At 39.3% G+C, this 72,089-nt stretch overlaps 2 protein-coding genes across 13 annotated transcripts in view; both read left to right on the plus strand.

The window, feature by feature from the left end:
• Positions 1 to 15,446: 15,446 nt before the first annotated feature.
• Positions 15,447 to 40,434, plus strand: ZNF800 (zinc finger protein 800). Of its 6 annotated transcripts, none has more exons than XM_035309263.1 (6): positions 15,447 to 15,585; positions 15,831 to 15,938; positions 18,158 to 18,253; positions 23,235 to 23,378; positions 26,169 to 27,912; positions 29,235 to 30,724. In XM_035309263.1, exons 2-6 carry the CDS (start codon positions 15,878 to 15,880, stop codon positions 29,242 to 29,244), a joined length of 2,055 nt encoding a protein of 684 aa, XP_035165154.1. In that variant the 5' UTR covers positions 15,447 to 15,585; positions 15,831 to 15,877; the 3' UTR covers positions 29,245 to 30,724. The 6 variants fall into 6 exon arrangements, 5 of the variants coding, with proteins under 5 accessions (XP_035165154.1, XP_035165171.1, XP_035165186.1 ...); XM_035309280.1 differs by lacking the exon at positions 29,235 to 30,724 and adding an exon at positions 40,328 to 40,434 and having other exon boundaries at positions 15,485 to 15,585; positions 15,828 to 15,938; XR_004746005.1 differs by having other exon boundaries at positions 15,486 to 15,585; positions 15,828 to 15,938; positions 26,169 to 27,967; positions 28,005 to 30,724.
• Positions 40,435 to 65,965: 25,531 nt separating this feature from the next.
• The window catches only part of GRM8 (glutamate metabotropic receptor 8), a 374,392-nt gene continuing 368,268 nt past the window's right edge, over positions 65,966 to 72,089 (plus strand). For 2 of the 7 annotated variants that reach the window (XM_035309196.1, XM_035309242.1), the window contains exons 1-2: positions 65,966 to 66,089; positions 66,703 to 66,958. The gene's annotated coding sequence lies outside the window, so the exon portion shown is untranslated. Of the gene's footprint in view, positions 66,090 to 66,378; positions 66,397 to 66,702; positions 66,959 to 67,808; positions 67,862 to 68,103; positions 68,293 to 72,089 lie in introns of those variants that run through there. The other 5 variants (XM_035309177.1, XM_035309214.1, XM_035309187.1 and 2 more) reach the window with 4 other exon arrangements.

Genomic DNA, 72,089 nt, shown 5'->3' on the forward strand with positions numbered 1-72,089 from the left:
TGTTCCTTTGGATAATAATCAGTATTGTCATTAATAAGGATGATTTTGAATGCCCCCTCTTGATTTGGTCTCTCAGGGCTAGATTTTCAGAAAGCAGGGATTAACACCCTTGAAAAACTGATCCCCTTTAAGGACCTTGCACACATAGCCAGCAGCTGATAGTAAAGATTCTGAAAAAGTTATCTCAAGTTTTCTGCCATGAAGGAACACAGGACACCCATTTCCTTCTCAGAAGCATGATGCCCCTGCTCCTAGCCTCATCCTGTAAGCCTAACCTTAGTGTACAATTGCTGCCAACAGCTTGCACTAAATTTAAAGCACAAATTGCTTTTCCTCTGAGGATGGTTAAACAAAATATTTGGGTGACCTGACCTGAGCTTTTCACCAAGGTAGTATTTCCCAAGAGAATGTACTAAATAAGGGCATTACAACTATATTAATATAGCATGCTCAATTGTTATATATCATGATTTTAAAAATTAATAAATAAAAGAAAATTTGAAATTGTCCTCATAAAAATAAGAACAAATCACCCCTGGCTGTTTGAAAAATGAGCCAGGGGAATATGATAAACTACAGGAAATAGGACTAAGCAGTGAGTGGCAAGCCAATGGAGAGGATTATGACGGTGAGGAACATTTGCTGAGCATGTAAATAAAATTATAGATGATTAGAGAGGGAGTGAGGAAGAAAATAAATATAAACAAAGACAGCATGCATAGCTGAGTGCCAGCATGCAGTCAAAATAGTATCAATTTACCATATACATTTTAGACAAGCCATTCCTCAAATGTCTGAAAAAAAAAGGGCTCCAGTGGATGTTGAACACTTACGTAGCCCACTGACCTCTGTAAGTCAGGATGATCTGTACTTAAACTGTACAGATATAGATCTAGATGTCTTAAAAACCTAGGATGACAGACATTCTACACTTTCCTAGGATGATAAAGATTCTACATTTTCCTAGGCAATCTACACAAATGCTAGAGATCTTGTTAAAAATTCCTCCCTGAGGTGTAGCCTAAGTCGTCTATTCAACAGTTTAAGCATTCTACATTTGATTCTTTCAGTAGATGACCTAGTGAGCAAATTTTCTTCCTTCTTTGAGGCTACCTTTTACATACTGGAAGTTTCCAGTCTGAATTAAAGTTTATAATTCATTTGATGTTTCTCATAGGTCATATATTTTTGACATTTTTCATACTTGTAGATTTGTTCTATACCATCTTGAAAAGCAGTAACAAAATGTGGCCAGATTTCTAGCTAAGGATTTTCCAGAGTTAACCTGGGTAGAATACTCCTTCTCATTCATATTTATACTTCTGTGCTTGATGCTTCTAATTTCTTGAAGCAGAATGACATTACTAACTCTTGTTCTGCTTGTCATCCAAGAAACTCAAAATATACCCAAGAAACTCTTCTGCAGAATTCCCTCCTAGCAAACCATTTACAATACTGCATTTGTGCATTTCCTAGGAACCTCTGGCCTTTCATGCTGGACAGAAAGAACCAGGCTCACAACAGAAGCCAGTACATGACAATTCCAGAAAGAGCATGTCAGTGACCCTTCCTCTGCTTTATCTTCTCAGCTCAGGAACTCCCCAAACTGAAGGACATAATGATTTAGAGCCACAAATGGACATCTGTGCAACTATTTATACATCACTTTTGGAACTCATTTCTACCTTTTTTAAAAAAATTATATATATTTTTTTCCTATGGCAACGAGGTCTATAATTCAGTTACTTATTATAGTTAGATTTATTGTGTTTCACTTACTGCCTGATAATTTCATGAAGGGTCTGACAGTTCTTTTGTGAGGTTAGAAATAATTAATAAGGAGACCCTATTCATCTGATTGAAACAATTTACAATTTTATAGACTTATAACAACATATCCTTCTCCACCATCTCTTCTCTAAGCTTGTGAAGTCTTGGTCTGTTATCATCTCCATTGTACTGAAGCTGTTGCTCATCTGAAAAACTGACTCTTCTTTGCATATATTTTTTTAATATTATTATTATTCTATATCATTTTTTTTTTGAAAATATCTAACTAGAACTGTATCAAGAATTCAAAAGGAGGATTGAGAGAAGCTAGTAACAAAATGAGAATTTGTTTTTCTCTTCATTTTCCTTGTAATTTCTAATCTTTTTATCTCTTGATTTTTTCTCCATTAGTAGTTCCAGACTTTTTCCTGAAAGATAATGGATATCACAGTATGAACCACCTATCTATAATAAGGGTATTTTTACGTCACATGCATGGTATTATACTTGTCAAATTTAATTTGGTTATTTTTATTGAAAAGTCTTTCAGTACTTTGAGATCTCTCTGGATTCCTTCTCAGTCAGCTTTATATTTGTCTAGCTTGCATAATACTTTATCACCTCAAAATTATGTCCTTTCACAATTCACCCCTTTTCCATATGGTTATGACTGCATCAAACACCAAAAATTCTACCTCAGATTTTGAGGAGGTGTCCACTGATAATTTCTTCTCATTGTAAAACATGATTATTTAGCCTTATTCTTAATTTTGTGTCTTATGTATGTCAGAGTAACTTATTTAAGAGCCTTTGTTATGAGTCTCTATGAAGAAAAAACACCATGCCAATCAGAAGACATTTATCTTATTAGGTCTGTCAGAGATATCTAGTGGATTTGTGAGGTTGGACTTCTCAAACAGAACTTCTGCTGACTCTTTGCCAGCACATTATATTTACCCATGTATCCACTAATAATAATATTTAATTATGTAGAAAGAAAACTGTTTGAAAATATAAATCAGGTTGATGGGCCAGTAATACCCAGTATTTCTCCTAGAGCCTATTTTAAGCTTGATCTTACATTTGTCAGTGTCCAGACCTCTGGCCTTAGAGACTGATTTAAACCATAGGTTACATACCACAGTATTACTGCTCAGTAATTTCATGTTTGCATTTCTTCACAATTCTGGGATGATTAACATCATGTCCTTGTAATTTAGTACAGTGATTTTAATTGGTTTGTTATGAAGTCTCTTTTATTAATACTTTAAACTGAGACAGTTCCTCAGACTCATCAGTTGTGAATAATTGCTTTAAGAACTGTTCTGACCTTCTCTTCAATGAAAATGGATGCAAAGAAGTAATTTAGCTTTTTCTCATATTGTTTATCTTTCTTGAGAGCTGCTTGTAATCAATGATCAGTTCCACTGATGGTCTGGTGAGCAGCTTCTTTCTGATGTGGTTAAAAAGGCTTTGAACATTTAACTAGGGCTTCTTCACAATAGAGGTTTTTGACTTACCTGTGATTTTACATTTAAGATCGTATGAATTCTCCTTGTGCTTTTTTCATCTTTTGTACATGATTACTGTTTTTTTTGTTGTTGTTGTTGTTGTTTGTTTGTTTTGGTGTGTGTGTGTTTTTTTTTTGTTATTTCTGTATTTTACTGTATTTGTTTATAGTTTAATAACGTTGTTGTTTTGCTTTTAAATGCTTTTGATATCTTCTTAATTGAGGGTATTCAATGACTTGTTATATAAAACCTCCCTCCCAGTGTAATTTTTTTTTTTTTAAGCTGCTTATTCTAAATTTTCCTTTCCTTTTCAAAATTTTAATGTTACTGTTGAAGAAGTCTAATCTCCTTTTGTCTATAACCTTTGCAATCACAAGATGGACTATTCACACCTGCTTCTATATTGCTGGGGATCTTAATCTTATGAGAGCAAGTAACTGAATTCTTTCATTATTATCATTTTCTACATCACTAATTTATTTGGCCTTTTGTGGTAAGTATCACCATTCTGGTAGTCTGTTAGAATGTAGCTCCAATATTAGAACTCTCCTATTTATAATATAACTCACAGAGATTCATGTATGCGTAGACTCTGGTACCATCTATACTTTATTACCCTGTATGTTTTTTTAACTATAAATGCATGCTTACCACCCACAGAATGTCTATTCTTACCAGAGCAGAATTTCACATTTCCAAACTGAACTATGTCCTATTTTTGTAGACTATTCTTTCAATTCATCAAACTCATTTAAAACTCTCATTTTGGCCCTTCAAATTGAAATCATCTACAAATCTAAGAAATATACCAAGTTATGAGAGTAAGAAGAGGTCTGGTTACAGTACATCTATTGTACTGGACCAAGATAAAATCTTCAAATAATTCTGTACTTTGACTGTAACCCATTGATAAATTCTCTTTCCATCTAGTTTTCCAGTCACTGTAGCTTGCATGTGAATGAGGATACCACATTAGAAAACATCAAAAGCCTTCCTGAAATCCTGTTAGGTTCGACTTCTCTTTTTCTCAAGTCCTATTAATCATTAAGAAGGAAATTAGATGACTTGTCACAATTTGTATTTGACAAGTACATGTTGGCTTTTACATATTCCCCTTATCTTCTAAATAATACTGTCTTCCATTACTTGCTTCAGTATTTGGGGGAACTGAAGCTGACAGCTTTTTTAAATCCTTGCCTTCTGTTTTTTCTTTTTTGTTAAATAGAAATTGTGTGTTTACCCTATTCCAATGTTTGTGTCTACAGCATGAGATAACATCACTGCTGAACTAAAGCAATCTAACTACTCTTTCGCTACGTAATAGCCCACAGCTACTGCAGTCCTCTGTGGTTTATCACTTGCTCCTTTGCACCTAACTAACTGAATGCACTAGCTGCCTGGGACCCAGTCTATACTATATACTCTTTACCATAAAAATGAGGAGAGAAAACATATTTACCTAACTAGTGACAAGACCAAATTAATTTGGTTTGCAGAACTATTTTCTAGCATCTATGCTGCTTAATACAAAATGATATATTAACTGTGCAATGAGTTTAAGAGGATGTATTATAAATGAAGCAAATGTTGGATTTAATTCACCTGGGAGGTGGCTGGCAAGGTTCTTGGATGATATATTTTCACTTACCAATTAAACGTCACATCCTAAGTTATTTTTGAGAAAGTATCAGAAGAATGTGCTCAACTGGTGAATGAATAATATGTTGATTTTCACACAAGACCTTTCTTTAACACATTAAAAAATTAGGAAATGTTGTGGGATAATGAGTTTGAGCAAGAGTCATAGACAAAAATATCCTCTGCCAAAATATCCTCTGCCAGTCACATTTCAGTTAAATTCCATTAGCCTGGCAAGCCACACAGGTACTGACAAAATGTTTAAGAGACCCAGAGCATCTGAGTAGGTGAGCCCTGCTCATTATAAGGATTCATTTTCTGATTGAGGTTTGATTCCTTGAAACTATTTGTCATTGCTCTCTATTTCCAACCTGAATGGAGGCTGCTGAAATGATGTTGCTTGACTTAACTGCCTGCTTCTCTTATTGCTGAATACTACTTTTGTCACCACTTCTAAACCTTCTGGTGCCTGATTTTTTAGTGTATGTCTGTCTTATGCATTCAGGGATTTTGGACACCGAACTAGAAACAACCTTGTGTCAATCTTTTCTGTCGCATTTACTGCATGGTCTCTTGTTCAGGTTTGTGCTGTGCTTTGTACCTCCCGATTTGCACCTTTTGTTTATTGACATTGACTTTATTTTAACGGAAGTGTCCTTTCTTTTGGACTTCCAGTACAAATTAGACATGCCATGTACTACTACCCAAGAGGCATATCTAAATTTCAGTGCAAATGCAAAATGTTTTTATCTTTAATGTAGTATCAATCAACTGTCTATCTGAATGAATTTCATCTTTTTTTTTTTTTTTTTTTTTTTTTTCTTTTTTCTTTTTTCTGTAGTTCTAGCTTCACTTCCTCTGGAAGAAAGATTTACTCAGTTGTACATTCTGTCATTCCGAGTCTTGCAATTGCTTTGGGACCTTTTGGAACATTGCAGCCAATTTTCAGAGTGCTCAAGGTCTCAGTGTTACAACATTCCAGCAAGCTGACTGGAACCAGGCAGAGTCTCCCCCCTAGGGTAGAGCTGCACCTCAGTTCATTTAGATGGATATGTAGTATATGCATGAATGATAGTTAAACTTCCATACAAAAGAGAGGACTCTATTAAAGCTTGCTCTCTCGTAGACGCATGTAGAGTATCTTATCTGCTACCTGCTACTTACTTGGTATTCATTAGGCAATGCACTGTTTCATTTTTCTCTCATGCCATCATACAATTTATCACTTGTAGCCCGTCTTTCTATGAAACTATTTTTTATGCTGATTATTTAAGTTGCATTTAGCTAGTTTATAAACTGGATTTCTACATCTTCTTGTCCTTAGGATTTTTGACAGCATTGCTTCTGAAATTCAATTCTTGTCAATCTCCTAATGAAATCAGAATTTCCCAAACAAAATTTAAAAGTTTGCTATTGTCCTGCAATATATGACTTAATTTACTAATAGACACAGACACTTTATAAATAAGCTCATGAAAGTAGGTTTTTCCTTTTGAGTAGAAATAATCTCATTATTTTCTGGATTTGCTCTGATTAGACCTAGGGCCTGTATGCTTATATTTATACTTTTTGTTTACTGATACTGCAAATGTTGAAAAAATGGTCAGCACATAAGGTAATCTCACTACAAGTCATATAACCACAGGAAATGTGGCTTCATACATACTGCTTGTTAATTCTTCCTTGGCTTGTACCAACCTCTTCTTACCCTTTTCAGTTACGCTTTTTGCTGTCTCTCTTGCTTGCATAATTTTAAGTTACTGCACCCAATTACCTTCTTTCATTCAATTTTTTTTTGTACTTTTCCAATTTCCTTCTCTTCTCTGCTCTGCTCATGAATCTCTCTCATTCTTACTTCTTCAAAATGCTTTCCAAATATGTTTCTTGTACTTTCCTGTTTCTCTAAATGACCTTCCCTTTCTTCCGTCCCCTTCCCACAATGTATTCATAGGTCTGCACGTGTATATACACACACACATAATGTCTGTACACACACAGAGAAACAATATTCCCCTGTCCAATTTTGTCCAACACGTACCCCTCACCAGTGTGTTTAGAGATAAGTATACTTTTTTATCTTTTCTGTGAAAGGATTAGGAATTCTTCTGTCTTCTCTTCCCTCCTCTTTCTTCTATCTTCAGTTGTCTGTATCTTTTGGCATCACCTGCAGAAGAAAAAGACAGCTGTTAATGCTTTATACTGATTGCAAGCCTCACAAGGTTCATGGGTATGAATAGTTTTATATACACTACATGGTACAGGACATAATCAACTTGTGAGTCAGCATGCTAGACAAGGTCTGCATTCTGCCTCAAATTGCTTATCCAGATTCATTTTCCTCCATTTCTTAATGCATATCGTAAGTATAATAAACCCTTAAAATATAATTCTCAATTAAATGATTTCTGGAATTATGCATCTCAAAGTGTTGCATATCTGTTTGTATTTTTTATTAATCAGATTAACCAAGGATGAGAACACATTAAATTAACTTTATGTTTGTTCTATAGGAAGACTGTGCAGGGAAAAAAACACTGGACTGGATGAAAACTGAATGTGGTAAGAAGATGCAAATTAATTTCATAGTACTGTAAGCAAGTTTTTCATGTTTCCTAAGATATTTGATGAGATTCTTTTTTCTTTTTTTTTTTTTTTTTTTTTTTCCGGTTAGACAGTATATCAGTACTGTGAGAAGCACATTTTTTTCCCAGCTAGGTAGGTAACAGTAAACTAAAAGGGAACAACAAGTAAGAAGAAGACTATTTACACAGAATGATGCCTTTCATAAAGAAAAAAAAGAAAAAAAAAAAAGTAAAACAAATTATCTTTAAGTTGAAAATCATGCTGTACCTGCTAGTGATCCATGAGGAGGAAATGAGAATACTGGAACTTCTTGGAGAGCCCTATGGCACATGTGCCCACTCATAAACTACCTAAGCTATGTCTTTAAAGTAGTTAGGCATTTTTTCCTTATTCCTTGTGTCAAAGAGAGAAAGAGAGTTACTGGCCACACTGATCCGATGACTCAGAATGTCTTCAAGGGCTTCTTCTTGTTACCTGCAGTTTACTAAAGCTTTTCTCCTCCATTGTTTCCAGCTGTACAGACTTTTTTTTTTTTTTTTTTTTTTTTTTTTTAAAGTATTTACTCTGTATTCTACCTAACTCTTCTACTAGAAACTATTATTAGAAAAAGGTGCAGCACTGAAATGGGAAACCTTGATTCCAATCCCCATGCATCCTTGCTGAAGATGGAACCACTTGTGCATGCTTTCCAGGAAAGAGATGTAATCAGAAGCTAAACATTCCTAGAGTGGATTTTTTTTCATGTCTCCATGTGAATTTGGATCACTCTGCAACCAAGAATCTAAGTTGTAGGATGCAAAGGGAAAAACACAGAAGAGGTGAAATCTGTGATCAGATGATGATGAGGGTCTCCTAGAGGAGAGATGCATTGCAAATTGTTCCATTTGCTAAACTTTATATCAATCAGTGCACCGGAAAGAACAGAAGAAAATTAGATCCCATGAGAGGTCTAGTTAATTATGACTTTTAGTAACTTAGTAAATAAATGAATTATGGGTAAGATAATACATATAGAAGTTTATTTTCATCCCCAAAGGGTAATGAAGTGTTGTGCTAATTGGGGAACAGAGCATGAAGATGCAGCTACTTGTTAGACTGGAGTCATATTGACTAAGATTCGGAACTATTCTAGACCAGGGATTTCCCAATAGATATTATCAAATCTTAAGTATAAGGGTCAGGTAAACTTTGCAGTTATGCAAATGTAGATTTGATGCAAATATAAATGAATTTAATTTTAAGTTTTCACCAGAAGTGTGAGGCATATAAATATAAGCAGTTTAAAACTGTGAATGTTGTAAGCAAGTTGTATTGGGCTAGAAAATGGCATGGAGAGAATTAGTTCACATCTTGCTTCATTTGTGGTGTATAGAAAACTTTTAATGTACTTTTTCATAGTGACTGACGCAACAACAACAAAAAAGAGTTGTCTAAGTGATCCCACCTTTATCTGAAAGTCAACATGTCTGTGCTCTAAAGACTTGTTTATGCATTTCCCATTTAAGCATCATTGGATGTAAATAAACAAACAGCTCTGGGAATTGCAAGCAGGACTCAGTATTGTTTTCCCCTTCCCCAAGTTAATCGCATTCTCAATAGAATCAGGCTGTCTTTGTTAATCTCTTTTTAGTCCCCCAGCTCTTGCATTCCTGATTGAACTGTGCCTTGTGCTTAACAAAAGGGGTCTCAATTTGTAGTTTAGGATTTAGAAATCAAGGTCTTCTGCTGCCTTGGTGAATGTTCTACCCATCTGGCCATCATGGATGCAGAGACTCTAACAAAGGAGCCTTAATGTGCCTGAAACAGTCTGAATTTCTCTCAGACTTCTATGTTTAAAATTTGTTTAATCTGGAGGTTATGAATGCATCGTTCGTCACAGGATGCTATCAGTGAGAACACTACATGAAGGCACAGCAAGTCAGAAATATAACCTAAGAGCAGTGTATTAAGGAATGCCGGAATATCTGTATATGCAGTAAAATGTTTTATGACTGTGATCTGCGACACCATTTGATTAGCTCACATGACATGGGAGATCCTTCAGTTTATGAACTCTACCTTCATCTCTGCCAAACACCTCTGCTCAGTGCAGTGTCACAGCATTAGTTCACTCTGGCTTAGAACTACATTTCCTAGGGAATGCTATTGTGAAGTTAGGTGCTTCATCCAAAATGCACCCAAATTCAGAAGAGTCATTGGTCAGAGGGTATGAGCAAAAGTTTTGCTAATCGAATCTTACAGCTCTTGGATGTATAAATTAGATGGCAAGGCATCTCAGCAGGTGTTACTACCAGCCCTTTGGCAGAACAAAACCTCTCAGTGGACACTAACCCTACTATTAAAACTATTTGAGATAATGCTTCAATATCCTCTACCAAAAAATACCTCCCTTGCTAGAATATGTCGTTATACATCTTGGAAACATAATCCAGTATGAACCTGTTTTCTCTTGCCAAGAGAAATTTCTCTGAATTTTGGATTTCTCAAAGCCATTAACCACAGCAGAGAAACAATTTAAAAATAATTTGATCATCAAGCTGTAACAGAACTCTTGTTTCTAAACACGTCACCAGTTCCATATAATCTAAAGTGCAATGAATAAACAGATGCTGTTTAAGTCTGCTGGTTATGTTGAGATCATTACCCAGAAGACAAAAGCTAAACTCAAAAACTCACCTATAATGTATTTTATGCCTAGAATTTGCATAAAATGAATCAGGAGGATTTTCATCCTTCTCTATGTTATATCAAAGAGTGCCCTGCACTTTTTAACACTGTATGTAGTTTGGTTGTGAAATATGAATGTTCATTGGATACCACACACATTTGTAATGATTCCCCCTTATGAACAATATAACAGAACCACCAAAACCACAGACACTTGTAGCCAAAACATGGTGAAACAGTTTCAGTGCACAGGAAGATTAAGTTAACTAGAACTCCAGTCTGCATAACAGGCAACTGAGCTGGAATAGAACAAAATCTTAAGTGCTACGGAGAAATGTTGAATATGTTGTTATGTTGAATATCTGTTTTTAAACTGATTCTTTTTAAAATTACGAATAATTCACTAATTTCTGCAGCAATTCCTACAGGAAGTAGTAGGCAATCAATATTTAGCATATTTAACACACAAAGAATTCTGCAAGTGCTTGATTTTGTGGAAGTCATTGCCACAGGTTGTTTCAGATGCTAAAAGTTTATCAGTACTTTTAGGAATAAGCAGATGAATTCATGAAAGACGTGTGCTTCCTTTGAGACCACAGTGGTCCAAATGAAACTGCTGGTTCACAAACAAGAAACACGTACAGAATTACTTGAGAATAGCTGGTAGGAATTTTCAGAACTTATGAATGCACCTGGCAAGTCAGAAGAGTGATCTGAATTTCATATTTGGTTAGTAAAAATATTAAGAGGGAAAGAGAGATATTCAACAGAAATGATAGCACTCATAATGGAATCTTAAGGTCTTCATTACCTGAGACCCTGTCCCTAGGTAATGCCCTCCCCCCCCCCCCCCCTTTTTTTTTTCTTTTTGAAAAGCAAAAGTAGGCAAACCTAGAGAGCGTAAAAACATCAGAGCAAAACTGCAAATAGCAAACTGGACTGCACTGTGGCTTAGCTGCCTAAGTGTACAGTGTCCTGGTCAGGTTTCGACAGATCTACCAAAACCTACACTGCTGCTGTCTCATGGATGTTTATCTCATAGCAGCATCCATGTTACCTAGGTGAAAAGCAGGTGTGCCAAGGCCCAGCTCTGACTGCAGTGGATTCTTAGCCTATATATAGGCATTAATTAATCATTAGCATTAATTAGTTAGTGACTAGCATATTTTTGTTCAATGTCACAAATAATAGTGAAACTCTTAAGTCTCAGAGATTTTTTTGTATGCATAGGTATTTGTTCCAGTTTTAAAAAGGAAAGGCTTTGTAATATTTTAGTGCCAAAATACTCTTCATCTGGACAAACCTTATTACTGATTTAATATTAAACCTAAATATTACTGTAATTCACATAGATGCCCACCTTTGAACCTTCCTGAATTCTTGTCATGGTGATTTCTTTTGGCAGCCAATTCTACGAGTTAATTATGGACTGCTTGAAGAATTACTTCTTACTACTTTAAAATGCCCATCTTTTAATTTCATTGAAGCTTTCTTTAATAGCGTAAGACAAAAAGAAAATTTACCAGTTTTTGCAAAGGAAAAACAAAACAAAACAAAACAAAACAAAACCCTTCCCCCCATTTTTATTCAATAAGCTTTTTTAAAATAAATTATTTATAGTTTTCAATTCTCTCTCAAATTCAATGGGTATTTTTCAGGGAATTTTTCAAGGAATTTTTCAGGGTTAGGAAATATCATCTGCTTGTTCTTCATTTAAACAAAGAAACTCGAATCTGATTCCCAGCTTATCCTGCTGCATGAACAACTGCAGCAGGGTGTTGCTGAGTGAGCTTTACACCTGGATCTGAAATTCTCACACAATGTCCATCCACTGGACAAAGGGGCTCCTCTCTGCAAGCATCTTCCTGATCTGTGCTGGTTATCTGTAACAGGCACTTTGCACATAACTGGTTATCTGACTGGTCAAAGGTTGGGTGCATTTGCTTGCCAACATCACTAATTGGTTACATTACGAATTATATGATGAATTACAACAAGATATAAATGAGGGTCTTCCACCCAGAAACAATTTATAAGGTCAGCTTAGATACTGAGATCCATACATGCATTCTGCACTGCCCATTTTTCTGGTCTTCCTTAAGATTGGAATACAAAAGTTATGAATATGCACTTAAGATAGCATGAGATTTCAGTTAATTAGTCACCCTCCAAAAATACACAACCTCCTCCTCCCGAACCCACTAAATAGTAGAGCAGCTAATCTTCATTTAACCGGAATTACTAAAACTGGACAAGGGGAAGACAGAAGAGCATATTTTACCTTACCAATCTAATTGTCTTTTATAATGAAATGAGTGGCTTGGTAGATGATGGAAAAGCAGAGGCTGTCATTTACTTTGATTTTAGTTAGGGCTTCCACATGGACTCTCATAACATCCCTGTAACCACACCCAGGACTACGTGGTAGGTATGGAAAAACTGGTGTTCCTCAAAAGGGTGGTGTTCCTCAAGGAGCAACTTTGGTGCCTATTCTGTGTAACATACTTGGTAATATGGGTGATGAGTTGGAATGCATTCTAAGCAAGTATGTGCACAACATGAAACTTGGGGAGTTGCTGATGTGCTGGAGGACAGGGTTGTCATCAAGGTGAAGGAGAAGGGTTATTCTCCTCTACTTAGCATTTGTGGGACCACATCTGGAATGCCGTGTCCAGTTTGAGCTCCCAGTTGTGGGAGAGATATTTGCAAGCTGCAGAGTATCCAGAGGAAGGCAGTGAACATGGTTCCAGGGGCTGGAGCATGCAATGTAAGGAGAGGCTGAAGAAATTTGGGTTCTTTAGCTTGCAGAAGAGAACATAAAGAATGGATATAATCCCTGTGCTTCATTACTTGAATGGGAGTTTATTAAGAAGGTGGAACGAGACTTTTCTGAGAGGTGAACAGGAAAAGGACAAGGGGGAATGGCTGTAGGTTGCAACAAGAGAAATTTTGATTGGATGTAAGGAAAGAAAGAATTACAGTGAGAGTGGTTAAACACAGGAGAAGTAGTCCAAAGAAGTTATGGAATCTCCACTCTTAGACAATTTTGAAACTTTTAATGGCAAAGCTATGAACTACTTGATATGACTTTGAAGATGGCCCTGTACTGAGCAGGAAGCTGCGCAAGATGACCTCCAAAGGGTCCTTCCAACTTAAATTGCTCTATGATTTTATATGAGGTTTGACCTGTATTTAAAATTGTGCATGTGATATGGGAGCAAGGATGTTTTGAAACTAAAGAGGAATGAATATAGTTAAAGAATTAGCAGAAGTAGCACTAATATGCTTTTGTTTTGTCCATTGTCTTTGATCCCTGCACTTAGAAGATGATGTTTATAAGTTGCTATCAAGGTAACTCAATATTTGAGAGATGACTGTTACAGTAAAACATCAAATAGTGAGCTGGACCTTAGCAAAGGATGATGACATGCATCACTGGGGTGCCGAATTGAGGAATGCCATTGCCACCAATTTGGACAGGCATTCTTTCTCTTCAGCGCTTGATTCCATGAAGCCAGCACTGGACTCATTTCCTCCCTCTTTAAATCTTTAAGCATTGTTCCCATAAAGGAGCTGGCACTCGGGCACTTTTATCAGATTTTATCAGTGAAGTTCGAAGAATGAGTGGAGAAACCACTACTGGATAGCTCACCTTTGAGGACACCATGCCTAGCTAAGATTTTCATGAAGCAGGAGGGGAATTTTTAATGACTGTTTTGGTATAGTGTAAAATATCTCCCTGTGATGAAAAATGGCTGGGATTATAAGAAATCAGTAAAGGTTAGCAGAATTAAATTATTCCAGTTCTTTCCGCTGTGAGTTTACCAAGAGATGAACAAATACTGTGTTTACTTCTCTTTCTGCTAGCTGGTGGCACTCATCCACAAAAGGCGTTGTAACTTCTTCAGTCACTGCCAATGCAACCAAAGGTTTCTGAACATCCATTGCTGAGTTTATGCTTTGCAGTTTGAGGCAGGGAACGTTAATTCTCCAAGTTCATTACTACTTGGGAAAGTGCTACAGTCAGTGGGCTGTTGCTCAAAAAGGAGTTGGCAGCTGTGTTCCTGGCGCTTTGTTACCCATGGGCTCTGCAGCTGTAACCACATGCACACACTGAACACAGCCAGCTACGTGTCTGGGTGGAGCTAAGCCTTTTCCTGTCTGTGTCTGAAATGCAGCCGAGCTCAGGATGTAGCTACATTCATCAAGATAAGGGCATTTCTGGATATATGGAGAGACCAGTGCTTGGATGTGTATGTAACATGACGGTTTCAATTGACTTCTGCTACTGTGCTACATGACTCTAGACTGAACTGTCCTCTGATACTTAAGATGAAGCAAGTTCATTAATCAATACCCAAATGGACTTTATGGGTTTCAATTTTGTCTCCTACTTCTTTGGAAAGAGAAGACTTATTGGTGAAATAAATACCCGTATTTTAAAAAATGGACAGTATTGTTTATGAGTTGGTGGTCAGACAGTAAGAACTCCCCGCATCTGATTTGAAAAAGTGTGAGCAAGATGTAACACGGACAGTAGCTTTGACTTTGAACTTTGTCTGAAACCATGAATCCTGTCTCCATCAAGAAGTGATTCAAACACAAGCCGAGGCTTGACAACAGATTGGTACCATCACTCAGCATTTTCCCCATAAATGTGTTTACTTCTTGCATTTCCCTACAAAAGCTTTTCCTTAAATGATGGACACTTGTTCTGAAGTGGAAGAAAACTTACTCGTGTCCCTTCCTTTGAAATAAACCCAACCTCCCTCCCTGCCGGGCTGCTACCAGCAGAGCAGTGGCAGACACCTTGAGGTTTCATGTAGAGCTTAGCGATATGGTTTAGTGGAGGACTTGTTAGTGTTAGGTCAGAGATTGGACTCAGTGATCTTGGATCTTTGGATCTTCAGCCAAATGATTGTGTGATTCTGTAAGACTTCCCCTGTGTGGAGGCAGCAGGTGCCTGCCCACTCGGCGCAGCACACCAGCGTCCCAACTGGATTTGGGAACACCTCACGGAAACATTCATTTACCCTTCTTCACGGCAAAATTTACCAGAAGAACTTTAAACAAACAAACAAAAACAAAACAAAACAAAAAACAACAACAGCAATAAAGCAGGCTGAAGGCAGAAACGCCACCCGGGGCCGCCCCTCAGCACCCCGCCGGCGGGCAGTGCCGTGCCGCCCAACGGCCGCCCAACGGCCGCCCGGCGGCACCTGTGCGGCACGCCGCGGGGGAGCGGCGGCCCGGGCGCGTGCGCAGTGCGCGGCCCCTCGGCGCCCGGCCGCAGTCACTTCCTCCGCCGTGCCCATCCGGCTCCGGGGTCAGCGGCCGCCGCCGCGGCGGGACGGGGCTGAGGGGAGGCGAGCAGGGGGCGGGGGGTCCGGCTGTCCGCCCGGCTGTCCGCCTGGAGGTAGGTGCCGCCGCCCGGCGCTCCCTGCCCGCCTCCCGCTGTCACCTGCCGCAGCCGGGCACGCGTGGCCGGGCCGGGGAGCGGGAGCGGGAGCTTGGGCGCCGTGAGGCGCGCTGTGAGCACGGCGGCTTCTCTCCCTCCCCACCTCCCTCCTTCCCCGCCGAGGGTGCTCCTGGCCCGCTCTGGAGCCGCTTTCTTGCCCTCTCTTTCTCCGGAGGTGACTTTTGGTGTGCTTGTTTTAGCAGGAACGCGCTGCTGGATGTAGAAGGGAAGTAGGTGGTGCCCGCGGAAAATGCCTCTGAGGGACAAGTGCTGCCAGACTGACCACCATCACCATGGGTGCTGTGAGCCAGGTAGGGTGCTGCGTGGTGGCTGGTCCCCAAAACCCTGAGAAACTGCGGTGATGTGATGGGTGCACATTGTTAGAGAAAGTTTTGGGGTATCAAAAGCTTTGGGTTCTGCTTGGAAATGTTTAAATGTTCTCCAACTGTCACGCTAACTTATTGCACAAAGGTAATTTCTCAGGTTCTACAGGACTTGTCATAGTGCCCAAGCCCCCAAGTGGGCACTGTGTACAGTGAGCACAGGAAGGCAAGAAATCATGTTAAAACAACACTTGTGTTTCCAAAAAACATACAATTTCAAATTATTACTATTATTATAAAAGACATTTTTGACAATTTCTTGCTTTCATTGACTATATCTTTACTTTGAATCTCTCCTGGTGAACTCTGATGAACTTGGGGCCTTCTTCTCAAGGGGTAGAAAAAAAAACAAAACACAAACTCTAAAAGTCCTAAAACAAATGTATGCATTCACTGCTCTATGACACAGAAGGTGCTGTCAGTGGAAAGTACTTTGAGTGCTCTGAAGTTTCAGCCAATTTGGTAGGCTTCTTTTTCTAATTGTTATGCCTACTGTTATAACTGGTAGCCCAGAAGGAAATTTGGTTCCTTCCTTGTTGCCTTATTATTTGAGCTTGTTATTGGGATGCTTTCATTTATGTTTCAAAAAGAAAGGCATCAGGTTTTGGAATTAATTGTTGAACGCCTGTGCATGGCAACTTTGATTTGAGAGTAGGTATTATTCAGCTTGTAGAAACACTTCTTTGTATTCAAGATTTTAAGGTTTTGAGTTGTTTTTAATGCTTTATAAGGGGTAAAATACTATTCTTGCCTTACAAATAATAGTGTTGTGTTATGTCTGTTTCATATATGTCACTGCTCTTGATATCAGTGGGTGTTGCACATGCTTATTAGAGGCAGTATACAACCCAAAGTACACTATTTTGAAGAATATGGAATAGGCTAGTAGAATACAATATGTCATTGTGTTAGAGATGCCTAAATGATGAGCTGATTTGTAATGGTTGTTACATGTTTGTGTATATAATGGGGCCAGGAGAGCTGCATGGAGTGTTCATTTAATCATTCTTTTCTTTCCAATGCTTTCTCCAGCTTGAATTTATTTATAACCTCACATTGAAAGGAATAACTTTCTTGTTAAAATAAGTTTAATCTATTTGCGCTTCATAAATCTAAATAGTTTTATACTATGCCTCTAGTGCTCTTCATTAAAAATAAATTTCTTAGACATGCTCCGTACCTTATTTAAAAATCGAGACCTTACAAGGGAGCTAGAAGTCCTACCAAATGGGCAAGGAAGGATCTGATTAATGAATTAGAAAACTACTTACTTTGTTAATGACAAAGAAGACCTAACTAGTGATTTTCGTGCACATGCTTGAGTAGGTGCTCTTGTTGGTGTAAATTTGGTTTTCTCTCTGAGCAAAACTTAGTCTTCTTAAGCCTGTACAGCAATGGAATACTGTTAATTTCCATATGCATAAACACTGTATATCAGGATAATAATAATCATCCTGATCAGCAAGGAGTTTTAGATCAGTTTTAGTTGTAATAAATTTCATGAAGACTGCAGGATGGAACTTCATGAAACTTCAGAAGTAAGGTGTTATTCAGCAGTTTGCTTGAACCAGAAGCGTTTCTTGAAGGTGGTTTTTTTTTTTTTTTTTTTTTTTTAATATTATAATAGGTGTTTTTGTGCATACTGCTTTACTGCTTAGATATGCTTATGCCTTGCTCTGGTCTTTGCTGAAGGGATGTAAACTCAGTGCATAGGTACGTATTGACAGCACTGAAATCACATAGGACATTCTGAAAAAATATGGTATTTGGTAATGCTTTTTTGTACATCTGTTTTGTTCTGGTTTGAACGATGGGAGTCAAGTAGACTATTTTGGGAAATTGCCTTAGTTGATGGAAATTTCTTATGAGTCATCATGGTTTTGTATATTTGTTTTTGTGTTTGATATGCATAGCTTTGAATACATGTTTTCTTTAAATAATCAGAATGACAGCATGTTGTCAAAAGGTATCATGGCTGGAAAACTTACTCTGTGATGTGTTTTGATTCGGTGTTGATGAGATTTTTTTGAGTAAGACAACTAGTTTTGGCCTTCTTTTTATCTAGTTTATTGTATGCACAGAAAATATGTAACTTAGAGAAAACTGAGATGATTTTTTATTAACGGCTTATCTCTTATGTATTTCAGTGCATATGTTGGAACCTGGTGATCCTCCATTATTACAGCAGCCTCTGCAAACATCAAAATCCGGTATTCAACAAATCATTGAATGTTTTCGATCAGGTATGAAACCATGCTTGACTCTTAAAAAGTTTATTACCTTGTTATAAGAGTTATGTATAAAAATGAAACAAATGAACCACCAACACCTGAATTTCTACATATTTGCGAAATATTTGTAGGTTTTCAGCGTTAAGTGCTCTTCTTTTTTTAATAAGGGTTTTCATATAAAGTAGTCAAGATACAGTTCCTGTATCTTTCAAAAACCTTTAGTTTGGTACCTTTTCAAAAAGGTACTTTTTGAAAGTACCTTTCAAAAACCTGCTGTATAGTTACCTTTTTTTTTAAAAAATGGCTTGTTTTGTGTCATCCCTCCAACTGCTATTATTATTTTGTTTATAGTGAAACTCTTGAGAGACTGAGAAAATTCAGTGTTTGCCTTGAATTTTTAATAGTGCTGTATAGTCTTGCTTTTAAGGTGTTCATTGACTCTTTTCTTGAGTTGCAAATCATAGCAGTGAACCTAAGAATAACGACAAGTGTTTGGATGAGCATGCCAAAGGTGATAGAAACTTGTAATATTTCCCAGCTAGTTCAATGCTTCTGATGTGGCAAAACACACGTTTTATTTTTACAAGCCTTAGTGCAAGAACACAGCAGATATTAATATATATGTATAAAGTAATAGATCTTTATATATATGAAACATTTGTTTCATGTGTAAGTCATTGATGATATGTAATGGGATGTGTGTCTGAGCTAAGTCTTTTTGAATGGCACAATACTCAGTTTCTTCTCCACTTGCATTTAGAAACTTAATACAAGAAGGAAAACTGGGTGTGAGAGTCATCATAAGTAATCATTTTATAAATGTGAGTGTTTAAATGAGATTCACCTAAAGCCTCAAATACGTGTGGCAGGCTTCTTTGACCTGAGGCAGATGAATGGACTCTTTATTGGAGACAGCATAAGCTAATTACAAGTAATCTGTCTATAGGCTGCTTCCAGGTTGTCCTCACTGGCATGTGTTTTGACATGCCAGTTTTGACAGCTTGCCTTGCTCTATTCAGGCATCTCTGCCAGGGAAATTGGAGAGAAGGTTAAAGGACCTGGACCAGATTTTAAACTAGGTAGTTCTAGTTAAACTAGTTAGTTCTGAACATGCAACATTTTGTTATGCTAAGAAACACTTCTGATACCTGTTGTAAACTTAAATAGATATGAAAGCCAGAGTGTTCTCCTTTTAAAGCAATTTTAGCAGAAGGCTTCCTCTGTCATCCAGAACATCAAGAATAACAAATGAGTTAGTAGCTATTTTCTAATAATAATACAAGTACAATAAAATATAACAAATAACATTCTAATACAGAATTCTGTAACTCTATTGAATTGAATGTTCTTGTAGAAGAAAATGGACTAGTGAGATTTTTCTGAGAAGTTAATTTGCTTGCTAAAGGCATAAGCTTGGATATTTCTGCCATAGAAGTATTTTGTAATGACTGATGTGCTGTAACAGTTTCTTTTGACAATGGTGTTATTTCTAGCATCTATGTTTACAAATATTAACAGGATTTGATAAAGTATCACTTACCCCAATTAGCTGCAGCTACAAAGTGGAGAAGGCTTTAAAAAGCTGGAGGCAGCATGTGCTGGCAGAAAACTAACTGTTCATTGCTGCAACCTGCAGTTACTGAAGAATGAGCAGATGCTTACATTTTCTCTGCCTGACATGTCAGCGAAACCAGTGGATGTTTTAATTTATTTTCTGTTTCCAAAAGTCAGTAATGGTCTACTGTTTAATTCATAAAGAGCAATTAATATTTTTACTGGTACTTATGAAAAGTTTCACAGTTAAATAAGGAAGGTTTGAAACCAGAGTGACCACTGTGTCATCCAGTCAGACCTCCAGTATAAGTCCTTAAATCTCATCAATGGTTTGAATTGGACAAAAAAAAAAAATCTGTCCTGAATGGAAGAGGCTGAACTGTCAATATAACATGAGAGAGTGCAGGGGGAAAGAGAATGAGGGACTTGTGTGTCCCCTTGATTAGGAAAGAGTGGTGAATTAGATATTTTTTTTAATTCAAGAGGGATGTTTTTGGCTAGGGCACACATCAACAGCAAAAGCCAAATTTTAGTTTATTGCATGCTATCACCAAGTTGGAGGCCTTTTATTTGAATTATAGTTAGTGACTCGCTGGAATTTTATCTACTTGGAGCATACTCAATTTTTTTCAGCAGTGTTTTCGTTAGTGTTTGTCTTTATATGCCAAAATTCAACTGTTTGAGGGTGAGATTTCAGTACCCAACGTGCTGTTGGGGGAACTCCACAATTCTTAACTTTGGGGTTTTTCAGTAAATGTAAATATCTATCCATTAGTATGTTGTCTGTAGAAATGCAGGTCGGATGAAGATTATGTTAGTAACACTTCAGGAAAGAGCTCATGGGAGGAAAAAACAGAGTCTTGGGCAGTGGCTCAGAAAAGGCATAGGCAAGGCAAGAAACTGGTTGGTGGCCTCAGATAGTCGAGTCTGGATCCTAGTTTTAAATAGTTGAACAAGTCGTTGTGCTTTGCCAAAACTCAGTTGTCAAAAAAATATAATAGTATTAGACTTAGAAATAAAAAGTTGTCTATGTAAGGTTAACTCAAAATTGAAGAACTATTGGGTATTATGGAATTACTAATACTTGAAAAAGTTTGGTTTAGGAAATAATTCTGCAGTGTGATTCAAAGTTTGATCTTTAAATGGAATTCTGAAGTGCCTGTGATGACAGAAAACTTGAACTTCTGTTTTGGCCGGAAGAATATCTTGATGCCACTTTTGCTGTTTCATAGTTGTCAGTGATATTATTTATTCTTTGTCCAGTTTCATTATGGTTTTGCTTGCTTGACTAATTTAGATTAATTTTGATTTACTCCTTTATAAGAAAAAAATCAAATTGGAGAAATTAGTAGAACTTGTTTGGCACGGGTAAGTATTCATCATTTATCAATCCTTGGCTAATTGTAGGCATTATGTACATAATTATAGCAAGATGTGAAATGTGGGCTTGAAGTGTAACTTAAACAATTAAGGGGTTCGGAGTTTAAGGGCAGAAACTTGAAAACACCAACAATGCTAGATCAAACTCACTCGTGTGTTCTTTTTGGAATATACAAGTGTGAGAAAACCTGCACATTTTGTCAGGTTACTTGTGTTTTAACATAAAAGGTTCTTACTTAAATTACTTGTATTTTCCTTTCAGCAGGCTGAAAATGTGTCTCCAGTTCTATTTTCTTGCATAAGCTCAGTCACTTTGATCTTGGGTCAGATGCACAGATGCAGTAACATTGATGCTGACCTGTTAGTTACTCTCTGAGTTTTGTTGTATGCTCTGTAATTTTTTGCCTTTCTTAGTGCTTTAAAAAAAAAAAAAAAAAAAAAAAAAAAAAAAAAAAGGTGAAATAGCTGTAGCTATCTTGCTTTCTTGGACAAGCTTAAAGAAAAAACACTGCAGACCTATTTAAATGCTTGAGTTGCTTGTCCTTTGCTGTTAGGCAATTGTATTGCAGAAACCAGGTACCTTGGTATGGAATCCTTGTTAATGTTAGCTGTTGGTTTGGGTCTTAAAAAACGGTAACAACAGACATGGAGAAGGCTGAGGTACTCAACGACTTCTTTGCCTCAGTCTTCACTGCCAGTCCCATGTCTATTGTTTCCTTGAACCTGTAGATGAGGGCTGGGGGAGCAAAGTCCTGTAAGTGAAGAGCAGGCTTGAGACCACCTGATGAAACTGAACAGGTACAAGTGGGGGGCCTGATGACATGCATCCCAGTGTCCTGAGGGAACTGGCTGATGGAGTTGCCAAGCCTTTCTCCATCCTGTTTGCAAAGCCCTGGCAGTCAGGTGAAGTCCCCAGTGACTGGAGAAAGGAAAACGTCACTGCAGTTGATGTATCTGCAGTTGATACCACAGAAGGAAGAGATGCAATCCAGAGGGACCTGGACAAGCCTGAGAAGTGGGCCCATGTGAACCTGGTGAGGTTCAACAAGTCCAAGTGCAAGGTGCTGCCACCTGGGTCAGGGCAATCCCAGACATGAGCACAGACTGGGAGAAGAGCTCATTGAGAGCAGCCCTGCAGAGAAGGACTTGGGTGTTCTGGTGGACAAAAAGCTCAACATGAGCCAGCAGTGCGTGCTTGCAGCCCAGAAGGCCAGTTGCGTCCTGGGCTGCATCAGTAGAGGAGTGGCCAGCAGGTGGAGGGAGATGATTGTCCCCGCTCTGCTCTGCCCTTGTGAGGCCTCACTTGGAGTACTGCATCCAGGTCTGGGACCCCCAGCACAAGAAGAATGTGGGTGTGTTAGAGCGAGTCCAGAGGAGGGCTGTGGTGATGATCAGAGAGCTGGAGCACCTCTCCTATGAAGAAAGGCTGAGGGAGCTGGAGATCTTCAGACTGGAGAAGAGAAGGCTCTGGGGAGACCTCACTGCAGCCCTTCTGTATTTAAAGGGGACTTATAAAAAAAAAAAAGATGGAGAGCAACTTTTTGCTCAGGCAGATAATGATAGAACAAGGGTGAATGGCTTTAAACTAAAAGAGGGGAGATTTAGATTAGATGTTAGGAGGAAATTCTTACCTCAGACGGTAGTGAGGCACTGGAACAGATTGCCCAAAGAATGTGGATGCCCCATCCCTGGAAGTGCTCAAGGCCAGGTTGGATGAGGCCCTGGGCAATCTGATCTGGTGGGCAGCATCCCTGCTTATAGCTGGGGGGTTGGAACTGGATGATCTTCAAGTTTCCTTCCAACCCATGCTGTTCTGTGATTCTATAATAAATCATTGCTCTTTCACTATAAACTGTAATGTGTGTAAACACTTTTTTTCAGACTAGTCTTGTTTTCAGAATGAAACGTGTGTGTATCATCAACAGCGCAATGAAAGCATTAATGCAAGATAAAATGCTGTTGAAATTGTCATGTTTTAACATGTTTCTGCTTGCATGATCTGATTTGAGTTAGATGAACTGAAAACCTTCCTTTAAGTGTAACGTTTCTTTTATTACAGGAACTAAACAACTTAAACATATCTTGTTAAAAGATGTGGACACCATTTTTGAGTGTAAATTGTGCCGGAGTCTCTTCAGAGGATTACCAAATTTAATTACTCATAAAAAGTTTTATTGTCCTCCAAGTCTCCAGATGGATGATAGTAAGTTACTAATTGTAATACACGTGTTCATGTCGTAATTTGATAGCTAGTTTTTAGGCTCAACCTTTTAATGAAGGGTGTCACTGTTAATACTTTTTATTCCTTTTTGCCCTTTTCCTTTCTCACTTTTCCTCTTATGGTGAAAGATACTGAAGAATATGCCAAAGGAGTGGGAAACTGAATCTGGTAGAAAAGCTTGGATCTAGCAAGGCATTTCAGCTTTAGATCAGCCTAGCTCTGATAGACTTCAGCTGGATCATGTCAAGTGACTTGGGTGAATGTGTGTCACTTTCTGCTGTACTTGGGAAGCACTCGGTATCATGGACAAAATCCTTCATTCTAACTCATGAAACACAGACTAAAAGATCACTCTTATTAAGGACATGTCTTCATGTCTCTTTCCCACCACCTCATCTCACCTTGTGCTACTTTAAGGTAGTCTTCACCCTGGTAACCAATGGTAGAATGCACAGAAATGTCATAAAGCTGTGGCAGGGGAGGTTCAGAATGGATATTAGGAAACGTTTCTTTACTGCAAGGGAGGTCAAACACTGTAACGAGCTTCCTAATGAGTTAGTTGATGCCACGTGCCTGTCAGTGTTCAAGAGGTATTTGAGTAATGCCCTCAGTCATATGTTTTAACTTTTGTTTAGCCCTGAAGTTGTCAGGCAGGTGTACTTGATCTCTGTAGGTCCCTTCCAACCAAAGTATTCTATTATTGTTGGCTATGTATGTGACCATGTCTAGCCTACCTCCTTTTTTTTTTTTTTTGTAGAAGTTAAACTTTATTACTAAAAGTAATTTGAATGATGAAGAAATGCGTGTTTTCATAGAAGAAGAAATGTATTGAAGACATTTTTAACGATGATGATTTGTTGATCTGAGTAAGGCTGAATACTTTGGAAATGAGCCAGCATTTGAAATGTTCTGTATATTTTTTTAATTATCTTGGTTTCTGTCTAGGTCAACATTGCAATGATGTTTTTTTCTTCCCTTATTCGTATCGTCATGCCTCAATACTTCAAAAAATAAGAAACTAGTGATTTGCTTAGGTGATTGTTTTCCCACATTGTATCAGTAGGTGTTGTGAAGGAGAAGGTGAAAAAACTAATACTGTCTCCCTCCTTAAATTAGTGTGTTTGGCCAGTTGCAGAGCCCCAGAGCTTCTCTGTGAAAGGGATGAGTTGTATTTTCAAAGCAGAATTGTAAGTGCATCTGACTTAAATGCAAAAGTTTCTAAGCAAAATAAGATTACTCTGAGTAAAGGCTTCCAGTCCTGCTCCTGCCATTCTAACCTTCATTTAATTGTCTGCTTAACTGATGTTTTTTACTGTTCATTAAGAAGGATTCCAATGACAAGAACAATGCTATGTGCTCCAGATGAAGAGAATAATAATAAATGTTCCGAATAAAGTTATATAAATCCTTATGTTTTATATAAAATTGAGAATGAAGATTATTGAATGAAGTGAGAGGTTTTTTTTTTTTGTTTTTGTTTTTTTCAATACGTAAAATTAAAAGATAGTGACAATAGGTAGGAATAAAGTTCAGTAGTCCTCATGGTAAAAAATTCTTAATACCATTCCCTGAGGACTCTTTTGAGGTACTTTGTGTAGTCACTGGATAATATGAAGAGGTGGTATAAAATAGGAATGACTTTTTACCCTTGATAAAAATTATACAGATAATTCCTATTTGAAGCTTACTGCAAAAGGCGTTAATAATTAAAACATGGTTCGGAGCAACAAAACAGCATATTTCTTGTTCTGACGCTCTTTCCTTTACTTGAGAATGTGGAAAGAATGACCCTCAGTGAGGGTTTACTCAGGAAATAAAATTACCAATACTTTTTTTTTAATAAAATACACATAACATCATTGTGGTAGCCAGGAATATAAATGTTTTGGAAAACATTTGAATAAACTTTTTTGAAACTAGGTATATTAAAACAGTACTTTGCAAACTTCAGCTTGCAAAGTTTAGGTTACTGGTATCAGGCAAACAAGGAGAGCAGGATCCCTGTATCATCCTTTCTTGCTTTTTAAGTTCATTTCAACTCCTTATCGGGGCAGAACACAAGGTGAACCTTTGGGTAAGCTGAGCAGAGTAATTTCATGAAATATTATTTCACTGAATTTTTATTCTTTTAAGATTATTTTTTCCTATATTCAGAATTTGTCTGTCCTTATATTTATCTTACTGTATCACTAAGCCTACTAACTGTTTTGGTAGTGCGTACATCTTTCCCTGCCCCAGAAGTTCTGTCTCATCTACTTCTGTCCTCATGTAGTGCTCAGGTTACACAGATGTTTCATTCTTCCTTAAGGACTGTTCAGAGTTCATGAAAAAGAGCTTATTTCCAGAATTAGATTCCTTGAATGAGAATGCCTGTTTCCACCAGCAGGAAAATCAGTTTCTATTGATGCTTTGGGCTTAGCTGCACGCTAGAAGAACAAGCTCAGTACTATGTTCTTACTTTGGCAATTGATACAGCTTTTTAGATAACAGTTTAATTCCTGACAAACTAATTTTTAGCTTAGGTGGCTTTCACATTAGCACACTGAGCTTCTTTCAGTCTTGGCTTCTAGTAAAAATGTCACTTGTACTGATGTGATAAAAATGATTACTCAAAGCCTATAAGTATAAAAGAGCAGTAAAACAGTAAAGATACATGGCTTATGCAAATTTGGTGGCTGAATAGACACAGTGGTAAAAAGGCACTTTGAAATTTATAAAACTTAAATTTGAAGTTACTAAATGATTTTAAAATGCCTTTGCCTTTTTTTACAGACCTCCCAGATATAAATGATAAACAAAGTCAAGCCATAAATGACCTCCTGGAAGCAATCTATCCAAGGGTAGACAAGCAAGAATATATAATTAAATTAGAACCTATAGAAACTAATCAGAATGCTGTATTTCAGTATGTATCAAGGACTGATAGCCCAGAAGAGAACACAGAAAGTACTAGTACCCCTGATCAAGCTCCAGTACAGACACAGGAACCTAGCACTGAGCAACCCAAGACTGTTTCAACTCCAGCTCCAGTGGGGGATACTGTAGAATCACCTCCTGCTGATCCTGTTACAAACAAGGTAATACCTACTCCTGAAGAACAGCCTCCAGCAGTAACTCCTGAGCTGGACTCTTTGGATAATTCAGATTTTGGTCACCAGTTGGTTTGTTGCCTTTGTAGAAAAGAATTTCATTCCAGACGCAGTGTACGCCGGCACATTAGAAAAGTACACAAAAAAAAGATGGAAGAGCTAAAGAAGTACATAGAAACAAAAAAGAAACCAAATCAGTGCTCCACAAAGGGACGAAATAAGAACGTTCTTGTAACATTAGGTAGAAGTTGTCCTGTGTGTTATAAATCATTTGCCACAAAAGCCAATGTAAGGAGGCATTTTGATGAAGTTCATAGAGGATTAAGAAGGGATTCCATTACTCCTGATATAGCTACAAAACCTGGGCAACCTTTGTTCTTGGATACAGTTTCTGCTAAAAAATCTTTTAAGACCCGAAAACAAAAGTCGTCCTCAAAGGCTGAATACAATTTAACTGCGTGCAAATGCCTTCTGTGCAAGAGAAAATATAGTTCACAAATAATGCTGAAAAGGCACATGCAAATTGTTCACAAGATAACTCTTTCTGGAAAGAACTCTAAAAGAGAGAAAGGACCCAACAATACTGCCAATGGAACAGAAATAAAACTAAAAGTTGAACCAGCAGATTCTGTAGAACCTTCACCCCCTTCCATTGCTCTTTCTCCACAGAATGAATTAAAGGGAACAAATCATTCAAATGAGAAAAAAAGCACTCTGTCAGCACAGAAAAATAAAGTCAAACAGGACCCAGAAAACCCTAAATCAACCTCTAAATCAACCACTAAGTCAACCTCTAAACCAACCTCTAAATCAACCAATGCATCTGCTGCAGGTGGCCAGCAAAAAACCAGGAAGCCAAAACTTTCAGCTGGCTTTGACTTCAAGCAACTTTACTGTAAACTCTGTAAACGCCAATTTACTTCAAAACAGAACTTGACAAAACACATCGAATTACACACAGATGGGAATAACATTTATGTTAAATACTACAGGTGTCCGCTTTGCTCTTATGAAACACGTCGCAAGCGCGATGTGATAAGGCATATAACTGTAGTTCATAAAAAGTCACCACGTTACCTTGGGAAAATAACTGCAAGTTTAGAAATTAGAGCAATAAAAAAGCCAATTGATCTTGTTCTAAATAAGGTGACAAAAAGAGGCCCTCAGAGGGATGAAACAAAACAGATTGGTTCAAAACAGGATGTCACTTCTAATTCGCCCAATAAAAAGTATGAAGGAGCTGATGTTGGCATTGAAGTAAAAGTAACAAAAAACTTTTCTCTTCATCGATGCAATAAATGTGGGAAAGCGTTTGCCAGAAAAGCTTTTCTAGAACATCATAAGAAAACCCATAAGGCGAATGTATCTCATTCACCTGAAGAAAATAAAACCAAAGGCAGAAGTACAAGATCTAAAGCTGTTGTCTGGTGAGGAAAATATAGTGTTTTGTCTTTTTTTTTCTCCAAACAAAACAAAAACACCTCATTTCACATGCTGTTGTTGATAAGTTGACAAAAAGATATTTTTCCATAGATTTTATGGTTTAGTGGCTTAAGTACTATGATATATGTGTGTTTCTTAATTATTTTTTTAGCGTTTAGGGAAGAGTTAATTATTAAATTTTTCATTACAGGAAACTGGAATATAATATAGATTAAGGTGTACCAAATTGACTCTTTAAATTGTTTTTAAGGCATCTGCTGTAATGAAGCTAACATACGTACGTGTCTAAAATAGTGTGCTTTAAATTATCAGTGCCTTTGTCTGGTTTGAACTTACCCTGGTAATGAACAGCTCTGTAATCTAGTTGGAAGAAGTACTAAAAATACCAAGGTAAAAGCTGTTGACTGAAAATGTCTCTGTGATGTAATTATCTTTTTTTTTTAATGTTTCATGTGTATTAGGCAATACACATGTTCTGCCCACAGAAGGACATAGAACATTTTGATTAAATGTAGTTTGGACACTTAATTGTTTTGATTTAAAATCAGTTTGAGTTAGGTCCCTCTGAACACTTAAAATCACCAAATTAGGATTTGATTCTTTTAGTGCTTATTTACATAAGCACAAGTTCAGAGACTCTGGCCATTCATTTTTTAAAGTGTTTGAGTCTCATAAAGGTTTTTTGTTTTAAGCCTAAATATATGTAGAGGTCTGGCCAAGAATTTTCTAAACTTCTGCTTATATGGTTCACTGGGACTTGTTTTATACTTGCGAATTATATTTATATTAGTTTTCCAGTGCCTTTATATTAAAGAAGGCCTATTTTTTAAGAGGACCTTTCAAAAAAAGGAAATAATATTTTGTATTTCAGAGTGATTGACTCATGCCTGAAAGTATGGGGATTGTATAAAAAATTATAATGGAGAGACATTAGTGACGCCTATAAAGAGGTTTTAATATTCTTATTTAGAAATAGCCTTATAACATATTTGGTGGAAAAAATACAAATATATGTGCCTTGTTCTATATTTTTACTCTGAAATGGGAGGTAATTTGTTTTCAGTTCAGTTTTTGTAGTGTTAGCTAGCCTAAATGTAATCTGATCTGTTCGTGGCTTCATAGTAAATTCTGGCCGAATGGGATGGAACTGGACCCTGAATTATTGTAATTTTAAGAGGAAGGGTGACTTTTGTATTTTGATGATGAATTTAAAATTTAACCTTATAAATTATTTATCTTCAGTAATTTCAAACAATTATATTGGTAAACACAAAGCATTAACTTATTCCCATTTCTTCTCAGATAGGTTCAAGTGATGTTCGGAAAGTTTGGAGTTCATTTGCATGAAAAAGACTTTAATGTGGTGTTGGAGCCGCTAATATCTTGATAATGGTACTGTGAGGAGGAAATATTTTCATAAGCTGTTGTTTTCTTATTAAATTACAACCATTCTGACTACTTGTTAGACAGTGCTTCCTCCCAAAACACTGCAGTAGTTGAAATGCACATGTGCTTCTAAATTAGCAGTTAACTATGCTTATGTCTATGCAGTTGAGGTTTGATACATGAACTTAAAAAAAAAATAATAATACAGAGGCAACTTAAACAACAGCTTTGGAAGAAGACTTGTTCCTCATTTAGGAAACCCATCTTCAGAGAGTTCATCGTGCATACTGTTCCTCCCTAATAGCGCTAACTGATGAACAGCTCTTAACTATTTTGTGATACCTACTTTGGCAATTGTTGTGTTATATACTGTTTTAAATTTATTACAAATGAATGTATAAGAGCAAACAATGTAGTGTATATTGGCTGAATTGTACTAATTTTTAGTATTTGCCATAACATCAGTTTGTTCATACTGACTAATTTCCCAGTTGTGGGACGTTCTGAATTTCACTGTACTACAGTTGCTTCAAAGATCTCCGTATTTTTTCCATATGTGGTTCATAGGACAACTTGGTAAACATCTAGGATGTTTACAAGAATATCCACATTCCTCTTGAATTTTTTAAAAAAGTTTATACACAAGCACTTTAATGATAGTTGCAGTTTATATTTTCAGTTTATTTTTTGAAAGATCAACACACTAATGTTAATATGAAGGTAGTGAATATTTGCTGATGTATTATAGACAGACAATCTGTGCACAACCACTTATAATGTTAGTTTATTTCTTTAAATATTAATAAAAAGGGAGGATAGTATGGGAGAAACTCAAAGTAATTTTTCTCTCGAAATGATGAATGACCACTATAGATAGCACTTGACTTTGTATAATTTGGAAAATGTTTTAGATCCCTTTTTTTTTTAACCTTTTAATCAGAATTTTAGTAAAACTGTTGCATGCCTGCCATTATGGGATTCTTGGCAGGTTTCATGCATCAGTGGTTTTGTTTTGTTATTTTCTTTATTTTTATTTTTTTATTTTTTTTTTACTTTTTAGAAAATATTTTGTTAGTGATTTGTGTCAAATTGCTACAATTTGAAAGGTACTGTACATCAGAAGAAATACCATGTTTTTTATATAGGTTCACTCCCTTACTTAGGGAGGTGCCTCGTGTTCATATATACTTTTTGTATAAAATATATCTAAAAATGTTGATCACAAGATCAGAAGTAAAAATACTTTTTATGGATAGAGAAATATTTGGCCCTGTTAGTGCATTGCACTAAAAATACTGTGAATGGGAACTGGACTGTAGCTGTTGCTGGAAATGTTTTATATTGAATGTACATGCTTTTGTTTGGATAAATGTACTGTATTTGGTTGAAAATAAAGCAGACTGGAAATCACTTATATGTGCATAAACAAGAAGATGTTGTTTTTGTAAACCTGGTATATCTGTCACTCCTTAAGCAGAAATTACAATGTTTGCATTTTTTTTTATTGTAAAATATTACCCTTTGATCACTGAAACTAGTTGTTTGTACTATTCTGTTGTAATAAATTCTTTGCTTTTGTTTTGTTATGAAAAGTTTGGCACTTGTGGAGTGAACATTTCTCCACATTGATGGTTGACCCTTGCTGTATTTTTAGAAAACCCTTTGATACTGGATTTTTGTCATTTGTAAAGGTATCTCTTTAGCTGAGCAGAGCTTGTTTTTATGATCCTTTTACAACAAAATTGGATATTGATATTAAAGGAGATAGGCTATGCATTTCCTTTTTAATAAGAAAATTGGTGTATATAGCTTGTATTGCAAATTATGTTGGTTGCCAGCTAATGTTAATTCTTTATATGGTTGGAATATACGAAAGGAACTGCCGTAGTCATCGTTTATTCTTCTTCAAAGGAAGACAGCAAGCTATTTATGTAGGTGCAATATAAGTCATGGCCCTGAATGCCTGTGGATTAAGATTAGGAAGTTAAAATGAAGAAATAGTGATAGGATAACTTCATTTCTCAGATGAGCCTTTCTGTGGTTTCTGGTCTGTTCTGGGTGGGTGTGCAGTCTGCATCTTTACTTACTTGAAGGTGAAGGTATTCCTGTTTCAAAGGTAAGCTTTCTGCTAAGGGACCTCCAGATCTGCATCCATGTAGTTGGATGCAAAACTGTCTTGTTCCTCTTGAAGTTTTGGGTAGTATATTTCCTTTTAAAGATGCGGCTTAATAATTAGCAATTGCCACAGTTTTTTTTTTTTTTTTTTTTTTTTTTTTTTTTAAAATCTTCAATTTTTTAAATCTATTGGGTAGCACTTTTATGCACAAGAAAATAAATTACATATACAGTATGTATGAAAATAAATTACATATACAGTATGTTGGGCTTGTTCAAAACAGTTATTTTTTAAAATCTTTTAATGCAACTGTCTGGAACAGAAGAAGAAAACCGAGAAGGATTGCTAATTGCTTTGAAATAATGCAATATATATTTTTTGACAAATCCTGGAAATCTGTATTAGAGCTTTGAATGTAATCAAGATCTATGTGGGCACTTATAAATGGGATTTCATGTTCATGTGACAGGATATAAGTTGATAACTAAGATGCAGTCTTGCATAGGTCTTATCATTGATGAGACGTGTTGGTTTGGCTTGTTTTGCTTGGAATGGCCAAAGACAAACATGAACTCTCTAATGTGCCTTCAGAAATGAAGCTGAGCCTTGTGAAAGAGGTTTTGATTCAGAGTGCATGTGACAAACCTCATGGAATACTTTGAGGGCGTTCTAAATGGTTTGTATGGAAAACTGACTTGTAATGAAAAGAATCAATGCATCTTTTCTAATGCCAAGGCTATGAAAGCTAGCTTTAATGTCAAATTGTTGTGAAACGTTGCATAAAAAAAGAAGTGAAACTAACTTGAGACTTACTGAAGTTCCCAGCCTAATGAAATGCTGGCTGCTGTTTTAAAACCACCTTTTCATTAGTTGTCTCTTAGCTGAGAGTGTCTCTTCTTCCTGGCTTTATTTATTTATTTATGTTTATTTTTAAAAAAATGTTTTACTAGCCTTTTCTCTATGAAATCTTCTCTATGAAATCATTGTAATGTTAGGTTCGCTCTCTTTTATAAGAGAGCTAAAGGAAGTTGTAGCTGAGATGGTTTATGGTCATTATCATCGTTTGGTTTTTGTTGGATTCCAGCAAGGTGAACTTGAAGCTACTGTGTGAAGGGTTTGTGTGACTTGTCAAATGCTTGAAGTGCTTTGGAAATGGGAGATGACTTTTGATTGATGGCTGTAAGAACCTGTGGGTAGATAATTACACGTTTCCCTTTTGCTGAAGAGTAAAGTACAGCAATTGGTTAACCACAAACGCAGACATATATTAGTTGGGGAATGAGCAGTAGAAAGGAAATAACGTTGCTTATTTGGGTATCCAAGAAGTTGGATATTTACTGTCGAAACAAGTCTGCTGAAACACTGGCAAGTCCTTTGATTGTCCCAATCTCTTGTATGGAGGAAAAAAAATAATCCCTTTAATAAACAACAAAAGGGGCATTTTCTTCTTCCTAAGAGGCTGATACAGGTCCTTGCTGATCTTGGAAGCTGCGAATCCAAAAAGTAAACAGATTTTGCCACCTAACAGAGCTTACGTGACTCTTAGTTGAATTAGTAACCCTTGAATTAGTAACCCTTAGTTGAATTAGTAACCCCCTTGAATTAGTAACTTGATTTTAAATAATAGGCAACGTAGTGGTGTGGCCTGTAACAGTTGGGTAGCTTCAGCAGTAAGGCTATATTCAACGAATACAAACTATCCTTTGTATGAAAGTTTGCTCTAAGGAGGACTCTAATGAAAGTTGTGTTTTGGATTTGGAAGTATAAGGAATTGTAGAACTTAATCTTATTAAAAATCAGTATTCTTAATGGGATTTTAATTTGATTTCTAATTCTATCTTTTATTGGCTTAAGATGTTCTTTTCTATTAGTGCAAAGCTTTAATTCATTTACTGATAAACTTAAGAGAAGAAGCTTCTAATTTGAGCAGTAAATTACTCCTTTACATTGAAGAGTTACAATAAATAATGTGACACTGTTTCCCTTTCTGATATACATATCTATTCCATAACCCTTTCATGCTACTTTGACTAATTTCAATTGTTTTGAAATACCAATATGTTATGCTTGTATAATTCAGGAATTACTAAATATTATTGGCTTAGCTACGGATGAGTTTGTACAGCCTTCAGAATTTCCTTTCATTATGAATTATTGATGCTGCAGGGTTTAAATACAGAACTAGTAAAGTGTTATGAATGAAGGTTTTGGTTTTGATGTTAGAAGCCAGCAGATTGAGTAACTAGTTTCTGTTTTCGTAGGTGGTCATAGCTGTACAGGTGGTCAGCTTCTGCTTTAATATGCCAGGAGAGTAAGTGGGTATTGGAAGCAGCATGGGAGTGAAGGTCTTTGGAGAAAGAGGGGATTGACAGTGAAATCAGCTGTGAGGATGGTGGGGAAAGGGTAATTTATACCGGTCTCAAATCAATTGGCTGGATGATAGATACGGGACCTCAGTCATTGTATTGATGGAGACCCCCTGGTGTTTGCGCAAGTAAGGGGACTTCCATGAGGGTCTGCTGGCTAGGTACAGAGGTTTGGTACCCATCTTCAAAAAGGGAGAGGAAGGGAAGTCAATTATATGAAATACATTTTAGTTCCCTTTGTTTGGAGCTTGCAGAGCATGCTTTCCTGTATCCCTCAGTTACAGTCTTAAACTGGTAATTTTGTAGACACAAAATGGAATGCAATTTGAGAAGTTATGATTGCTTGAGTTCATCGATCCCTTTGGGGATTGGCAAGATATTGGTAATCTTAATAAAAATGTTGTGAACAATATCTCCAATGAGGAAACAATATCATTGACTTCAGAAGACTTAGTGGGAAATGAAGATCGCCTGAGCCTTTGATAGCAAGTAAGGCCAAGTACATTTTTCTTCAAAGCAGATTAAACTATGAAGTGTTCCACTGTGTTGCCAGGAGCAATGTTGACAGGGCTGTGAAGTCTGGATGATTGATGAGGGTACGCTGTTGTATCTTGCTATAAGGTTATTCTCCAGAAGTAGATTTCATAGTGTTTTTACCTCTGTTAGTGATGGGATTGAGGTTCTTTGCGTCAGTTGCACTAAATGTATTGTCATCTGGTAATATTGGTAGGTTTTTGTGGTGGTGGTTTTTCTACCACGTCAGTGTAAGAGAGCTCAGATTTACCTGGTCTGACCTCTCAGCACCAAGCCTTTCCCAAGCAATAGCAAGTTCAGCTCTGTCAGCCGAACGGGGTTTGCTTTTCCACATAACTAATGTTCTTTGATCCTGGGAGTCGGTTCCTTTATTAGAAGCAAAACAATCTGCTTTGTTGATTTTCCTACAGTCGTTCATGCTGCCTTGAAGAGTTCAGTGGGCTCTGATGCAGAATGTAGACAAGTAAACACAGTCTGTTTTTGTTCTTCAGGATGTCGTGGTCTTACAATTCTCCCCAGCTTGTCTGTGGCAAACAAAGGATGAGTAAGACCATGAAAACACTGGTTTGAAGTCACTGTCTTGTGGCAAGGCAGGTCAGTTACAGCTTAGATTTAAAACAGATGTGGATGTGCAAAACACGGTAATCATTTTCCTTCATTACATATCTAAATCTGATCTGTCACTCTCTCTTTGAAGACGCATAACAACCTAAGAATGAGCAAGCCTAAAATGGACGCATTTCATCATTTAAATTTTTAAAGCCACATTTTTCCAGCAAGAATACATTCCTATTACTGGCAGGTCACTGAAGATCAATTATTTATCTTGGATATGAAAGTCGAAAGATGTTTCCAAATTCACTGTGAGATTTCCCTGCACAATGTCAAACTGGTAGTAGATTAGGTGATATCTGGGTTCATACCGTTTAAGTTCAGGAGTCTGTACTGTTTTAGGGTACTTGTTTCCATAAGCATAATGAGGAAAACAACGTGCACGCTTCTGACCTTGCTCAGAACTGAATAGGCTGTGGGTGACTTTTTTATTAAATCTCAGTAGGTGAATGTGGACACTTGATATGCAATGCTTACATATGGTAGACGCCTGTGTACTATTTCTTTTTCCCTGTGTACTTGGGACTTGGGGATGGATAAGGATGTGAATATTAACATGTAAGGAAGGATGACCATGAGAATCTCTTTTGGTATGCTGAAATGTAAGTGTTGTAAGTTAGCTCTTAAGTATAAAATGAGAAAGTTGAGGGAAGGTTAATGGACTACTTGGGAGAATTTATATAGCAAGACTGAAGTATATACATTTATCTTTAAATGGTGGGATTGAGTTGACCAAAGCCTTGGGTTGAAACTATCACACATTCTCTTTTAGGTGGTTATTTCATAGTGTGGAAGGCTACTGATATGTGTAAGCCATGAGAACACAAAATATTAAAATAGAAGGCTAATGCTTTATATTGGAGCAGAATTTGATAGTTTAAATGTAGGAAACAACAACAACAACAACAAAACAAAAAAAAAAAACACAGAAGGTTAAAAATGAAGCACATTCTGCACTCAGTTTGTTTCTAATATTAGCTAACTTACAGTGGCTTCTGGATTGCACCAATTGCTTGCTGTCTCTCCTGAGGTTCCTCAAAGACTCTCCTACCATGACTGTATATTTTCAATTTCACTGCAATTCTCCTGCTTCTCTTAGAAGTCCACTAGCATTACAGCAAGCTCCCTCCCTCCTGTCTCTGTCCAGCAGCCTGGAGGCATTTCCCAGCTGACCATGTTCCAGTTACCCTTGGGAAAGGACCAGCTCCCTTTTTGCTTCTGCTTGCCCAGGGCAATGGCAGCAGTTGTCTCACTGTGTCCTCTCTGCATGGAGGCAGAGCTATAGTGTAGAAACATTTAGAGACTGGTAGCAAACCTGCCTGTGAGGGCACTTTTGGTGACCTACACTGGCTAACCCTCTTGCCTTCGTGTCCAAAGCTGGAATTGCCACTGGTAAACCTGTGACCCTCGTAAATGTCCTTCTGAGGGAACTGCCTCTTCCTGGCAGTGTGTAGTTATCACAGGACAGTGGTCATGCACTCTCTTTGGTCCCATCATTTGCAGGAGAGTAGTGCCAAGGTGGACTGGTTTGATTCAAGTCTCTAGGAATTTAACATACTCTACAGGCTGTGCCTGGGGACTTCTGAAAAACATTGTAAGAGTATTATTTATTTATGTAGATTTCTAGACAATGTGCATTTTCTTAATTAAAAGGTTAATTCTAATTATCCTTGCCTAAGCATCTGTCTGGGTCCTACTAAGGTGATCGATCCATTTTATGTACAATGCATTAATGATTTTGGAACACCGAATACCTCAGCTAGCTGTACTGACATCTCACTTTAAAGAGTTTTGGCTGCAGTGCTATTCCTAAGAAGCTGAAGCCAACTGTTTAGTATTATGGATTCTTACAAGTGGAAATGCTTGCAGCTGGTACCGAAAGCATGTAGGCAACATGCTTGGAACTATTAGCAAATTAGGCAATATGAAAATAGTCTTGCATTCTTAAAAGATTTAATGGACTATTTTCTTAAATTTCAATGTCTAGAAGCTCAGGCTGGGATTAGTTCCATTTGTTCATGCCATCATTTCTGCAGCATAACAGCAGGCAAACGTCTCATAAATAGTACTTAATCTGTCCATTGCTATGCTGAGTTACAGTTAAATTATCATTATTTCATGTTTCTAACTTGATAACTTGCTTTTATTCTACTTGAGGTGATCATGGCGATATTCTATGTTGATTTGAAGATTTGTTTTCAGGGCTTTGTTTTCAGTAAGATGCTTGATAGTTTACAGTCAGCTTATCAAGATGCAATAATACAATGTTTGTTTTCCTTGTCATCTTTCTATGAATGTTAAGACAACTAACGGATTGCAGCAATGCAGAGGCAGGTGCTCTGTTATGTTTTGAGTGAGATTTCCTTTTAAAAAGAAATTTCCTCACAGAAAATCACGTACTGAGGAGCATGGAGAGTGGCTTTTAAACTCTCTGAGAATGCATGCACAGCCATGGACTGACTCACTGTGGTAGGAAATAGCAAGCGATGTATTCACATTCTTGGCTCCAAAAACAGACTAACAGACTAGGATACTGCTGTATCTTGAAGTATAGAACGTTATAATTTTTTATCTTGGAGCTAATCTCATCTTTGTAGTCTGGTTTCCAGTGCTCACGACAGTGTAACATGGCATTATAATCTAAAAGCAGTAGAATCATCAAGATCATTTTTTGAACAGGTTTAGGGGGACAAAACTTAACAAGTAAGAACCTCATAGAGGAGAGAAGGGTAGAACTATGTAGCTATGACGGCTACAGTAGTACAGCAGCAGGATACATCTTTCATTATTTAATTAAAAAACTTGCATAATTTTTCTGTTTTCATCAGTGAGATGGTCATCTGCTTATAGCTGTTTAGTCCCCAGACTATTTTTTTGACATTTCACTGTTTGACTGTAGTTGACTTATGCTTAACTATTTAAATGCTGCTTATTTTAGCTTTCTTAAACACCTATCAACTCCGCTTACTGCAAGTTGGAGGGTTTTTTTTTGACCTACTTCAATTATCAGAGGTAAGAGTATGATTATGTAGTATGTAACATCATGCAAACTAAGGTTTTTGTTTTTAATGTATCTGTTTTGAAACTGATGGGCGTTTGATAGTGTTGGGTCAGTGACTTTTTTTCTAGAGAGCAAGACGATGCAAACCCCACAATTTGGGAGTTTAAAATTAGTTTATGGAGTCTCTTAGATGATAATTTTGGAAAAAGCAAGGAAGGGAGAGATTGAGACAGGAACAATGTGGATCCTTTTATATTTATGCCTTTAAAAATAGATTAGAAGAGCAATTGCCAGGAATAACATTTCCCTCCCTGCACTAGGCACAAAGCAAATGATTTGAAATTTTCAGGTCCTGTCCAACCCTACTTTTCTCACTTTTTCTGTGTCTGAATCAGAAATGAAGTGCTAATTTTTCTATTTTCCCCCCCTGCAGGTGAGGTTTGGTGCACTTGAATTATTTTCTTCATAGTCATTAAATTGTCATTCTGAGCTAGTGAAAGGTAGCACAAACCTCAATTCAAATCATTAAGGGACCCTGTTGTCTCCTGCTGGGAGTGGGTTTACTGCCTATGGGTGTGCACCTTATTTTTATCTTCGTAGCAAAATAAAATAGTAAAAAAACTTAAATGTTCAGCAGAATAGCTATGTAACTGTAGTAAGTCTCATGAAAGTGTTTGAGGTTGGTGTATGTGTTTGAATTGCTTTATAACAAGTGCATGTGAGAGGAATGGGATAGTTCATGCCCTGAGGAGCTCACAGTCTTACACAATTGTTATTTAGTCTTCACTTTGCTTAGGTATAAAGAGTGAAGGGCTTTGGAGAAGATTTTGAGTATGGGTAGGAAGGAAGCCAGGGCTATGATTATATTTCAGTTGTGTCTATCTGCTCTTTCACTGGCAGGACCTCCTCCCTCCACCAGGGAGATGTCAGGAGGGGAGAACACGAGGACCCTGAGCCAGGAAGGAGTCTGGCTGTTGAGGTGGTTACTGCAAAAGGACAGCACAAAACCCAAGTGTGAGGTGTGGTGAGGGGTCACACAAAGCAAACTGGGCAGGGAAACTCCCAGACCATGAAGAAGGAGGCACTTTCTGATGTGGCAACGGAGTTTGTGGTGGCTTTTGAGGACAAAGTCAGAATGAGGCTGGGGAGCTGGTGCAGAAGAACTGCAGTGATGCCTGGGGGCACTGCTGGGAGCCAGCCCATCTGCACCTTCAGCCCTTTCCTAGGATGGTGAGGGAAGCACACAGCCTGAGCTCCCACTGGTTTGAATTTCAGAGGATTGAATGAAAATCACTTTTCCTAGCTGGCGTTGTATCTGTTTTCAAAAAAAAAAAGGCATTTGCGGTGTTCCCTGTCACCAAGTGTCGCGGTGCTCCTGCAGGGCTGAGCGACAGAAACTTGTCGCTGGCCTGCGACCTGCCTGGGTAACCGCGAGATGGCAGCACGCCGTCTGCTGTCGTGGGAGGGAGCCCGAGGGGGAGGATTTTGGAGATGGAGATAAGCGAATCCACAAGGATTTTTTATTTATTTTTTATTTTTATTTTTTATTTTTTTAATATCGCTGATTCCTGGAGGCACATCCTTGGGAAGAAAAAATAAATAAATAAAAAAGTTGAATATCCTCAAAGTGAAGACAAATGACTGCGGAAAGGTCAGCCTTGGTCAAGTCTGTGTCGAAGGAATGAGTCATTGTTGTGATTTCCTTGAACACTTTCTAGGTTGTGGTGTTTGAAATTCCTGAATGATGTGTGTAAGGACAAGGGCTTTAAGTCCGCTTGATTGCATTCATTTCTGAACCCTGGCTGTGAGCTGGACAGGGCTGGGGACGATGCGCTGCCACTCTGTATGGTGTCATCTGCTCAGACACACAAAGTCAGCACACCAGGAACCTGTGCAGTTCAACAGTATTCAGGCTCAGTACTGTTATTTAATCCTTTGCTGTATATCAATAGTGGAATTGTACTTCATTAATGTGTTACCTCCTCCAAGCTTCATTTAACATCTCTCTGCTTTTAAAAAGCAAAGTACTGACAGCAAAATTAGCTCTACCTTTTAAAATGCTGAAGCTTTATCTGGGGGATGATGGAAGAGATATCATAAATAGAAATTGCTGCATTGTTATGTTATTTAGTGTCTGTAAACATGCTGTTTTCAGACCTTGAATACTATTATATTATTATATTATATTATTATATATCTCTTCTTATCATTCAGAAAGAAGAAATGGGGGTCATGTCTACAGATATATACCATCTTCTTGGGCTTTTGGTAAAGGTGACTACCTAATTTCAAGTTAGCAAAGTCTCTGCCAAAATAAAACGAACAAAAAAATGCAATTAACATTTTTTTCAAATAAGTACCCCAGATTTTTTTTCTTCCCTCAGGCACTAGATGAGAGGAAGTAACTCAGTGCCTCATATTATGAGGAGTAACTGCAGGGAATGCAGTAATATTTTGGTAGCTATGATGAGGCATATACAGGTCAGTGTATAGTATAGTGACTGCTCTGTGTCTTGGCGATGGCTAAAATCAGTAGTGCCATGTCAGAGTCCCTTGCTCTCACAGCTTGTAATTCTGCTTGAGAAGAAATGTTTGTGCATTCTGTTTAAAATGTATGCAGTGAGCTGTTATTCTCTTTGTACACAGTCAAATCAGACCTCCTCAGGACATGCTGGATTTAATGCACGGATGCTGCTCGGTTGTCTGAGAGCCCATTTGCATGTGTGAGCACTCTCCAGCACTTTGCGTCGCATTTGTTGGATGCACAAAGTGTGCAGCTTAAATTTAGTGCTTATGTGAAATGACGGGATTGCTGCAATTGAGTGCTCTGCAATGGTTATGTGTGCAGTTCTGAACATCTAGAAATCTTGAATCAAGGTACTAAATGACTAAATTACACACAAAAATTTAGTGCTGTATGGGTACTGGGGGAGTCCATTTAGTAAGGGGGGGACTGCCCTGCTCCCTGCTCTCGTGGTCACCCTCAGGTCCCAGATCACCTTCCCATGTGGAGAGAAGGCGAGCCATGTGTGTTTTCCAGGAATGCTACTCCCCTTATGCTTTTTCCTTCTTTCTCCTCTTCTTTCTGCTTCTCTCTTAATTGCAGCCACGCTTTCACCCAGGTCAGACCTCTTGCTCCTCCTAAACTTGGAGATGTACAGGTAACTCAAGCTTCAGCTCTGCAGAGTGAAGAGTACTCTGGGCTCTGGAGAGCTTCTCTCAGAAGATTGTCTCATCCTTACACCCACCCCACCATGGTCCTTGTATGCCTGTTGCAGTTGCATCATATACCTCACAACCAGATGATATTAACAGATGTCTGACAGCGTAGGAATGTGTTTCTGAGTTGGGTCTGTACTAGAAGAAATTGTTATTTTCCTACCAAGGTCTATGTATTGCTTTTAGGTGAGTGAAATACTACTAGTACCAGCATAGATTTTCCTGCCTTTCAGTCTTTGCCATTCCCTTGGGATCTGCAGATCTTTCTGTTCTAGCTGAAAACAGCTCAAGTTCAACTGTTTATAGATAAATAATGCCTTGTGATTTCTAGTGAAGGTGCTCTGTTCCATTAAATTCTTCAGTGTTGTCTCAAGAAAAATGAGAATTCATTTCTTTAAGGGAATGAGCTGTTCTCTGAGGGCTATCACTGTGTTTCTGATTGTATCAGTGATGACCAGTTACAGTCATTAGGGAGAAGCTGTTCATCCAATATGCAGAATATTTTTATCTGCAGAGGAAATGAGTTACCAGGATGCTCCATCTGCCAAATTCACTGTCGTGGTTTCATTGCCAGCTGATCTACAGGACTAGTCACTCTCCTCTAGGACCTCTCAGCTTTTGATAAGCCCCGAGAAGGCCCTGGTGTGTCAGCTTTCCTCCCATTTGCGTGAGCCATGGTGCTGTGTGCTGCAGTGCCTGGCTTTGGAAGGGTTCTCACGAGGGGCCCCAGGCAGCTGAGTGTGGTGCTGTACTCCCCCTGCCCCCTAATCTGGCCCTACACCTGGATGCCTGCTCAGGCCATTGCCATTAGTGATGGCTGTGATGAATGCATCTGGTCCTGATAGCTGAACCAGCCTCAAGCTGGATTTGGGAGCTAGCGGGGCTTGGACCAACCATATGGCTGGTATTCAAGTATGCCTAGTAGTCAACTGTCTTAACCCATAAACAGGGGGACATCCCAGAGCCTGTGCTGCAGGGGGCTGCATGCCAGGATCTTCCCCTTGATCAGGGATGTGCCAAGGTTACTCCTCGAGGTTGAGAGATTCCTTACATGCAACAAATAATCAGAAAGTAATAGCTACTAATAGCTATTACTAATACTAATGCTAATAGCTAGCTTGTTGAAACTTTGCAAGTAATTTGCTAAACCTGCTGAAACTTTGTAACCTTATCTAAGTGATATAAAGGATTGATGTGCATAATATCCTTTAGGCATAAACAATAAAGTCTGGGACTGGGATAGGATCTGGTTGTATCCAGACACCTCAGAGCTTGGAGGCAAAAAGGACTTCCTTCTGAACCTCGTGACTTGACATGAGGATATCCCTGATGCTTTTAGTCTGAAGCTGTCCTCTGTGCAGTAAATAATCAAGTGATCTTGCCATTGTGAATCTTGTTAATGTTACATTTACCATTAGAACTTTGTTAAATCACTGCTTTTTTCAAGGCTAAGCCTTGCTAAATCACTATTTTCATCAATAAATATATCGCTGCTTCTGTTCATGACACCAAGTCTGTCCATGGTGTTGTGGGAGTTGTCTGGCAGGTTTGACATGCTCATTGGTATGGATCACACCTGCATTGTTCTATCAAAATGGACTGCAAAGTTGATCTAATATCTGAAAGCATAGAGGGGATGCGGGTGCTCGTGGGAGGACCTCTGACCACCGTGTACTCTATGTCAAAGCACCTTGGGACCCCTTGAGACTTGCTGAAATTCTTAATGAGATCTTTCTTTCCTTTTTCTTCCCCTTCTCAAGCCATCTTCACCAAGGGGGATGCTTCAGATATATGTCAACTTTGATGTTGACAGAAGTAAGCTAGTTAATATGGATTGCAATTTTCCATAGGGCAAAAGGCTGGGATGTATTAAAAGAGACACCTATGTAGAAGCTTCAACCTCCTTTGAGCTGTGCTACATTTGATCCACAGAGACTGTGGTCTGTTCAGCTTTTATGGCTTTTAAACCTTGTTCAAGTGCTAGCAATTTGTACAGGAGACCGTAAGTTAACCATGTGCTACTCTGTGATAGAAGGGTCAAAGCTGATGATAATTTTGGCATAGTCCTGTAGTCTTCAGAAAGATGCCAAGGGACTACTCCCTGTAAATTATATCACTGCCTGTAAAAGTGGTAGAGGAGTATATATTTGGATAGAGATGTCAAGAAACAGTTATGCTTTTTACATATTGTCTCTGCTATCTTGTAAGTTTTTTAGTTCAACATCAGTTCACACCTTGGTTTTATGATTAATATTTACTTTTGCCTTCATTCAGGTGTCCTCTAGATTTATGAGTCTGGAAAGGACCATTGCAATCAGATAATCTGACCTGAATACCCTGCCTAGGCTTGTGCCTCCATTAGACCTGTCCCCCCTCTGGCTGACTTCTGACAGGTTACTGAGAAAGATCTTCAGTCTTGACTTTAATATTAACCTCCTATTGTTTGTTCTTTCTCTCTCTCCCCCATCCCCTCTTTTGTAATATCCTCTGTTACCTGTCTCCTGCTCCTTTTGGCAATTCCTATCATGCTTCATGCAGATGGAGCCCCTTTAATCTTAAGTTAATTGCTTTCCTGTCCTTCTAATAAAGCCTGAAGATTTTTTTTTTATTATTATTTTTTTTTCTCCAGTAAGGAAAAAGGATTTTGTGTTAATTAGCCTCTGTGCATATGTTTAGAGAAAAAAATATTTGTGGTTTTGTGTGGTGGGACAGTAGGAGTCCTGAATCTAATCTGTGTTGTATGTCAAGGATTCATGAAGCTATTATATAACATAATTAATTTCAACTTTTATTTTCCATAGCAGGTGCTATGCTTTCATTATAACCTGAGAATTGAGGGTTGGTCTCTTAATACAGTGGCCCAGCTTTTAAAATAAACTATTTTTATTTTTATTTTTTTGATTTCTGATACAGTTATCTGTTTCTCTTGGTACCTTTTGCCCTTGCCTGCGTAGTAATAAAAAAATGAAATAGTTTAAATTATATATAGTAAGTACAACTACAATTTGCTGCTGCATATGGACTTTGAAATGCTGCTTCCGGAATATATTTAAAGTTTACTGAGCAGTGGTGGTGTGGGCTATAGGTAGGCTATCTCGCCTACCTATTTGAAGTCCCCATTTTGTGTTTAAATGACACATACATGGAGTATCGGGACTGCTAAAGCTGGTCCTAAATTCTGATCTAGTTAAGGAAAACAGGTAGGTAGCTTTGATGGCCTCCAGACAGAGACCCTGTTTAGCCTAAGTTTGGTCATTTAAGCCATCCACAAAGTGTGGTCAGACACCTTTCCAGACAGGCAACACAGCCATGCATTATCAGAAGATTGTTTTGCCAGGTGAAAATAGACATTTAAATTAACTGGAGAAGACTACTTTGCATATCAAACAAGAATGGAGATTGGATTTGATATTCTTTGTGCATTAGGCAAGTAAGAGGATTGAATTTTCATTGAAATAATGGTTAAAGTGGCTTGGAAAAAAGTGGATTTTGATGTCATCTTTTCCCATAAGTAGACGCTAGCAGGTATTGCACATGCAGACTGGGTTTCTGTAGTGTACAAAAGTTCCTTATAAATGCTAGCTCTTTATTTTGTCGTTTAATTTACATAACCACCATATGGCAACAGTCCATCTACCACATACTGTCTGTAACTAATTTTAACATTATTATTCATCTTTATTCCAGTAACAGAAGGAAAGAGCTTCTGCTGTTTGAAATTGTATACGTTGCCCAATGTGTAGTAAAACTGTGTTTTCTTCCTTAGACATAATGCAGTCTCTTTATTGCAGAGCTGAAAAATGGAAATCTAAATGCACAAAACTGGAAAACTGGACTAATTCCTGAACTGCTTCTGTGTCTGTAGCAACAGTTTCTTTTGATGGGTGTTTAATGTCTCTCTGCTTACCCTTTGGGAATAGAGTAGTGATGGGCTGTTGAGCATAGTGGTGCGACTTGGGAATAGGCATCTGAATAGGTGGTTAATAATGGAGAATAATGACTGAAAGAATGAAAGATGTTGAGCTGAATAGTCACTTTGTCTGTTGGAAAGAGTAGAAGAGAAGCTGGCCAAGATCTAGATTAGCTGACTGATCTATAAGTTGTCATTTCTAAGCCAAATCATTAAGCCTTGAAAGCTAGCTATTAATCATCCATAAAAGTTTTTGTATCCTTTACAGAGTGTTGCTCAGAGGAAGCAGAAATAGCCCTGGTGTATGCGCAGGAAATAGGTAGTAGCTCCAGAGCAAGTAAAGCCTATGTGGAGATCTGGGGAGGGCAGATAAGCAAGAACACAGCGAGGCATAATTATCTAATCAGTGAGGGAGGCTGGCTATTCACAATGAGGAGATTGCTTTTAAAAGGTGTGAGATGTTCACTTAAAAAAATAAAATATATGTACAGGCAAGCTGAGAATGATAGGGCTGAAAGGGACTTTTGGAGTTTATCTTTACTTCAACACAGGGTCGGTTATACCTTTTATCTTTCTCCTGGAAGGTTTATCTGACCTCTTCTTCAGGCAATCTATTTCCACGTTTCATTATTCTTGCCAACAGAATATTTCCTTGTCTTCAGTAACATCCTTGCTGTTAAAATTAAAGGCTGTTATTTTCTCCCTCTACTGGATGGACATGGAGAACTAATTGAATCCCTCCTTGCAGCAGTGTTTTATGTGCTTGAGGGCTGTTGTTATGCCACGACTTGGTCTTGTGTTCCTTGGATTCAAAACCTCACAGCTCCATCTTTCTTCCAAGGTAATGTTTCCCAGTGTTGTTTTTCCAGCTGTCCTCTGCATTCCTTCCAGCTGCCCTAGCTGAGTTTTAATTTATTTACCAACTTATTTTTATATTTTGAGAACAAGGCAGTATCACAGCTGCACCCTGTAGCACAGACCACAGGAGTTATGTCATGTGTTTTGCATACTATTCTGGCTCTTGGGTGCAAGCAGAATCCTGTTGGTACCTAAAGGAACTGACCTGTCCTGTGGTAGCTTGATGTTGATTTATGTTTGGCTCCCGTGTGATGTAGTTCTAGGTCCTTTTATACAGAACTGATTTCTAATCGGTTGTTCCCTCTTATGTTCTCTTATCACAGAATGGCTGAGGTTGGCAGGGACCTCTGCAGGCCCCCTGGTCCAACCCCCAGGGCCACCCAGAGCAGGCTGCCCAGGACCAAATCCAGGCAGCTTTTGAAGATCTCCAAGGAGGGGACCCCACAGCCTCTCTGGGAAACCTGTGCCAGTGCTCAGTCACCCACACAGCACAGAAAGGCTTCCTGATGTTCAGAGGGAACAAACTGTGTTCTACTTTGCGCCCACTGCCTCTTTTCCTGTCCCTGGGTGCTACTGAAAAGAGCCTGACTCTCTCCTCTTTTCACTCTCCCTTCACTTTTGTATACATTGATGAGATCAGTGTATTTATACACATTGATGAGATGCCCCGAGACTTCTCTCCTCCAGGCTGCAGAGCCCCAGCTCTCTCAACATCTCCTCTTAGGAGAGGTGCTTCAGTCCCTTGGTGGTCATCTTGGTGGCTCTTGGACTCCCTCCAGTGTGTCCTGGTCTCTCTTATACTGGGGAGCCTGGAACTGGACACTCTGCTCCAGGTATGGGCTCACCAGTACTGAACAGATGCACCAATGCTTATGTGCTTCTATAGCTTTTATAGAGTATTCACTTTGTCCATGTTGGGGTGCATCCTGTCTTTTTTTGTTTGTTTGTTTGTTTGTTTCCTTTTTCTTTATTCCCCAGACTTTATTTATTTATTTATTTTTATTGAGAATATTTTGACTTCTGCAATGCTTTTATTTCCTCTTGAGTTCATACCATCTGCAAATTTAATATGCATTCTCTGAATCATGGAGTAAATCCTGAACTGTATTGCAGCCAGGACAGACCCCTGGAGAACCCTGTGTGACACTTCTCCTTCCATTCTAATGGGTCTTCGTATATGGCAACGCTCTGGCATAGATGCAAACCTCTACTCCCAGTCTGAGAATTTTCTGGCCACAGGATTGTCATTTTGACTTTCTCCTTGCTTTATGTATCTACTTTGATTAATTCTATCTACTTTGATTTTGGGAAGAAAAAATAAAACCAAACAATTGTACTGTCTAGAAGGATGCAAAAGTTGAAAAAGTATTAGTGCCAGGTAGAACCACTACATTCAAGCATAGATTTCAGCCTTTATTCTTCCCCTTTGAGGAAAGGAAGGTTTGCTGTTGCACATTGTTTAGGTCCCCTGGCAAAGACCAAACTGATACACTGGAAAAAAGGGGAAGAAAGACTGGTGTTTAAACCCTTCCTCAAATATAATGTCTCTTCTGAGGTAAACTGCATCTCAGTTGGCAGCAGGTCCTGCAAGCTTAAATGAAGGTGACCTTTGTGGTTAAAAAAGGGGGATTGAGGGTTTTTATTTCGTTTTAAATTCCCATTTTTCATCCATATAGTTAAAACTTTGGGTTGTACCAACAAAATCCATGTTTGTCTTGTAGCATTACCTCATTCTAACTTTATTTTTCAATGGGTGTTAGGAACTACCACCCCAAAACCACATATCTTTTCCAGGTGCTAAGTGTTAAGAAGGACTTGAGTATTTACACCCTCTTCATCTTTTGAAGACACAGTTTTGCAGCTACTTGTTTTGGTGCATGATCTGTATTTTACACCACTTCTTATGGGTCAGAAACATTTGTCTCCAGCCTTTGTCACCTGCCTAAGGTGATCTCACATCATCTCATCTGAGCAGTAGCTGTCTCCTCACTCTTGAACTCAGTATCTCAAGGAGATAATTTACTCTTTTTAGGATAACCAAGAGTTTTCTGGATGATGTGAGGGAAAGAACTACTTGTGTTGTTCTGTTGCTCTGCTTTTGCTGCCAGTGATCATATGATTCCCAGCTTTCCTTCATCCTTTGTTTCACTTTTCACTGTTCTTGAATATTCCTTTGCTTTCCCTCTTCATTCTCTTTTGGTTGTTCTCATTTGGACTTGTCCTTTCTGCAGGAGGACATTTGGTGTGTGGGGAGGTGAGGAGGCCTGTTATCATTCAAAATATCTCCCATTTCTCCACTTCATTCCTTCTTTTACACTTACTGCTCCACTTCTGATGGCAGTGAAGCCTCTGGGTGTGAAAGACTCCATCCTTGCTCCTGCCGTGGGGACAGCACTGAAGGCAGGCCTCTTCCTGTCCCTGTTGTGTGTGATGGGACCCTGCATCAAACACAGTTTTCAGGTGGATTTCTGAAGACCTCTTATATTAAGTGCTCTTAAAAGACTAACGCTGATTATTATTATTATCATTGGAAATTCAAACTTTATTTGAATAAAAAATAGGAAATTGAGTTTTCAAATAGAGACAACTTAGATCTCTTAAAAGAAAAAAAAAAGGGAATGAAAAAATTATTAATTACTGCTCCTCCATGTGAGTCCTTGCTTTAGTGACCTCAGTGGTTTGCTGAGTTGCAGCAAACTCTTTCCAGTCTGCTCTTTCCTGAGAAGTTCTCACTGTCCTCCCCAAGGGCTAGATGGCTCCTTGGTGTCTTCTTTTTCCATGCGATGATTCTCTTACATCATCTGTTAATATAAACATCCCTTAGGCATGATAAACAACTCACAAAAGAAGATTCATGTTCTTCTCTCTTCAGTTCTGGCTGACTCTGTATTGTGAAAAAACATAAAAATAACAACAACTTAGAAGAAGCAAATAAAACAGAATCTCTCTTACAACATTTAAGAAAGATGATTGTCTTGAGCATCAGCAGGTGTGTGGTGAAAGAGTATATGAACCAGCCATGTATAGTTTCTTCAGTATTTTGAAGAAAGGAAACTCCTAATGAAAAGATAAATGAAAATCAGGATTCTGAACATTGTTGCTCACATGGGATTTTGGAAGAGGAGTTTAACAGTTAAAGCAGGGTTTAATTTACTTAAATGTCCCCAGTAATTAGAGTGTTATTATTTATTTATGAATTAATTATGAAGTTCCTACAATTTGCTGAACACTTTCCAAAAATTCAGGAAAAGACAGTCTCTGGTCTGAGAACTTGCATTCTAAAGATAAAGGCGAGTAGATGGAGCTTATTGAACTGTATTTATTGAATTTTGAATAGATCTGGAAGATGAGTGCTTATCTGATACTAATGGAAACATCTGCTTATGACTGATCAGTTATGTAAGAATTGTCCTTTTTTTTGGACCTGAATTAAGAAAATTTTCTTATATTCATAGAGCTTCACAATTACTTCTGTTTTTATAATAATTTCATTATTAATAGACCTGTTTTTCTGAAGCAAGCATTATACAAAGATTAGCAAAGTGTGAACATGTATTTCTTAATCTAAAGCCACAAGACAAAAGCATTATTGCTTTATGTTCAGTTAGTTTCTAATTTAGATTCTTTTGGTTCTTGTGTTAGATCTTGTATTGCTTCTCTTGGTCTAGCAAGCTAAGGAAATATTTAAGTCCCTGCTTTCAAACAGTTTTGAAGAAGTCCTACTTCAGCTTCTTCTTGCAGCTTGTTTATAACATTTCTTGGCCTCCTGCATTTTTCAGATATCGACATTGGACTCAGGTTCCAACATTTGAATTACAACCGCAGATGGAAGAAAATGTGGGAAATCATAGAATCCCTTTCCCAAATCAGAACAAAAAGAGATTTTAACTGTAGGTTCAAAAATAATATATATATAGTAAATATTATTTTTAATATGATATGGTGTTACAAAAGGTTTAAGAAGTCATACCAAATTTAAAAACAAAACATATATTTAAAAATACAAGAGAAATGTTGTGGAAATCAAAGCCTTCTTCCATTTTTTTGTTGTTGTTTCCTCTGAAGAAGAGTTTTATTGAAATTCTACCTCCCTGTGGAACACACAGAGTCTTCTGATGAAAAATACGTCAGAAAAAAAAATCTAAATAGCTTTTCTCAGTTGGGTGGTATGTAATTTTCCTACTTCTAGCAGATTCATTTTTATTTACACATCTGGGCGTCGCACTACCCATCGTAATCACACGGTCATGTTATGAGCTTATTTTTCATTTGCTATTTCCCTTAAACTAGAGTTCTTCTCAAGGTCATTGAATTACAGGATACTGCTTTTCCATATCTGAATGTTTAACCTACATTCAATTTTTCAAATGAAACTAGCACTTCTAGTGCAACAATCACTGTGTTGAGCTGACCCATTCTGATCATTTAGCTGGCTGCCAGAGTTTGTACTTTAGCAGCAGTGATTCTTTTGTGTTAAATAACAAAGATATTTTATAGTTTTCATTCAAGAATAGAAACTTTGTGCAACACCATTTAAAGTACTCCTCTTTGGGTATCTGTAAAACCAATTTCCATTTGAAATCCATTTCAAATAATCAAACGTCTGCAACTAGATAATCTTATGAAACTTTTCAATCCTATTTTTCTACACTTCTTTTTATACAAAACTTATTTTTAAACAGGAAGTCCTGCAGCATTATGTAAAATACCTTGTCAAAGCCTCTTATGTCAGTATAATTACCTTTATCACCTAAAATTCTAATCTCCTCCAGTAATGGTATTTGTGTGACAAAATCTGTTCCCTGTAATCTTACTGAATGTCATTAATTATGCTACCATACTCTTATTCATGGCAAATGGCATCCCTATCAACCTTCCATCACTTTGTGTACGATCAATACCAGTCTATCCCTTTAGGTCATCCTTTTTAACCTTCTTAATATCTAATTAGATTTTCTATAGCTCTTTCTTCTCTCTACATTATACCAATATTTCTTAAAAATCAATGTCCATCTTCTTCCAGACTTTCTTGTTTCTTGAAGAAGCTCAAGGACAAAGTCCTTTTAATTCATAGGGAATGCTGAGGCTTTATGAACTATACACGCAGGTCCCATTGCCAGATGCTGATGAGCCATTCAAAAAGCAGTTGTATTACACTTGGTTGTACGCAGCAGGGAAATGTGTTCCTGGTGGAACTTTCCCAGGGATGTGAAAATTGTATACTTAATTAACTGTAGTTTGGAGAAATGTGTTAGGCTGTAACAACTTTAAACTACTTAAGGTGATCTTGGCAAGACCTTACACAGTCACCTCATGTTAGTGACGGTGCTTCATTAGCCAGATGGAAAGGTAAAGCAGCATGGGAAAGGCAGAGTATTGTAGGTCCCTGAGCTAGGTCCCTGAGCATGGCCCCAGGCTGGGTGACAAGGGCTGTCCCATGTCCCAGCTGGCTTCTGCCACACTCTTTCCATGGGGTTTTGTATACCTTTCAGGTAACAAACTTTCTGTTTCCATATTTAAAAATCAATAGATGGCATCTATGCTCATCTTGAAGATATCACATACCTCAGCTGAAAATATTATTTACAAATTGTGCATATACCTCTTTGCTCTGTTCATGCATATGAGTCACAGTCCATGACTCTCCCCATCTGCTCTCATGGGAAAAGTGAAAAATGTGCAGCCACATTACATGTGCAAGTGCTTGGAGAACATAACTGAGGATTGTCCATCATTATAAAGGTATGCAGGCAGTAGGGAGTATGATTTTACTTTGAATTATAACAACTTTCTTGATGCTTTGCAGCCCTGCATTTTTATTGTTTCGTTTGACCTACTGTAGCAAGGATATTATTGTTAGCTAAGGTATTACCAGTTATCTGCAATTTGAGAACAGATTGGTAAGAAGATGACACTTAGAAGACATAAGTTTGACATCTTGGGCTCAACTGAGTTATATCACAATAGATTAGTGAATATGGAAAAGCCAATCAGTTACTGTAGTGGGTCGGCAAGTGACAGAAATGCAAAGTGATTTTCAAACTTTCTTGCAGTTTTTATGTCCCATACATGTACTGGCTTTTAAATCTCTGCTGGCATAAGAAACTCATGACTTATTAATAGCCCAAACAAGAAAAATCTGTTAAGTATAAAAATCCAATTACAGACCTAAATTTCTGAGTTGGACCCTATTTATCCTGTCATGGTGCTATTTGCTGCACGTAGCAAAAATTATGGCAAACCAAATAAAGTTGAATGCTATGTGAACTTCTGAATGTTCCTAAAGTGTTAGCTTCACAATACCTAGGATTCAAATGGTCAGATTTTCAAAAATCCAGTGCTCCTAAAGCTCATGGGATTAAATGTTTATTAAAAAAATAAAAATAAAAATATCCCCTTGAAGACAATGGGAAAAAAAAAAAAAAAAAAGCCTTAGGTTGCTTAGCTGTCCCAGTTCCTATTGATTTCACACCAGCATGCTGATATTGTCTGTTTCCTCCTGCTCACAATTTCCAGTTGCTAAAAAATTAACATCTTGCTATCTGTTTTATAATTGAGATTGACTTTGCCGAGTCTTGTCGAGTAACTGTGTCCAAGACCAGCCCTTGTGTCTGGGAAAAATTTTGTCTGGATACACAATTGGATATAATTTCATCTTTGACTTCACTCCCACTGCTATTTTAAAAAAAAAAAAAAAAAAAAAAAATCTGAGATCCTTATGGCACTGGTTTTGGCTGGATATTCTGAATGCAACAGTATGCAAAGTTACTGCTGTCACACAATTTTTAAACTGGTTGCATTATACTGTAGCCCTCATCTGTCCATTTTGTATCAGCTCTGGAACCACATGTAGCATCTGATTTGAGAGTATGCTCACTCTGACTACACTTGCCATGGGGTTTGCCAAGCTAAACAGAAATTGGCAAAAACCTTCTCCATAATGTGTCCAAAACAAGCAGCCTGCTGGGATAAGCAGTTGATCCCAAAGCTATGTAGCTGCCTTTTTTTTTTTTTTTTTTTTTTTTTCCCTCTCATTGGGCTTTCACTCTACAACTGGTTAGACTAGACTAGACTCAGATTTCTCTGTTCAGAAAACTGCAAACTATTGTAAGTTCTGTTCGAATTAAGGAAGGGAAAGTGGAGGCAGCTGAATCTCACCTTGTGATTCTCAATTCCTACTAGTTTTTACAATATGCAGCTGCAGATCTAAGTCTGTGCTTTGGCACGGGTTGTTTCCCATAACATTTTATTAATGTAATAAAATGTACAGGAGAGCTCACGTTTTCAGCTGCTTTTCACCTGCCACTAATTGGTTGGTGTTTACTGCTCCTGGCAGTATCCTCCCAGTATACCAAAGACTAGAAGCAAGGCCCAAGATTTCCATGCCTAACACGGGATTTGGTCATTATATAGGCTTATTCCAGTTGTTAAAATTTAGGGATCTAGTTCCCTTTGAGGGAATTATAGGGCATTTACTGGCCACCCGCTGCCATTCCAGTGGTCTCCTGTGTGACCTCTATCGTGTCTCCCAGCTGCTCCTCGCTAGGAAGTGACAAACAATAACAGGCATCTTCTGTGGCTAGACAACTGGGGTGAGCTCTTGGTGCTTTTTAATTCAAGCATCCCTGTGACTACTTAACCCTGATGGTTTCTAACTACTTTTGGAGCCAATCTACTCAGCTTGCGATGCTGCCTGCCTGCCCTTGGCTTCAGTGGACCCCGAAACTAGAGGGAGAAACATGCAAAATCCTGCCTGCCTCATGCACAGGGTTCCTCCCAAGAGATAACTACAAATAAGCTGTTTCTAATGAACCTCTCATCTGAACCTAATAATCTTGTGGATGGAGCACTCTTCCAGGAGATAGAAACATGGGTGGGACATCCTCATCTTGAGGGACTTCAGTCTCCTGCTCTTGCAGCAAAGCACTGTAACCACTGGGCAGGGTGAGGCCTGCTGGTGAGGCTCAGGGGGGAGCAAGGCTTAGCAGCCTCCTGAGGATTTAGCTGTGGAGAAGGCAAAGTGCAATGATGAGACCTGGGTTCTCATCTCTGTGCAGGGTTTTCAGTTGTTCCTGCTGAGCAGCCTGTCTCAAGTTTTGGAAGGAGCTCAGGTATTTACATCTGGATTTCATTCTGGATGTCAGCCTAAAAGTTAGGTGTTGCAGCCCTTAAATTCTTTACTGGATCCAAAACAAAATGAATAAGAAAAAATATTTTTAACAGTTCTTCTATACATCTAATGATCTCATACATGGTCTTTGTAATTGTAATTTTGGTGGGTAAATGTCAATGCTGCCAGCTCTTGTGATTCTGGTCATATGTCTTGTGAAATATGTGACCATTTGTAAAAACCTGGACAGTGGGTAAATACCAGGGGGCACTAAGTTTCTGGAAAATAATAAATAAATAAATAAATTTCTTCAGTTGTTATAAAAACCACAAGAATTTGTCTTCAGTGGAAAGCTGAGACCCAGAAGACAAATATGACACCAAAAGTAACAAACGGCCAGCATTCCTAATTTCAGATAATATAACTCTGAGCCCTGACGTGACTTTTGATTGAATTGTAGCTGCAGAACTGAAACTGTCTGAGTTATAGAGAAGTATGCTGAACACTGGAAGTGGTAAATGGATGGTGTGGATATCAGAAGGATCAGGCTGGAAAACAAGAAATCTCTCAAGAAATCCATTCCAAAATGGATCAATTTTTCATTCACATGGTACTGTAGATCAGTTAATCCTAGGTAAATTACTGTCTGGAAAAATTTTAAATAAGGTGTTTTACAAGCTTAATAGGACTGTTCCTGATCTGAGGGAATGTTCAAGGGTCATTTCACAAGTAGTCAGTGTCCACAGAAAAGAGCATTTTTTTTTTTTTCTTTCTCATTTCTGCACAATGTTTGACATTATTTTGATTTTATATTTCTTTCTGCTGAAGAGGAAATATGTTATGTGGAGTGTACACAGGCACCATGGCATGGAATACATGCATGAGGTTGTAGTGGTGTTGTTAGTGCCAAGTATGTCATCAATAGCTGCTGAGGACTGCACAATTTTAAATTCTAAAAATATTGGTAAAACTCTGTAGTCATTACAAAATCAAGTAGTACCAGCAGCTTAAAACAGACTCTTATTGCAAATTCATTTCCCAAATCAAGGTTATTAATGGATGCAAATTTAATAACCTAGGACTTATTTTAAGTTTTTAATGTCACGTGTTCTAAATACTCATTGAAGGCAGTGTGGTTTTGAAGGGGTGGTTGGTAAGAAAATGTCTTTAAGCAAGCATCAAGGAGGAAAAAAAATATATATATATATGAGGAAAAAAAAAAAAAAACAGAATGTCTCTATTTGCTGTTCATTTAATCCTGAAATTAAAATTGACTCCACTGAGAAAAGGCTTTAAAATTTTCCAGTTTAACCCAATTAGCTTCTCTAGAGCTTTAAAATTTAATTGTAAAAGTGTACTTTTAACTGACAGATTCCAGAGCAAATTACATTTTATTTTAGTAAATGTGTATATGTTTTAATCTTAATTTCCTTTTATTCAATTAAACACTTTTCATGGTTGCTGTGACAACTTTAAATACCGCAGCTTGGAAGCAGAAGCATTTAAGAATCCTGACAAAGTGTGCTCACTGAGCAGTCCTCTGCAAGGCTACAATTATGAGCATTAGGCATTGAAATCCCGTTTATACAACAGCTAATTCACAGGATATATCTGCACTGCATTGAGAAACCTGCATCTAAATTGCCCCCTTCTGGAATTTTGCATGTGCAGACAAATGCTGGGATATTTTGATAAAATGGAGATGAGTTGAACACAAGTACTGGTTTGCTTTAATTTCAAATTCCTCTTTGGAAGTTGTTGTATGAAAAGAGAAATTTTCATGGCCCCTATGGGACCACAGAAAGAAAGAAAACTCCTGTGCTGAGGTAGGGTAAAGCCTTGTTTCCAATTAAGTCATGTGCTTTTCCCCATGACGTGTTGGGGCTGCAGAGCTCCTCCAGTTCAGTGATGTGACTACAAAAACATCTGTGCTGACCTTGGTCTAGATTACACAGAGAGGCTGGATTTAGGTGGAAATTGTCGCGTATGGTGCTTGTGCTGACACAGGTGTTTCTCGCTGCGCAGCAATGAGGAGCTCCATGGCCCACCTCAGCAGACGCAGCCCATGTTGAGGGACCTTGCTCCTGCACAGGGAGGAACAGCATGTCCCATGAGTGGTCCTGGGTTGCAGTGGAGAGCTGTGGGCAGGCTGTCCTCCTCTCTCTCCCCAAAGCCCCCAGGTGAGAGGTCAATGTTTCACAAGAAGTGGTGGAGGAACAGGAACAAGTGGCTCAGAGCAGAATCATAGGAGCTGTCTGCACAGAGGCTGTGGAGGGCTGCTAGGAAAAGGCAAACCCCTCCAGACCCTCCTGCCAAGAAATCTGTGTCTGAAACAGTATCAAAGATCTTTGATTTTGCCATCTTTTTTTGCCAGTGTTGTGGTTTAACCCGGCTGGCAGCTAAACACCACACAGCCGTTCGCTCACCCTCCCCCCTCCCTCTCTGGGATGGGGGAGAGAAATAGGAAAGTGAAGCCTGTGAGTTGAGATAAAGACAATTTATTAAGATAGAAAATAATAAGAATAATAATAATATGTACAAAGAAGTGATGTACAATGCAATTGCTCACCACCTGCTGGCTGCAATTGCTCACCACCCGAGCAGCCGGCCCCCCCACCCCGGCTAGCCACCCCTATCTATTGTTCAGGATGACGTCAGATGGTATGGAATACCCCTTTGGCCACTTTGGGTCAGCTGTCCTGGGTCTGTCCCCTCCCAGCTCTTGCTGCACCCCCAGCCTGCCTGCTGGCAGGACAGAGCGAGAAGCTGAAAAGTCCTTGGCTTGGTGTAAGCACTGCTCTGCAGCAATTAAAACACCAGCATGTTATCAGCACTCTGAGACTCTCTGTGGTCAATGGAGAACCAAACCATGGCTAGGAGTCAATTTACCAAAATTTTCTAAAATACCAGTTTGAGGATGAAATGATTGCCCTGGAGAAGATTATTTCTCTTCCTTGACTTAAAAAAAAAAAAAAAAAAAAAAAAAGTTTAGGGTTATTACTATATGTCTAAGTGAGCTGTGAAATGCCTATACCAAAAGGGCACATGAATCTTGGTTTCCAGACCTTCTGGATGACCACTGTCAGTCCTCAGAATTTGTCACAGGTCATGATGCACTATGAAACCTTCAGCTTAGTGGTAAATGCACTTAGCATGCTCCTCCCCTCTGACCTACGAACTCAAGCCTGAAAACTACTGTTTTAATTAACTAGCACATAATTAGCAAGACCTATCTAGTGTTTTTGTAAACCATTATTTGGTGTTTGCTGTGATTATTTCCTGTTAGGAAACACAAGTGGCAGAAGGGAATGGGACTATTGACTTGCAGCCATTGCTTCTGCGGGCTCTCATCCAGCAGTTAACAACAGTGCATATTGGGATCTATCTACACAAAACTGGTTCCTGACAGAACTGGCAGTAACTTGATTTTTTTTTTTTTTTGAAAATTGTTGATATTTTAAACCTTTTTTTTTTTTTTTTTTTTTTTTTTTTTTTTTTTTTTTTTTCTGTGAACCAAAACTATTAAAAAGAGATGTCTGAGACACCTCACCACACAGTTTTTTTCCAGGTAAAATATGTATCCTGTCCCAAAACTGATTTTTTTTTTTCAATGCCTATAGAGTGTTTCTGCCTCTAGCATGCTGAAGGGATAGTATCCCAAGCAGCAGGGATTCAGGGCAATTTTACTGCATGACCCTGAACTGAGAAAAGGGGTAAATATCGCTCCTGTCAGCATTGATCTGGGCTCATGCTTGAACATAGTGGATACTTTTTTTGATCTGAAGCAGAAAACACTGCACAAGAGAAAGGGAGAGAAGATATGCAGAGCAGGTTATGTAGCACAACAGGCAAAGACCCATAGGGTGGGCACTGAGGGCACTGTCCCCACCCTGTACCTGGCCCAGGGGTGGCCCTTGGGACTAAGGCTAGCCTGGTTCTGAGGTCTGAGTGCCCAGAGCAGCAGGAGCACAGCTTGCAGTTTGGCTTCATCCAAGAGGGTGATCCTGTTGGTTTGCTCCAAAACATCTCTGGGGCACAATCTGAAGTGCTGTAAATAGGGATGGAAAAGAGGTTTGCCTCGGAATAGCACTCCTAATCCAAGAAAAATGCTCATGTGGAGGCACACAGTGAAACCCATCCTGGAGTATGCTTGTAATTAGGGAAGTTTCTTAGTGTAGGGAAGTGTTTGTTTCAATCACAGGTTGCAATAAGTCAGAAAGAGAACATCTGCATTAGTTTCTGTCATGGCAAATGAATGACAGGCCTATTATATTCCAGTAGGGGTCTAATCCCAAAGGTTTCTCCTCTTGCATATCCACGGCCATTCATCTGATGCCCCATCCCTGGAAGCGTTCAAAGCCAGGCTGGATGGGGCTTTGAGCAACCTTTTGAGTCCCTGCCCATGGCAGGGGGTTGGAACTGGATGATCTTTAAGGTGTCTTCCAAACAAAACATTCTATGATTATGATTGATTTTCAGATCATTTCCTTTGATTTTTTAAAAAATGTTGAATAAAAATATTTAAAAAAAACTCCCCACCACCGAAAACCAACCAACCAACCAACACCTTCCCCCAGATACCATGTAGGAAGTCAAAAAAAAGACAGAAATATTTTTGTTTGACCTAAAATTGCTTATTTTAATTTGATTTCACATTGTTTGCTTCATTACCCTGTCTCACAGGTTATATATTTGCCACTTACTCCCCAAATAAGTTTTATTCTATAGACTTGTTCAGCTTCATTGTCCCCAGTGACAGAAATCTAAAGGTACCATAGTCACGGTGGAATATTTTATTTCATGAAAGCTTGTGACTGAATACTTGAATTAATCCTTCTACTGAGGAAAAGCTTTGGTATGAGTTCAAAAGCTTTTTGTTCCATTTTACATGTTCCTGGTCAAGCAGAATCTTGAATATGGGTCTTTTATTTGCTCCAGAATTGTGGCTATTATTGAAGAGCTAATACTGAGGAGAAATACAAGGTAATCTGGGAAAAAGCAGTTACAGGCATTAGGGAACACCTATATTTTATGTTGCATTTACAAAGTAATGCACTTTCTATAAATTCAAGGGGATGTGTACGTTATTTACTTCAGCACATTTCATTTACCCATTAAAACCTCTAAACTCTTCTTGAAACCATCCAGGCAATGACATTCTTAAAGCAGGGACAAATTGCTGAGCCTTCCCGCATTTCATTTTCTGTGTATGAGCATATGCCCTCCTTGAAATGGTTTTATAACTATGCTAATGAAAATCCCACCTATGCATGTCTTAGTCTTCTGGCCGATTGCAAGTTGTACAGTGAAAATGTAGAGAGAAGTCTTTTAGCATCTAACATAGTATTTGTATTTCACATCAAATAACTCTATACCTATTGCTGGTCCCAAAGCTGCCCTACAAGAAGACTGATGAGGTGGCAGTTAGAAACTGTAAATGTTTCTGCCACAGAAGTATTCCTACTCAGTAACTGTTTGGTACAGCACTCACTTAATTCTACCATTAGTGATTACCAGTCTTCAGGCCAGAGTTAAGCAATGAAGCACAAGAAGGCAAGAATCATTAACCTTAATACCAATGACATGACAAAGTGGCTTTTAGATATCTGAGGTGATTTTTTTTTTTTTTTTTAAAGACAAGAAAATGCCACTATCATAACAATACATTGCAATTGGTCTTTCTTGATTAAAATAGTGTCATTGATTGTTTTGTACTTTAAGGAGAGATTAAATAATGAAGGGATTTATTAAGATCACCTTACTATTGATAAATGAAGGTAATTCCCGAGCTGCAGATGCAAAGCAGAACGCTGGATGAATGTTGCATCATTGTACATTTAATCTTCCCAATAGCACGGATAGGGAGTTCTATTACTTCAGTAGCACAAAACCCACAGCAGAGTACCTTTTCTAATTCTCCACTGCTCAGTCTTCACTTTACACATATAAGACAGAACCATGTACATTATTTACCACTGTGAGTTTTAGTAACTGTTGAAGAATGTGTGAAACTTCTTTGTGAAACATGCCATGGATCATGCTAGCCTTTAATTAGTTACATGACCTAGCTATCTTAGAAATCCAATCTAGTCCTACATCTCTGGTGCTCAGGGGAACACAGGGACAGTGTTCAAGACTGTAACGATCCAAATGGGTTGGTTATGTCTGTCTTTACAAGCAGTGTGGGGCAGCATGAGTCTATAGAGCAAAACAGCTGTTGCTGATGAGCTGATGTCCACATTCCATGTGATTTGGATGATCACTTCAGACTAGCTCCAGTTTGGTCTGTTAGTGGTTGTAGTGCTTTAGATACATTCCTGGAGTGCAAATTCTAGGTTAGTTTCCCCTGAGAGGAATCTAGTTTGTGAGTCCAAGACTGCTCTGCTACATTAACCAAAGCATATAGGAAGTGGGGACAACTGGGAGGTTTACTTCAAAAGTGTGCTCATGATCCAAGCTGAAATGTTAATGTGAACTCCCCCACATAGTGCCATATGGATGTAAAAAGTCATCATATGCATATCTTGAGCTGCAGCTCAATTACATTTTGTTCATATGAAAGTTGAGCAGGAAAAAAACCAACCATGACCATTTCTGTTCTCACAGGCAATGAATTAAAATGTTTGCTTAATTTCATACTGATTATTTTTTATGTATTTAGGAATACGTTGCAGGGTGACTCCATCTAAATATGTAACCTTAATAAATACTTTTTTTTTTTTTTTTTTTCCTGAGGCCTTTTCACTTTTGAATACTTTGTGCACAGTTGATCTGCTTTTTAAGACCATTTAAAATATTTGTCAGCAACTTACTGTGAGGAAAGAAAGGGGAGAAGAAGATAATCATTACTACTGGAGTATTACCTACGAGCAGAACAGACATAATGAGCAGTAAGCTAGTCACAGCCTGGTGGTGTGTGTTCTCAGAACTTGAGCCTGACCTGTTGTCATCTTTACTCTCTGCATCTTCCTGTGCTCCAGTGGTGGATATACCTCACCTCACTTTGATCATCTACAATGCAGACATTTACATCTGAACCAGTTGTCTAGACTCTTTTTATAGTCTGTGGAGAGAAAAACACAGTTCTCAGTCATGATTTAGATGTTCTATTTAGACATCTATGGTAATATCAGATGACTCACTGCCTGGAAAGTAGTTACTTCTTTCCATTTCCATATTTTGCATTTACACAGAGAGCCTAGAGGAATATTTAAAGTAGAGGAGTTTACATTTTAAATGTTTGAGAATCTGCCCTAAAGACCTGCATATTTTGTCCCTCTAAGAAAGAAAATTCACCTCCATTTTTAATGTCTTCTAAATAAGAACCAACAATATATTGACATCATTATAAAGAATAGTTTCAGTTAGTACAGCATGTTCACCAGTTTACTTGGAGGTTATAGGTTTAGGCATGTGAGGTGACACCATAATATACTTAACATCATTCGTGTGAGTTTACGTATCCATTCAGAGAAAAACTACAGGGCAAATGTGAGGTTGAACATGTATCTGCAGCCCCTATGGACACTATATGGGCAATATGGTTTTAGGTGAATTCTCAGAGCCTTTTCAAAATGCTCCCCCTCAGCAACACTGTTTGACAGTAAGTCTCATAACATTTAAACTTGAAATCACATTTAAGCAAAGTATTTTGTTACTTCAAGTGAGTCTTTGTTCACAATTTTGATGACTCCTAGTTCTGCAATTCTATTGCTTCCGCAACAAGCCATGAAAAGGAATGTTTGGCTTTGCAATGCAAAGCCTTGAACTCCAGACGATGGATTAATGGTTTGTTTTCTTCCTGTCTAATAGGCGGTATTAAAAGTAGAAATAAGTTATCCTTATATCAAGCCTTGAGTACGTTTTTCATCTAGGGAGTATGCAGGTCATTTCATGCACTTAGTTTAGAAAATGGTGTTCTGAAGAATTCTGCTGTCCACAAAAATGATGGCAACACTGGACCTGAAGATTAGCTATTTCCATGCGCTGCTAACCTCAGAGGATTTTGCCAACAGCCTACAAAGTGGCTGGAACAAGGCAGAGCATGATCAGCTCCACTTGTCGTTTGGCAAATGACATTTATGCAAATAACTTCTTTGGAAGGGTACAGAAATGCAAAGATTTTTTTCATGGAAAATAGCTATGTCCATCTGTCGTTGTTTAAGAGGGAAAGTTATGGCTCACATGTTGAAAAGGTAATGTGGCTTTACCTCCTGATTTATAAACCTTTACCTCACCTCAAAGATGTCAGAATTTCAAAGGCTGGTGAAGTAATCACTATCTATAGCTTTTTATCATTTTTAGTAAAGTGGTCTAGGATGAACATGGTTTTATTTTTCCATTAGTGAAGGACAAAATGAAAGACTAAGTTTTTAGAAGCTGCAGAACCTAGTACCTGTATAGACGCTTTATTAAGTATAGACATAAAACCACACAGTCATTATCTTAGAGGACATGCTAGTGGAGACTGTCCCCATTACAAAGGTATAACAATGCATAACTCCCTCTGTGGGCGTTGTAATTTTTAGTTAATTAGGACTGAGTCTCTCTTCTCTTTAGCAAACATTACATTGCTTCACAACTGTCTCTGCTGACTTCAGTGTTCTGACTTGCGTGGGAGAAGATTTTGCAGGCTCATCATCCACTTGTATTTTGGAAACACGGCACTTGATTCATAAATATACTATATCCTTCACTTAAATTTAGTATGGGTCCACCACCTCTAGCTTCTGGATGAGTATCCTTCAGATTTCAATCACATTGTTGCGTGTTAAGAAAATTTATCAAGTTTTATGTCAGTCTTCAGGACAGATGTGTCACCGTGATCCTCTAGCTCAATGCTGAAAAAAGCGATAAAAGAGCAGATGACAAAGACTTCGACAAGGATATACGTCAGGGCCAAGAGCCCTGCCCTCTCCTGTGGGTTTAGCTGCCTGTGCTCAAGGCCTGCTGGGACCTGCTCTTGGCTCAGGCTGCTGAAGAGAGGGCTTTGTAAGGGGCTCCCCAGCATCACCTGGGGGCTTTATTAAGCTCAGGCCCCCATTCTTTGCCCTTTCCTGAACTGCTGCAGCCACACACTTTACCATAAACCTCTGATAAAGATCCTGATCCCCCAGCTTGACTTCCCAGCTTGACCTCAGGCCTGCCTCACCGCTGTGGCCTGATCTGGCAGTCACCGGGCTGTTCTGGCCCTGATTTCTGCCACCAGACCTGCTCTGCTCCATCATTTGGCTGACATGGGAGTTCATCTCTCCTCCTGGACACTGCCCCTACCTGCCGTAGTCCCCCTGGCATGCTGTCCCTGCAGAGGGGATCGCATGCCACAGCCTGGCATGCCAGCTCCTGCTGCCCCCTCCACTTAGCGATTCACTCCCCATCTACAGCACAGTGTGCTGGTGCCGCTCCTTCTGGCAGAGCGATGGCTTCCAACTGCTACATCTTCCAGCACATTGGAGTTCGTTAGACACATTTGGAAATTAGATACTAAAAATATTCAGATTCTGAAAATATCTTCCCTGGAAAGAGTGCTAGCTTTCCTATGTGATGGCTATCTTCTTTTTTATAGTTTAAGCTTTGACATCCCTTGCTCGCTGCTGAAAAGTTTATTTGAAATAAGTCACAATTTGGGCCTTCCAAAGGTGTGTTCTATTTTACAGATGATTGCACACTTTCTTTGGCCTCCAGATAACACTTTTTGTCATAGTTACTACCATGAAATGCCTTTTCTCTCACTTTTATTTTTTCACCATGTAATACATTTTGTGAAGAAATATTAGCCTTAGAGAAATGCACAGAAGACACGTATGTCAAGTTCATTTTTTAGTGATTATGCTTTCTTGAAAAATTCCAATACCCATATTCCAAAACATCTTACAACTCAGAACCCAGCATCCACCATCACTTAAGTGGAAATCACTGGCTTTGTGGCTCTGTATTTCCTAATGGCTATTAATCAGCATACCTTTGCCTAAAAGTGATTATTCAAGTGGTTTTATTGCCTCTGTAGGTTTCATTCCCATGTTTGAATAACTCCAAAAGCTGCATTTCTGTCACTTAGATAGGAAAAAAAATAATGAAAAAACAACAACAACAAAAAACCACACATACAAAAATCCAGTCCTAGAACTCCGAGTGCCTTACTTCACACTATTTCAAACTTACGAAAATGAGCCCCATTTAAATGTCATTAAAATCTGTGAGTGCAGTTATGGAGTGATGCTGTTCCAACACAAATTGCTCAGCCAAAATCACTGCTTGGATACAGGTCAGTACAATGTCTTTCCTGTTGGAGAAAGGGAGGCACAGAGAAGGACTGGTGCATTTGTTCTTGCTTAGCCTTGAAGAGATATTTACAGCAAGCATTTATTCTACACAGTAATTCAAACTGAAGTCTCTCAGGCCATGTCTCAGTGGTCCTGACATTTTAGTATTGCCTTTAATCCATGCCCATGACTTAACATGTAAGATGCTTCCTCTGAGAATCAGGCCTTCTCACTCAAATAAAGGTCATTTAAGAGCTCCTTTGTGATATCTTGGTGTCCAGAACTGGTTTTCTTGCAGCCTACATTAGTTGTGCAGGTCGTAGATGGCACCAGTCCTCACATAAGTGCTCTGTACAAGCTGCCATTAGCTGCCATTCAGCTTGAATCAAAGGGATCTTACTCAAGGAATGATGGATGTATATTACCTCTCTTTTGTGCCATATATCCTCAGGAAATGTGACTATTTTCTTGCAAAGCTTCTCATTCTTTCCTTCCCTCCTTCCTGCCTGCCCCCAAATATTTATCTTCTCTGCTTGCATTTAGTCAAAACACAGCATGCCTCTCTTTGGTTATGGATTTATTTATCATACTCCTGCCTAAGAGTCTTCATGCTACTGACTGTAAACATACAGAATAAGATATAGTCCCTATGTGCCCCAAATTGTGATCTGCAAAAGATGTGTCTGGGAGGGATAGGGAGAGGCAATAGATCACATCCAAGCCGGTGTTCAGACCAGAAACACAGCAGAGGTTGCCTTATCCTAGTCTTTTGACCTGTTGCAAGATTTACACAAAGACTCAAGAAGAATATCCCTTAGATTTGATGAACTTTCTTTGAAGCTGCTGGAGTCTGACCTACAGTACAGATAATTCATGTGAGGCTTCTTTTCCTGATGGGGGTTAAGGAAGATCTCTAAGACTTTTGCTTATGGCTGAACATCGGGGTTTAACCCATGTGACTATATTTCATATTTCTGTAATAGAGTAAACAAAATCACAGCTTGTCTGTCTACTTTCATGGAAGGTCTAAAGAAAAAAAAGCAAATGCAAACATGAGTTAATAAATTCTGTCTGAGACCTGGCCAGTTTCTCAGTGTCATTGACCAATAGTAAAAGATCTTCTCCAAAAGAGAAGTTACAGGCTCGAAAGACTCATCAGATATTGTCAGAGTCCTGTGGCTTGCCTGGGGCAAGACTTTTACTGCATAAAGTCAGACAGAACCATATAACAAAGGCGGTCATGGCAGCGCTGGATGGATATAGCAGCGCGCTGTTGGGATTCTTCCTCCTCCCAGCACCGATGTTCCAAGTAAGCAAGACAACTTGGGGCAAAGCAAAGAAAAACATGATTTAATAAGGAAAGCGCTTCGGACTAGCGTGGAACGCGGAGCTGGAAACGACCGGCTCGGTGTCAGGAGCTTGCTAAACCACCCTGCTCAGACAGACCGCCGGGTGTGGAGCCTTCCCCTTGCAGCATGCCGGTGCCGAGCCGAGCCGAGCCGTGCGGCTGCAGTTGCGGGCGCTGCCCTCGAGGTGGAACCTTCGCACCGAGACTGCGCCGGGCGCTGCGGGCCGGGAGCGGCCCCGGGCGGAGCGACCCCGCGCCCCCGGAGCCTGCGGGATTTTTTGTTTTTATTTTTGGGGGTGGGGGGCTGCAAACTTCCAGAGAGACACGGCAAAGCGCTCCCACGCCCCGCGGGGTGGCCCCAGCCCCACGGTACCGAATCTTGCCCGGTGCCCGTGGGGGAGACGGGCACCCCCGTGAGAAGCCGAGGATAGGGAGAAAGGTGCGGGGATACCGCATCCTGGGGCGGGGGTGGGGACGTGGTGGGAAGCCCCCACCCCATGTGTTGACAGCCCCCTTCTGAAAAATGCTCGGGAATCCCTCGGGCAAAGCCTGTCTGAGGGTACCAAGGGGGTGGGAGTGGCGACTAGGGGAGCCCCAGCCCTCGTCGGGCCGGGGTTGGGGTGGAAGATGCTCCGAGCCGGGTCGGGGATAGCCGCTGCCTTCAGCACCGAGAACAGCTACAAGTGCGGCACCGAGCCGTGCCGTGCCCACCCCACCGCGCCCTACACTGCCCCGCAGGAGCCGCGGTGAGAGAGGGCAGCGGCGTGCCGAGCCGTGCCGTGCCAAGTTGTGCTGAACCGTGCCAAGCCGTGCCGAGCCGTACCGAGCCGTACCGAGCCGCACCGAGCCGAGCCGAGCCGTGCCAAGCCGAGCCGAGCCGTGCCGCTGCGGGGCGGGGGTCGGGGGGCGTTCTCTTTTACCCGGCTCGGCACGGCGTGGTTCTGCCGCTGCAATTGAGCGGCGGCGGAGGGTGGAGATAGTCACGGGGGCTGAGCCACCGGTCCCAAAAAGTTTTTTTTTTTTTTCCTTTTTTTTTTTTTTTTTTTTATAAGGAATGGGAGGAGGAATAAGGAAGGAGACAGTGGAGAGGGTTCGGCTTGGCTGATCGCGAGTGTTATGCAGCACCACTGAAATCGCTCTCCTGGCTACCTGTCCCAGGCTGAGCTGCACATGAAGCTGACGCTACCGGGAGAAGCGATTTGAGACGAGGCTTGTACCGAAATTACCTCATGCTATTCCCCATCGGCGCCCAGTATTAATTCCAGTGACCTCTACAGTAACACGGATATGCAACTCTTTTCCAGCAAGGTATTTGTGTGTGTGTGTGCGGAGTGTGTGTCTCCTTCAGGTCTTATTTTAAGGCGAGCAGAGTCCACGAATAATGCAAGTTTTGCCTCACTTAACGTTTTGGGGCAAGGCAATTCACTCTGCCTGTTTTCTGGCGCCGGGGGCTTTTGTGTTGCATTATTATTTTTTTTTTTTTTTTGTGTGTGTGTGTTTTAATTATTTATCATTTTTATTGTCGATAACCTCCCCCTATCAGCTCTACCGAAAGAGATCCCGGGCACGGTGCCGTCATAGCAGCGAGCAAAGAGGGAGGATGGGGGTGCTCCCAAGAGCGGCATCTCCCCTTGCCTCCTTAAGCGGGTCCTCTCCCACCCCCGCGGGGAGGGGGCTGGGGGTTCCCCGACATCCCCCCCGTCTTGGTCGGGGTTCTCCAGCCGGGGGCACCGGGGGGCTCCAACTTCTCGCTCGGCTTCGAGCTCCCTTGGGGTGGGGAGGGGAAGGGGGAACCCGGCCGGGCTTTGGGGTCCCCCCCAGCCCGGGGAAGGGGGAGAGAAGCGGCACCAGTCCCGCGGCGATGGGTCCGTGGTGTCCCCCGGCGGGGAGCGGCATCCCCGGCGCCGGCATGTGCTTGTTGCGGGGACTCGGCAGGTGCATGCACGGCACGGGTAAAGCCCTGAACAACAAAACCCACAGCGAACAGCCCCCCCCCCCGCCCCCCAACTCAACTCATCAAAATCGATCGGTGATCTGAAGTGCATGCAAAGCCGGCGGTGGCACGTCGGAGTTTGCAAGCTCCTGGCCGCCGGGACCGGGGACTCATTAAGAGACTTAGGGATTCATTGAGGGGACCACAGGCGCCTTGAAGCTGGCTGGTTGATGCATGGAGAGGAAGGAATCACCGGCGGCTCTAACTAAAAGGCGACGGTTGGTTTTGATTTTATTATTATTATTATTATTATTATTATTATTATTATTATTATTATTTGCAAGCCTGTGGGCAGCGAGGCCCCGGGGGGTGCAGCGGCGAGGCTGTGCCGGAATCCCTCAACGACAGACGCCAGCTGGAGTAGGGAGGGGAATAATAAAAAAAAAAAAAAAAAAAAAAAGAAGAAAAAAAAATAAATAGCTCGGCTAAGTGAAGCGGAGAACAATAGGGGGCTCCCTTCAAGGGAGAAACGCCGCGGTGATGGGCGATGCTAAGGGAGAGGAGGCTCGTCAGCCCCGGGGGTGCTCCCGGTCCCCCCCTCTTGCCCCAGGCCTGGCGAGACCGCCCCGGGTCCCGGGGCCCTTCTCCCCCGGGGTGCCGGGAGCCGAAGGGCAGCCGGGAGAGCACGGAGAAGCCGCACGGAAAGCGGGTGCGTGGCCGGGGGGCTGCTGCTGCCAGCCCCCACCCCGCCAGGGAGGGAGGCGGAGCGAGCAAGGGGAGCCCGGGGGAGCAAAAGGGGGGGTTATGGGGTGCCCCGGGATGCTGCCGTTTCTCCGGGCAGAGCCCCTCCAGGGGCACCGGGCAGAGCTTCCGGAGCTTGCTCTGGGGAGCTGGGGGCTGGTGGGAAGAGGGTAAAATGGGAAGAAAACCAGCAGAAGAAGCTCTCGCAGGGTGCCTGGGAGAATCTCCTTGATGATCGCTTGGCAGAGTGGAGGTGAAAGCAACTCTGAAGGTGTTAATATTGATGGGGTTTATTCAGCTGTGAGACCAGGCAAGGGCAGAGGAAAATATTTGATGCTGTTTCCTTTCCAAAAACATTGGAAGCTCCTATTAGTCTCGCCCTGGCAGAAGAACCTGTGCTGCTTTAGCAGGGGAGCTTGTTTGAAGGATGGATATTTGCAGGCAGAAGAGGATGGGGGCTCTGGGGTATTTGAAAAGAGGCTGATCAGAGTGAGTGGAGACATTTCTCTTGTGGTGCTCTGGGAAGAAATCATTCCCGTAAACAAGATGCTGGGGGTGACTTGTCTTGAAGTCCTGATTATTGTATAAAGGTTACCTCTGTGGCAGGGGCACAGCAAATCATTGCAGAAGAGCTGAGGTAGATAAGACTACTTACATCAGTGAAGAATTCTCCTGCAAGTTAGGAGTTGCGGTGTCAAGGCCTAAGGTTTTCCGAAATCCCTTCTGTTGTCAGCAAACCCCATTAATCTTCTATATGTGTCAGGTTACTGTATGCAGGTGGCAACTCTTTACCCGCTCTGTGTTGAAATTCAGCTATTTGTTCATTGCCGAATGCCTTGCAGGAGAAAGAGACAACTTTTATGAACACTAAAAGGAATGTTAGCCAGGCAATTTTTATCTGATAGTTCAGAAGTAGCATCAGTAGTAGGGAGCCAGAATAATAACATATTTGCATTTATTTTTCTTGTTGAACTTCAGAATGGAAGACACTGTCCTTTTTCTTTCATTCACTAAAACCAGATCAGTTTTGCATTGACTGGACATCTGACTGGTTTGTGGGTGTAGAAATGGGTCTTCTCCCTCAGGCTCCCCCTCTTCTAATTCACAGAAAAACAATTTCATTTCATTTTAGTAACGTGCCAGCTGTGGTTCAAATGTAATGACAAATATATTTTTTTGGCCTCAAACAAAATTGCAAATACTTTTTTCATAAATTTTTTTCCCACCACCGAATAGATTTTTTTGTTTGTATGTTTTGTTTGGGTCCCTCAGTGAAGGTTCATGTGCATCTGGCTGGCAAAGCCAATTTAAAAATGTTCCATGAAGTTCAGTGGACATGTTTTCCTGCTTAAGATGCGGAATACTCCTTGACCCTGTGGCTGTCTGTAATTGAGAGATTTTTTTTAAAACAACATTTCCAGGTGATACAAAATGTTTCTGTGATTTTAGCCACAACTCCAGCGCTAACCAAAGATCACCCTTTCAGGAGACTTGTTACCAAAATAAAGACCCTGTCTATATTTATTTCATTATGTATCTGTCACTTTCAGCTCAGTTTTTAGATCTGTTTTTGAATGTGAAGACCTGCAAGGAGCCCACCTCCTTGCTGTGAGTCTGTGGGTGGAGTAGTGGCAGCTCCTGGCACATGCAGGTTCACTGGCTCTGGCATCATGGCACCGGGGTGCCCAGCGTTGTGTACCAAATGTCTCAAAATGCAGCATGCTTTCATGAAGGAAGTAATTGCAGAACCAGACACCACAAGCAGAAGTTTCCACGTTCCCGTCTTGCAGTACCCCACCTCCTTTGGTTTAAAAATAAATATACATTCTAGCAGAAGGAGTGGAGGTCTGTGCTGAAATGCTGACTTTAAAAATAGCAATATGTTCTGATAGTACCAGATATTTTTAATGAATTAAAACCAAGAGAGGCATAAATTTCAAGGTGACTGGGGAGAGGCTTTGTGCTGCACTTACTCTTGAACTGTGCTGAGGAAATGTGTGAATTTCTTCTCTGAACTCATGTTCCCAGTGAACAGTAACCACTACAGAGGGGAACCTGGTAAATTGTGAATATATCTGCATTAATTCAAACTTTTATGGTCAATCTGAAAAGGACAGAATTTTACTTCAAATGAAATCTCTGAACATGAGGCAAACTCATTCAGACTTTATAGCCTAGCAGCCCTTGCTTTTCCACTAAAATTCATTGATAAAAATGGAATTCATTTAGCTGACATGCTTTCTACTTAGCTACACAGGCTTATAACATTCTGTAAAAGTTGACGTTAATCAATATGTGAAAAGCAGTGTGGCATGAATAAATTAGGCAGTGTAATAAAAGCTTTTATTTCTTAGGTAACATAAAAAAAAGAAGACTAAAAGGTCTTAAATTTTTAAAAAGAACATTTTAAAATTTTATTTCTGTTTTATAGACAGACAAGCTGTGGACACTTGTAGAAAAGAAACATGCATTTTTATTTCAGGAAAACAGGCAAGCCGAGGCTGAGCAATTAATGCTTATGCGGGCTGCGATGTTGAAAAAAATGCTAATTATCAATTCATTTAAATTTCATTCCGTTCCAGATAAGGTATTGGAGTCAAGGTGCTGGGCTCACTTTAGCTTCTCCGGTGTTGTTGGCATTGGGATTGCACTAGTTGAATTCATCACTGTTGGTTTTTATGAAGACTGACAGTTGCTTTAATTTTGGAGCATTCTTTGGCTGTAAGAGATTGACCTGAGACTGAGTGAGAGAAAAAGCAACATTTTTCCCTTCATGAACATCTTCACTTTCTCAGTGGTGTGTTCTTGTTCACCGTACAGTGTTAAATAAGAACAGTCATCTTCTGTTGCCTCAAGGGATCACTCCCTGGCGGGACTGCACAGACCCACAGAGTCTGAAGATTTGGGTGCTCACTGTGGAACCAGAAATGAAATTGTGTCTGACTTAGGTGCAGCTGCAACTTTCACTTGCTGCTGTTTTGAAACCCCTAGCTGTGTTTATCTACTGTGGCAATGAAGCCAGCAGCCACCTGTGGCTAGTTAATAGTTCATGCGATCTTTTCACTGTGGTGCAGGCCGTATTCTGCCCTTAGGCAGCATCCCATGGGACCAGATCAGCTTGTGGGAAGCAGTGATGTTCCTCAAGTTCCTCTATTTGTTAATGATGTGGAGTTTGGCTTGTGAGCCTGAAGCCTGGACAGATTTGTAAACTATGTGCCCAAAAGGAGCTGACGAAGAATAATAGGATTATCACATGAAACAGCACAGACTTTTAATTAATTAATTAATTTATTTATTTTCATTTAGATCCGACCCTGAGCCAAATTCAAACAAAATTAAATAATAGGAGGTACTGAAAGTCTTGTACTCTTCTGTTCCCAATTGCAAGGATTTTATTCACACCAATTAAATGTTTCATTTTCAAGTCATTGCTCTGTTACCAGATCACTGTGAGATACCTTCTCATTAAATAGAATACTTTTTATTGTGAATATTTTTCTCAGCTTTTCAAACAGACACTATTTAAAACTCTTTTCTACTTCTATGAGCTTAGTATTATCATTTGGGGAAAAAACATAATAAAATAAGTTAAAGAAGATGATCAGTTTCAAGTCTTATCAAACCACATTTTGAGATATGATACCTCAAAATATTTCAACATCTTGTGGAGAATAATTGAAAATGTCTTTGAAATACAGTATAAGTTGATCAATTCTCTTCCAATCTGATGATATTTTGGTAGAAAACTGTCGGATCACTTGGGAC

The sequence above is a fragment of the Oxyura jamaicensis genome, chromosome 1 (genome assembly GCF_011077185.1).
Source record: "Oxyura jamaicensis isolate SHBP4307 breed ruddy duck chromosome 1, BPBGC_Ojam_1.0, whole genome shotgun sequence".
Classification (NCBI taxonomy): Eukaryota; Metazoa; Chordata; class Aves; order Anseriformes; family Anatidae; genus Oxyura; species Oxyura jamaicensis.

Coding starts and splice junctions, on each gene's coding strand:
- ZNF800 (XM_035309263.1), top strand. CDS start 15,878: ATGCCTCTGAGGGACAAGTGCTGCCAGACTGACCACCATCACCATGGG. Junction 18,254..23,234: donor CATTGAATGTTTTCGATCAG/GTATGAAACCAT, acceptor CTTTTATTACAG/GAACTAAACAACTTAAACAT. Junction 23,379..26,168: donor AAGTCTCCAGATGGATGATA/GTAAGTTACTAA, acceptor CTTTTTTTACAG/ACCTCCCAGATATAAATGAT.